At 34.4% G+C, this 72089-nt stretch overlaps 1 protein-coding gene across 2 annotated transcripts; it reads right to left on the bottom strand.

The window, feature by feature from the left end:
• Nucleotides 1-36849: 36849 nt before the first annotated feature.
• Nucleotides 36850-51419, bottom strand: LOC149570212 (uncharacterized). 2 transcript variants are annotated; one of them, XR_016362894.1, is made up of 5 exons: nt 50718-51419; nt 48873-49307; nt 37821-38486; nt 37473-37723; nt 36850-37320 (listed from the first exon to the last, which is right to left on the bottom strand). XR_016362894.1 is itself a non-coding variant. In XM_089822858.1 (4 exons), exons 1-4 carry the CDS (start codon nt 51213-51215, stop codon nt 37592-37594), a joined length of 1731 nt encoding a protein of 576 aa, XP_089678984.1. In that variant the 5' UTR covers nt 51216-51419; the 3' UTR covers nt 37386-37591. The 2 variants fall into 2 exon arrangements, 1 of the variants encoding a protein (XP_089678984.1); XM_089822858.1 differs by lacking the exon at nt 36850-37320 and having other exon boundaries at nt 37386-37723.
• Nucleotides 51420-72089: the final 20670 nt, after the last annotated feature.

Raw genomic sequence — 72089 nt, 5'->3', positions numbered from 1 at the left:
GACTTAAGCAATCGCCAATTCACCGCCAAAAGTCGACATAACATCTTACTTAGGCAACCGCGCAATCAAAGCCATCACCAATTTCTTTGCTCAATCACAGTTTGAGAAGAGCCTCGGTGCCTGTCTACCATGACACAATGATCAGAGGAAAAATAACTGCCTCGCCGAGTCGCATCGTTTGATGCTACAGTTTGATGACGAGCCTCAACCTTGCGACTAACCACAGATGCCTGGTCACACACTTAAAATCCCATGAGCTCTCATTAGAAACAAAAAGTTGATCAAAAAGTGCCAACCTTAGGGGTGTTTTGAAAGATTTAAAAAAATGAAGAGTATGGACTTACAATAAGGGTTTCCTAGGGTAAAGCATTTTCATGAAAAATTAAGAGAAACCCTAGGTGCCTAGCATGGATAAACATTATCAACATGAGGGTTTTGCCAGAGAATGAAAACAAACTATAATAAATCCTAATTACTCAACAATAAAATCGCTTTCACAACAAAATTTGTCTCACCATGCTTGGGTTTCTTTCTTATGAAGAAATTTGAAGTCTTTGAATGCTTCAAGCATTTTAAAGCAATGGTTGAAAGGCAAAGTGGGATGTTGACAATTTGCTAATGAAGATATGTAATTGTTGTCATTTATGGAAACACATGATGTACATGCTTACAGGAAACCTTAGAAATAAAGACACTTAGCTTTTGTACTCAAAAAATTGTCTAAGTATGAATTTGGTTTACAGCAGTGTATTGTTTTGTATGTAACTTGTTCCTAACATCATATTATGACTAGAAAATTTAAATGGAGATTGTATACATGTTCATGATGATGTGTATAACCTTAGAAGTCAGTACAGACTATACGGAAAAAAGATATTCATTTTTTACTAGTGAAATAGGATAGCAGAATTAAAGGAAAGGAATTATTTTGTTCACAAAATAATTACTTGACCAATTAGGGCCAACATCCTAGATGTTTACTCTAAGTTGAAAAAGTATATTTTGGTCTTAGACAACCTAGTAGCAATTTTTGTAAAGGCAGAGTATTCATGCAAAAGACATCTTGTGATAAGAACTGGAGAATTTTGTGATATATTGTGATATGTCAACTTTCAATGAAAGTGATATATGCAGAGTTTTGTAAAGCTATTTTTGTGATGCAAGATGGAGTTTAAGATTAGAGATCAGTCAAGAACAAAGTTACATTATCTACATTCTAGAAGTCTAATTACTTGTTTGGGCAATGAGCTCTTCTTGTGATTGGAAGTGCATGTTTGGGAAGTGGGCTCATCTTGCATCTACTGTACTACAACTAACAGGGTTGGAATCTCCTAACAGGAATTCAAAGTCTCCTAACAGGGACTCTCTATACTGAATTTTCTTATTGACTCCTAACAGGGTCCATCCTCTAACAAGGAACTTAAATATCAGTATATTATCTAGTGGGTATCATCCCCACTAGGGTTTTCCCTTCGCCAAGGTTTCCCTAGTTAACAAAATTTGATGTCATGAGTTATCTTTGTCCATGGTTATAGTTATTGTTCAACATGACTTTATTACTTTGCTCTATATGGTTTAAAGTAACAAATAATATCCAATTGGTGACTAAAGTTTGTAAATTACTGATTCCCCCACACACCCCACCACCTCTCCTAGTAATTCCTATTTCTAACATTTGGTATCAGAGCACACTTACTCAAAAGAGGCTTAACAACTTGAGTAAGATCCCTATGGATAAGGAACAGTTGATGAAGAACCTTGAAGAGGCACTTGAACAAATTGATCTCCTTACTAAAGAAAGAGATAGGCTGAAGGACAGATATGAAGACTCCAAAGTATACATTGGACAATTGAAGGATAAGATTGAACATCTCAAATCCAAGCCTGAATCTACTGAACCCGAAACTAGTGATGATGCTTATTCAAAGCTGAAGACAGAGTACAAGATCTTGAAGCATGAATTGAAGATTATGAATCTGAAGTTGACTTTGAGGAGTGATCCTAGAAAAATTGAATTTGATTTGAAGACTAAAAATACAGATCTTAGAGCAAGTCTGGCAAAGAAGACATCTAAGTTTGAAACATTGAAAGAAGATCATGAAGAACTTCATAAGTACAACACTATTGTGAAAGGTGAATTAACTAATTGCAAGCAACAATTTGAGAAACTTTATTCTAGCAGAGAAAAGCTTGATGATTCAATGTCAATACAAAGACCTACTTATTATAAGACTAGTCTTGGTTATCTATTTAACATGTCTACAAAGAAACCTAAGATTAGATTGGATCTGAAAGAAAAATATAAATCTGATGACAAGATTGAATCTAGTCAATCTTCTGATAAACCAAAAGAAGTTGGACAAGGCAAGGAAGTTGAGATTTTGGATGAACCAAAGAAAGTGGAATCTCCTAAAGAAACCAGATATGAATTTAAAGGTAAGTGTTTTTCATGTAATGAAATAGGTAATATGAAAAGAGATTGTAAAAATTAGTCATTTAATCATGTTACAGATTTTTATTATCATAATTGTCATGGTATGGGTCATAGAGAAAATGATTTTAGGAAACCTAACTATTATAATGATAGAAGGAATAGTAGAATGTCTAGAAATACTAACCCTATAGATAGAAAAAGATGTAATGAAAGCACATCGAGAGAAGGATGACCTTATGAAGAAAAAAGACAGATCATGTGTTATAAGAGTAACAACTTTGGACACATAGCTCGAAATTCGCATGCACCTAATGATTAGCAGAATCTTAGAAACAGAACTCCAATATGTCAATTATGCAACAACTTCGGACATATAGCAAAGTATTGCAGAATGGAGAGAAACTTTAGAGATTGAAGGAACAATGGAAGAAACTTTGGAAACATAAGTGATGGAAGAAACATCAAAAATGATAGAAGGAACCATGAAAGGAACTCCAGAACTAACAAAGACAATGAGGAACAAAGAAATGTAGTCAGTGAAATTCGAGAAGAACTCAATAAAGCATTTGTAAAAGGATTAGACATCTCAAAAGAAAAGTTAGAAGATGATGAGATAGGAAGATCGAAGTCAATTATCGAGTTTGATTCAATTAAGTTGAATTAAGTTTGTTCACATCACCAGAATTTGAAACTTCACTTAGAGATCGAATTATGGGTAGCGAAGTTGAGAAAAGGTGTATCGAGATAAGTTTAGACAGCATCTAAGCTCGCTTGAAATTTTGAGCTTATCGAAACTAGTTATGAAGGAATTATGAGTTACTGTTATTACAAAGAAAGTTAATTCTATAGCAGAAGATGAAAACTATGTTCTTACTAAGAATTTCATGAAGCGAAGTTTTGTCGACCATTGTCATGATGGAAGGAAGCTATAGTAAACCTCAGGTAGCATCTAAAGATCAAATAGAAGATCTTGTGCAGATATTTGATTTCAAAATGTAATTGACAGCTTTTCGTGTTTACAAAGTACGCAATTAATGCAAGTTCGAGTTGAAGGCATAAAATGAAGTATAGACTTGATTAGCACTTTCATTGCGATTACATCTGAAGCATAGAGCACTCAGAAGTGACTTGATAAGGAAATTTCAAAGCAAACCCTATTTTTGGAAAGAGATATTTTATCGTTTATCCACAAAATTTATTCAATAAAAGATTACATTTGATAGAATCATGCATATGTCAGTCATTCATAATGTTGAGAATGAGGAGAGGCTGAAATTGAAAGTTGTTTCTGTGAAACCCGTAGAAGGAAAACCTAATTTAGCATTATCCATTACTCTAAACAATGTAGTGTATTTGGAAGATGTAGGAAGTTATCTTACCAATAAGTTTGAATCTATTATGAGTGAGTATATGAACAAGGATATGGAATCAGACTTTAATCACGATATGACTCTAAAACCTGGATTTGAACATTTGAAGGAACTAGATCTGTTCAAATATCATTTATACCGAGAATTGGACACCGATGAGTGGACACAAATCATACTAAGTAGAAAACATGATGGAAAACTATGGATGGAAGATAGTGTAGTTGATATTTCAGCTGACCTTATTCATGAGGTAATCGGTCTTAGCAAGCAAGGAAATGTACCTATAGGTGAGAAATTGGTTAAGAAGAAAGTTGAGAGCTATACAAAAGCAGTTTATAATGGAAAGGCCATGTTGATCACCACCATTAAACAAGATGATGTAAGATTCTTGAGTAGAATCATTGCCTACTCTATATGTGCAAGTTCTAAGATTGATGAATTATCAACTGGATTCATCAAAGAAGCCTACAAGATATGTGTTGAGAAGGAACAAGTTAACCTCAGTGAAATTCTAAGAATGCAACTTCTTGAGAACCTAGAGAAAATCAAGGGGACTAAGAATGGTGTGTTTAGATTTCAATCACTAATCAATCATATATTTTTTCATGTACTTAAAAGATTTCCATATTTGTTGGTCACAGAAATTATGATCAGTGAGAGGTGTACAATGGAGAAGATTACAAAAGTGTGTAGAAGACATCCAGCAGATAAAACATTAGATAGTGGGAACTTGATAATAAAAACATTTCAGAATGAGATGAGACAGATTCAGAATTGCACCTACAATTGTAGATAGATTTAAAGAAGATGTGTGTTATGGTTGATACAGATTTTACTTATATTCAAGCAATAGAACCCCGAGAAACACTTCTTGATCCCTTGGGTTATGAATTGAGTGACGAAATAACAATTGGATACATTGATTTATTATTAAGATCTAAGAAGGACCAAGCTGAGTATAGATTTAGAGCTTATGATGAGATTACCCAATTAGCTCATCAGGCATCCTTGTAGAAGGCATCTCACAAGAAGATAGAAACAATAATGAAGAAAGCTTTAACAAAAGCCGATATAACTAAAAGTGAGTCACAAGCAGTCAGACAAATTATGAAACAAGGTATAACATATGTGCAACCTTTGTCAGTGTCTACTACAGAGACATCTTCAGAATAGATCATTCCATATGCAGCAGTGTCAAATGTGCAACCAAGTGAGCCAAAGAGGAAATCAGAGAGATTAGTGGAAGTTGTGACCACCAAGACAAAAAGGGTCAAGCAATAAGCCACTAGACCAAGAAAGAGGCAAAAGGCATTTTTGACAATTGGTGAGTCTAGTGAAGAAGAAGAACAAGAAGCTAAACAATCAAAAAAGGTAACTACTTCTAAATAGTCAGTAGGAACAGCTCGGCAACCCTAGAAGCTGAAGATAGAAAAGATAAATTCAGCCATTGCTAATGAAGGCAACTTTGTGTAGATGAACAAATTTTATGACTTGTATAATAATTTTGAGAAAGATCAGATTGATATCTCTACTATGAGATACATGATAGCCAACAATTTGAAACTTAAAAATATTGAAGGCACGGTGAACCAAAAAGTCTATGATAGACTCATTGAAAAGAAGGCTATAGCCCGAGAAGAGGACATAGAACTTCAAAAGTCTATGATAAGAACCAAATGCAAGACTGATGATGAAGAAGAAGTCAAGAGATTGTTGAACAATCTAGCACCTTAACAGAGAAACAAAGTAAGACCATTTATATTTATGGTGGGTGAGAAAGATAAGATAAGAAATGAAACTATGACAACTATAAGTCAGATGATTACAGAGTCCAAGGGAATATCTTCACCAGCACCGAGAACCTCAGAAGTGTCAGTAAGTGGTGACACAATGCAGATAGATCAAACCAATGTTACTATTAACATTGATGATACTAACCCTTTTGAGAGTTCAGAATAGAATGAACCTCACACTGAGGATATTGAAGAACAACTAAAACAAATTGAAGAAGAGAAGAGGTTATTAGAGGAAGAAAAGAGGAAAATAGAAGAGACCAAGTAGAAATTGCTTGAAGATGAGATGAAAAGAAAAGTTGAAGAAGAAAAGAAAAGATTAGCTGAAGAAGAAAAGAAGAGGAAGTTAGAGGAAGATAAGAAGAGATTAGAGGAGGAAGAAAAGAGAGAAAAAGAAAGAGAAGAGAAAGAGGAAGAAGAAAGAAGAGTCAAAGAGATAGTTGAAAAGAAGCAAAGGGAAGATGACACTAAACCTTCTAGTTCGTCTACTCCGCTTTCACTTGTTAGCCTAACAACTAATGATGATGATCAAACTGACTTGATCTCATCTTTGTCAAAACTTATTGAGAAGAACGAGACAGTAAAAAGCCTGCAAAGAACCTTGATGGAGGTTACTGACAAATTACATAGTACTCTGGCAGCCCAACATACAAAGACAAATCCTGAATAGAGGGCACAGGTAGTGCTAAAATTCTTTGATGAAGAATTCACAAATTTACTAAATGTTGCAGAATCAAAGGCACAAATCTCACATGATGCTAACTTGTTAGCACTATTTGTCAGAACATCAAAAATGATTTGATAAGTCTTGATACTTGCATCAAGGAACTTTGTAAATGTCAACAAGATGGAAGGTATTGTACATTAATTGTACCTTATCTCAAAAGTTGACTAAGGATATTGATAGTCATATTGAAGTTAAGCTAAGTGAGCTAGAGGCTCTATCCAACCAAGTATAGCAACCTTTCAGTAAAGTTGATGATTGTAAAGGACAAGTGGCTAGTATTAATTGTGATATTAGGAAACTGGAACTTCAGAAGGAATGAATTTTGAAAAGATTTTCAGATTTTAGAGTCTATTGCTCTAAAAATATCCATTATTGAGAGACAGTTGAAGGAATGTGTCAAGGCCAAGAACACTTATTCTAACTTTTTATATTCTGATCTTAATGTAGTTAAGATTGCATCGTATGCCCTATGTGCAATTATCACCTCTGCTACATCAGCCAAGGTTACATGGACAAAAGGTATGAGCAGTCTTAAGACAAGTTAAGATGATTGCATGAAGATACTATTAGCTTAAGGTAGAAGAAAAGAGTTTTTGACAGTAGTCTTTGATAGTTTTGACATTTTAACCTTTGTCATTGATGTCAAAGGGGGAGAAAATGCATAAGAAAATTGTAAATCAGGTGAAAGAGAAGATAATATTGTAAAGTATGAAATCATATTGTAAGGGGAAGCATATGTAAGATGGAAAAGTTGTAATAGTTGATTGATGTATTGTTATTATATTGTTTTTGACAAGTTTTTGATACTTGGCCATTTTTTCCTATTTTATTGCCATCAATGCCAAAGGGGGAGATTGTTGACAATTGGCTAATGAAGATAGGTAATTGTTGTCATTTATGAAAACACATTATGTAAATGCTTATAGGAAACTTCAAAAATAAAGATAGTTAGCTTTTGGTACTCAGAAAATTGTCTAAGTATGAATTTGATTTACAGTGGTGTATTGTTTTGTATGTAACTTGTTACTGACATCATATTATGAGTAGCGAAGTTAGATAAAGACTGTATACATGTTGATGATGACGTGTATAACCTCAAAAGTCAATGGACTATATGAAAAAGAGATATTTGTGTCTTACCAATGAAACAAGATAGCGAAATCAAAGAAAAGGAATTATTTTGTTTACAAAATAATTACTTGACCAATTAGGGCCGACATCCTAGATGTTTACTCTAAGTTGGAAAAGTATATTGTGTTCTTAGCCGACCTAGCAGCAATTTGTGTAAAAGCATAGTATTTATGCAAAAGACATCCTGCGATAAGAAGTGGAGATTTTTGTGATATATTGTGATATGTGAACTTTCTATGAAAGCGATATATGTGAAGTTTTGTAAAGCTATTTTTGTGATCCGAGATCAATCAAGAAAGAAGTTACAGTATCTACATTCCAAAAATCTAATTTCTTGTTTGGGCAATGAGCTCTTCTTGTGATTAGAAGTGCATGTTTGGCCAGTGGGCTCATCTTGCATCTATTATACTACAACTCCTAACAGGGTTGGAATCTCCTAATAGGGACTCAATGTCTACTAATAGGGACTCTCTATACTAAATTTTCTCATTAACTCCTCACAGGGTCCATCCTCTAACAAGGAACTTATATATCAGTATATTATCTAGTGGGTATCATCCTCACTGGGGTTTTCCCTTGGCCAAGGTTTCCCCAATTAACAAAATATGGTGTCATGAGTCATCTTTGTGCATGGTTACTGTTACTATTCAACATTACCTTATTAATTTGTTATGTATGGTTTAAAGTAACAAATAATATCTAGTTGGTGACAAAAGTTTGTAAATTACTGATTCACCCCAACCCCCAACCCCCCCCCTCCCCCCCCCCCCTTAGTAATTCCTATTTCTAACATGGGAATCTTGTCAAAATACTCATAACAAATGGGGGCTTTACTTCTAATGAGTTTATTGATTTTTGTAAAAAGAATGGCATATAAAGAAAACTTATTACAACATATACACCTTCACATTATGTTATTACTGAAAGAAAGAGTTGTACCATTATGAAAATGCCACAAAGTATGATGCAGACAAAACATTCCAAACTATTTTGGGGGGAGAACTAGCTACCACTACATGCCACTATAATATACATTCTCAACCATAGTCCTACAAAATCAATTCAAAACATCACACCAAAGGAAGCTTTGAGTGGTCAAAAGTTTTTGTGGCTCATCTTTGAGTCTTTGGTTACTTGACATATGTGCCTATTCCATGCAATTTTTTATGAAGGGGGAATATGGAAGTGGAAAGATGTAGCGCATAAAAATCAATCCATAATCATCAACATGGAAGATAATAGTGTTCGTCCTCTTCCCACAAGCTCAAGTGGAAGTTCAAGCTCCAGATCTAGTGGAGTCAATTAAATATAATCAATGCATATATGTCCATGTTAGGAGACTTTGAATCCCTGCTAGAAGATGATAGGAGACTTACTCAACCATATAGTACTCTCCCCCATACATCAATCTGCAACAATGATAAGCCCCCTCATTCGTATTGCACTTCCCTATAGATGAGTAAAGTTTTTCATGTATATCTCTCCCCCATTGACATCAATGAAAAAGGTGTCATTACGTCAATTCTCGAAGTTCAATCATCTCTAAACCAATCTAAAAAAGCTCACCAAGTGTCAAAAGACACTAATAAACAATGCTCAAGAGTTCTCAATAACTGCCCAAAGGAATCATCACTAAGCATGTAACCCAAATGTAAAAATAAGCTCTGAATATATTGGACTGATGCAATCCTACAACTACTACTCTAAAGAAGGTTGGGAAATAACCCCAAACATGCCTCTCAAGTACTCAAAGGTGTCCTTAGCCAAAGATTTCATAAATATAACTACTATTTCTTCCTTTGTACTAACATATTCCAATCTTATTTCTTTCTTTGCTACTTTCTCTCTCAAAAAATGATACTTTTTTGCAATGCGCTAAGTATTCCAATGTAACACTAGATTCTTGGACATATTAATCGTGCTTGTATTATCACAATGACTAATAATAGGTTCTGAAAATTCAATACCAATGTCTTGCAACATTTGCTTCATCCAAATAATCTAATTACAATTGTTTGTTTCTGCAACGTACTCTACTTCTATTGTAGATTGTGATACGCAATTTTGTTTCTTAGACACGAAACCAATCTTTCTCCCAAGCAGAATGCTCCACCACTTGTACTTTTCTTGTCATCTACATTTCTTGCCCAATCTACATCAATGTATGCACATAAAGTGAAATCATGTATTATGTCATACCGTAAGCCATAATCTGATGTACCATTCAAGTGTGTGAATATCCTCTTTGTTGTTACCAAATGTGTTTCTTTAGGATCTTTTTAGAATCTTGCTACAATTCCAACTGCATTAGCTATATTTGGTCTTGTATGATTCAAATATTGAAATCCTCCTATCACAGATCTATATCTTCTTTGTAGTGCACTAGGAAACTCGACCTTGATAATTGGCATCCTGTAACCATAGGTGTCCCAACTAGTTTGCAATTCTTCAAACCAAACTTTGTCAACAAATCCTTAAGATATTTAGTTTATGATATGAAAATGTCATTATTACTCTAATTTATTTGTAATTCCAAGAAATATTTCATCTCACAAATCATACTCATCTCAAATTCATTCTTCATTTCTTCTGAAATTTTTGTACTAGCTTTATCATTACCTCTAAAACTAATGTCATCAACAAATTCTATAATAATCAGTAATTCATCTTCATTCTTTCTCAAGTAAATGTTACTATCTGCATTACCTTTCTTAGATCCCAAGTTTTGTAAATGTTTTTCCAATCTTGCATACCAACCTCTAGGTGTTTGCTTTAAGTCATAAATTACTTTCTTTAATTTGCAAATCATGTCTTTGTGAAATACATCAATTTGTTCAATGTAGACTTCTTCCTCAAGTTCTCCATTAAGACAAGCGAACTTAACATCCATCTTACAAACATTAAAATTCTTGTTAGTTGCATATCTCAAAAATATTATCATTGCTTCAAGTCTAGCAACAGGGGCAAAAGTTCTCTCAAAATAACCTTTGCATACTTGTTTTGTTTCTTACCACTTCACCTTGTTTATTCATCTTGTTTTTGAATACCCATTGTTTGTCAATTATGTTCTTTTCTTTAGGTCTAGGAAGTAACTCCCATGTCCTTTTCAATATGGTCAAGTTCTTCTCTCATAACCTTCATCCAAAGTTCATCTTTACAAGCCTCATCTACAATCTTAGGTTTAACTTGAGATATCAAAAACAAAATCTTCACTTACCTTATTTCTTGTCATCTCTCTCTTATTTGTACATCCAATTATTTAATTCACAAGGTGATTTCTTGCAACATATCTAGGTGTTCCTTGGTCTGTTCTAGGTTCTTCTCTTGGTTCTTTTGCTTGCAAGTCATTGTCAGACTCATAAAATAGATCATGCTCAACATTTTGATTGTTAGGCCTCTAATTAGTATTTTCATCTAAATCATAATCAAGTACTCTTTCTTGAATTCTAAACTTCTCATCAACTTTTACATTAGCACTTCCAACAATAGTTTTCAATCTCTAAATAAAACATCTATATGCCTTGCTCTTTAAATAATATCCTAGAAACATTCTTTTATCACTTCTAGAGTTAAATTTTTCAATGTCATGTTCTCTTTAGATATAACACTTACTTCCAAAGATTCTAAAGTATTTCTCAGTAGGTGCATGTCCAAACCATACTTCATAAGGGGTCTTACCAATACCTTATCTGATTTGTACTCTATTCATTATGTGTATTGTGATGTTCACTACTTCTCTCCACAAAGTATGTGACACATTATTCTCAAACATCATAGCTCTAGTTGCCTCACTAATTGGTTTGTTTCTCCTTTATGTTATCCCATTCTGTTGTGGTGCCTTGAGGGTTGAAAGTTGTCTCTTAATTCTATTATCCTTACAAAAGATGTTAAATTCATGTGAAATGAATTCTCCTCCTCTATCTTATCTTAAACATGTTATCTTCATTCATGATTTGTTCTCTACTTTATTCTTGAATAACTTGAACTTCTCAAAAGCTTTAGACTTCTCTCTAAGAAATGCTACCCACATCATTCTTGTAAAATCATCAATAAAAAGCATAAAGAACCTTTCACCACAAAATGCTCTGGTTCTTGTAGGACCATTGAAATTTGTATGTACAATCTACAACTTAACTAAAGTAGTAAATATCTTGCTTGGAAATTAACTCTTTCTCTATTTAGCCATTACAAATTCCTTGCAACCATGTTAGAAGGTTTCACAATTTTAGGCCAATCTCTTACTGCGTGTATAGTACTAATCTTCACATTGTTATCAAAATTAATGTGACAAAAACTCATATCATAACCAACTATCATCAATGTACTTCAGGACTAACAAGGTTGGGAAGATCTTGGAGATGGCTCTCACCCATTTTGTTGGAACTTCACCTCTTGCTTGTGACACTTCGGCTCCTGCCTGCGATGGTGTGTGGGAGGCTTGTGTTGCGATGGTTGCTTCTGTTGCGGCTAGGCTCCCTACAACAACCTCCTCTGTCAAGGTTTACTAGGCCCCCTCCTACTGTGGTTGCCACTAGATCTGTTGCGGTTGTTCTTGTTGTGGTCGCCCCTCCTACCGTTTCTCATGTGGTTGGTGGTCGATCTGCTATCTCCTACGCAGATGTGGTAGCTTTTGAAGCAAGTATTGCTCTAGTTATGAGGAAGGGATCTCGTTCAGTTGTGGCTAGTCGTGAGGCTGTGCCTGTTCATGTATGTAAGTCACTTTTTCTTTAGCTTGAATCAGACATTGTTGATGAGATTAATACATATCTTGATGATTTCTCTGCTACTGTTACTATCTTTCATTTTAGGGGTTCTTGGCCCTCTCTCGCAGATCTGCATGCTTGGATCTCCAAATTTTGGGAACCAATCATTTCAGATTTAGTTCACATCTACCTTGTAGCAAGGGGTTTTTTATTGTGAAATTTGTTGATGCTGATGATACGAATTTTGTCTTGTGTCATGGTTTCTCTTGGGAGGAACGATTCCCCCTGATGGAAAAACCTTGGTATCTGGCTTTTAACCCGACTAAGGAGTCCTTTGATAAGATTCCTCTGTGGGTTAGATTGTCGAATCTTCCCCTTCACTATGGCAAGACTCAACCCTAGAGGCTGTGGGGGAAGCCCTTGGGAATTTCTTAATGGTTAATTTGGTTTCCTCCAATGTCTTTAGGACAACATATGCTTGCATCCTTGTGGAGATGGATATCTCTAAAGGGATCCCTGCTATGATAAAGTTGGCTTCTTCAAGTGGTTCCTTGATTCAACTTCTTGATTATGAAGGTATTCCCTTCAGATGTAGGAAGTGTCATATTACTGGTCATCTTGCTGCTTGTTGCTCTTCTAATAAGGTTAGATCGATGAAATCATCTTCTTGGTGGTTGGGGGTTTTGAATGATCATTATACGGTTCCAAAAGTTGCTTTGGTTGTGGATGGGTTGGATAGTTCTTTGCATACTGATCTCACTTTGGATGGTGATTCAGTTGATGTCTCAGATGTTGCACATGTTGTCCCTTCTACAATTTTGACTCAAAGTGTTGTTGATGTTCTGTCTCCTACTGACTCTGCGGTTTCGAACTCTTTGCCTACTTCGAGTCAGAATTTTGTTGCTATCCCTTATGCTATTGATTCTATCCAAAACACTGTTGTTGGCTCTTTGATTGGGGGGTTTCTCGGGTTTGTGGGGATTGGCAGAAAGTTGTGAGGAAGGTGGAGGATGGTTAGACTATAGTTAAATGGAAAAAAGTAAAATCCTCCAAACCTTTGTTTGATATAGCTTTACACTCTTAAAAGAAAGGACCAAAATGTAAATCTTGATGGTCTATGTTTGACTTAGGTTGTTTGCCCTCATGTTGGGAACATTAGTGTGTCCCTCTAGTTAGTCGAGCGGTTCTCCATGTTAATGTTTAGCATCAGTAAAAATAATGATGTTATGCAATTTCTGTGTATTAGACATATGCAAATTTGGAATGGGTTGATCTGATAATATTCATTGATGTTACTTATATATGTGTGTGTAGGTGATTGTCTCAACATATGTTTGATAATATTATCGGCAGGCAGTATTGTATTCAGATTATCAGTGGACATCTTAACATGTTCAGATTATATGTCATCGGGGGTCTTGTATTACTACCGATTATGTTGGTTTAGTTTAACTAACATTAGTTAGTTGTGCCTCCGTAAAGGCATGACCCTACGTGGCCGTCAAGACTTTACGAGCATGACCCTTCTCATATCTATATAAACAAGTGCAGATCGATGGGAATGTCATCAATCCAAGGCATCGCAGACCCAACGATTTGCACATTAATCCTGCATAATATATTCTCAGCATTCTGCTCTACAATCTAATTTGGAAGACTATCACCATATTCATTCTACAGTCTGTGTTATCAGCAATATACATTGAAGGATATTCTACATCTCAGCAATTCGAGATCATTCATCATTTGAAGAAAAATTATGCATTGCAATTAGTCAAGTAAAAATATATATTGTTATTAATATCTACTTTAACAGTTTTATCTATAAGAGATCTCTAAATCTAACATGGTATCAGAGCCATTCTGATAAGAAAATCTATTACTTAGAATTAAATCTAAAGTATCATATTTACAAAAGTTATGTTATACTCTTAAATCAAAATGGTAAATCATGTAAGGCTAGAAGATAGGCTTGAGGGTGCATCAAATTTTTCATCATGGAAAACTAGAGTCATGATAATATTTAGAGAAATGGAATTAGAGAAGTATATTGAAACAAATATATCCATACCTAAAAATGATCCAAAGAAAGTAACATGGAAAAGTAAAATGATTCAACTTCTTGATTATGAAGGTATTCCCTTCAAGTGTAGGAAGTGTCATATTACTGGTCATCCTGTTGCCCGTTGCTCTTCTGACAAGGTTAGATCAATGAAAACACCTTCTTGGTGGTTGGGGGTTTCGGATGATCATTATACGATTCAGAAAGCTACTTCGGTTGTAAATGGGCTAGATAGTTCTTCGCATACTGATCTCACTTTGGACGAGGATTTTGTTGATGTCTCGGATGCTGCGCATGTTGTCCCTTCTACAGTTTTGACTCAAAGTGTTGTTGATGTTTCGTCTCCTACTGACTCTGCGGTTCCGGACTCTTTGCCTCCTTCGAGTCAAAATTTTGTTGCTATCCCATCTGCTATTGATTATGTCCAAAACACTGTTGTTGGCTCTTCGACTGGGGGATTTTTGGGGGTTTGTGAGGTTTGGCAGAAAGTTGCAGGGAAGGTGGAGGATGGTTGGACTGCAGTTAAAGGGAAAAAATGAAAGTCATCCAAACCTTCATTTGATATGGCTTTACACTCTCAAAAGAAAGGACCAAAATGTAAATCTTGATGGTCTATGTTTGACTTGGGTTGTTTACCCTCATGTTACGAACATTAGTGTATCCCTCTAGTTAGTCAGGCGGTTCTCCATGTTAATGTTTAGCATTAGTAAAAGTAATGATGTTATGCAATTTTTGTATTAGACATGCAAATATGTAACGGGTTCATCTGATAATATTCATTGATGTTACTTATAGGTGTGTGTGTGTGTGTGTGTGTGTGTGTGTGTGTGTGTGTGTGTGTGTGTGTGTGTGTGTGTGATTGTCTCAACATATGTTTGATAATATTATCGGCAAGCAGTATTGTGTTTAGATTATCGGCGAACATCTTAACATGTTCAGATTATATGCCATCAGGAGTCTTGTATTACTACCAATTATGTTGGTTTAGTTTAACTAACATCAGTTAGTTGTGCCCCCGTAGAGTCATGACTCTACTGGGCATGACCCTTCTCATATCTATATAAACAAGTGTAGCCCAATGGGAATGTCATCAATCCAAGGCATCACAGACCCAGCGATCTGCACATTAATCATAATATATTCTCAGCATTCTCCTCTACGATTTGATTTGGAAGACTATCACCAAATTCATTCTATAGTCTGTGTTATCAGCGATATACATTGAAGGATATTATGCATCTCAGCAATTCGAGATCATTCATCATTTGAAGAACAATTATGCACTGCAATTATTCAAGTAAGAATATCTATTGTTGTTAATATATAAAGTTATAATTTTATCTATCAGAGATCTCTAAATCTAACATGGTATCAAAGCCATTCTAATAAGAAAATCTATTAATCAGAATTAAATCTAAAGTCTCAGATTTACAAAAGTTATATTACATTCTTAAATCAAAATGGTGAATCATGTAAGGCTAGAAGATAGGCTTGAGGGTGCATCAAATTTTTCATCATGAAAAATTAGAGTCATGATAATATTAAGAGACATGGAATTAGAGGAATATATTCAGACAAATATATCCATCCCTGAAAATTATCCAAAAAAAGTAACATGGAAAAGACACTATAACAAAGCAATGAAAATTATAATAGATTCTGTAAAAGATCATATTCTTCCATCCATATCCAGTCTCAAGACTGCATTTGAGATGTTCTCTACAATAAGAGATACATTTGAAATTAACAATACTAGTAGATTATTAACCCTAAAACAAGATCTACTATATATAAATATGAAAAATGGAGAATCTATTACATCCTACTTTCTAAGGACTTTTGAATTAAAAGATCAACTTGCAACTATGGAAAATCAAGTTGATAACAAAGAACTCAGCATGATAGCATTAAGAGGTCTTCCTCATCTTGGGAAACATTTATTTGATGATTAAGCTCTCAACCCGAACTTCATAAATTTGATTTACTAAAAATTGAATGCACACAAGAAGAATCATGATTAGTCTCAAGAGGACTAAGTATGAATCAAGAGGGAGATATTCAAGCACTTCATGCAAATTCAAACAAGAAAAGAAAATTCAAACATAATGGAAGGGAAACTGACAAATCATATAAGAAATGTGATTGGTCCAAATTAGATGTTTCAAATGTGATAAAATTGGTCACTCCCATAACTTTTACCCTAAAAAGAAGAGAATTCAAGCAATGTTAGAGCCTTAGCAGAAATCAAAGGAGAGGAAGTAGAAAAAGAAGAAAAAGAAAACTATGCTTTTTACTTAGCCCTTTCAAGTGAAGTAAACTCAAACAACACTTGGATCATAGACAGTGGAGCATCTTGGCACATCACCGGTTTTAGAGACAAATTTGAAACTTTCTCTTAACACTCCTCAGAAGAAGTTACCATTGGAGATAACTCTGCTCATCCTATCAAAGGCATTGGTTCCTGTTCAATTTACCTAAATTTAGGAATTACTCTCCAACTAAAAAATGTTTTATATGTACCTGGAATAAAAGAAACCTAGTCTCTATTTTTGGTCTTGTTGATCAAGGATTCATAATCACTTTTCAAGAGGACAAAGTCCTATCTTGGCCAAAGAACTCGAATATCAAGAAAACCATTTCCATTGGATTTAGAGATGGAAGTCTATATAAACTTTGTAATAATCAAAACCTAGCTCTTGGTCATGAAACATCAAATTCAACCGAAATTCGACATAGGAGGCTAGGTCACCTTCACTATCATGCATTATCATCCATAAGAAAAATTGCAAAAAGTCTGTCTAGTCTCAAAACTGATCACTTAAGTATTTGCAAAGGATGTGTTTTAAGCAAGAATACTAAAAAAGCATTCCTAAAAGTGTTCACAAATCAAAATCCATTCTTGAACTAATTCACACTGACCTTTGCGGTCCTATGTCTATACCTTCTCTTAACGGGTGCCTCTTTTATGTAATTTTTATTGATGATTACTCTAGAAGAACTTGGATCTACTTTCTGAAATAGAAAGAATCAGCTGAAATACTATCAAAGTTCAAAGAAATCAAAGCCCTAGTTGAAAATCAGTCAGGACAGAAAATAAAAATTCTAAGGTCAGACAATGGAGGTGAATACATCTCTGAAATTTTTAAAAACTTTTGCATTGTTGTTGTGATTAAGAGCAAGTTTTTTGTACCATATAATCCTCAATAGAATAGAGTTGTTGAACGTAAAAATAGATCAATTATTGAATCAGCCAGAGTAATGATGCATAATCAAAACCTTCATACTTCCTTCTGGGCTGAAGCATCTAACACTGCAGTCTACATTCAAAACAGATGTCCACACTTAGTATTAGAGAACACCACTCCTAAAGAAGTATTTATGGGCATTAAACAAGATCTAAGTCATCTAAGAATATTTGGAAGGTTTATATCCACATTCCTAAAGAGAAAAGAACAAAACTAGAACAATATGAAAAGAAGAGCATACTCATTGGATACAGTGAAACAACCAAAGGCTACAGGGTCTTTATTCCGAGTCAAAGAACAATTGAGATTAGTAGAGATGTGAAATTTGAAGAAGATATCGCCTTTAATATTTCTAGAAACAGTGATGAATCTATTATTGAATCTATTCCTGAAGTAGATGAAAATCACCAAGTAGAAATTGAGAGGGACAATGATATTGAACCATCCTCTACCACTACATCTAATCATGAAGATTCTGAAAATGTCAATAATAAAAAGAGGCCACTTTGGGCTAGGAAAATGATAGAAGAAAATCAAGTTGAACCTAATGAAGTGATTCGAGAAAGTAAAAGAACAAGAAATCAATCATGTTATGTTGCATTATTAACTGAACTTATAAAAACAGAATCTTCAAATGTTAAAGAAGCACTTTCAAGTCAGTCTTGGAAAGAAGCAATGATTGAAGAATATAACTCCATATTAAAAAATGATGTATGGGATGTTGTACTGAGACCTAAAAACAAATTAGTTGTTTCTTCTAAATGGTTGTTTAAAATTAAGCATGCATATGATGACAGCATTGAAAAACACAAAGCCAAATTTGTAGCACGGGGTTTCTCACAGAAAGAAGGCATCGATTATGAAGAAAAATTTGCACCAATTGCTAGCTATACTTCAATTAGAACCATCTTTGCTATCGCAACATCCAAAAGATGGAAGGTTCATCAAATGCATGTCGAAACATCATTCCTAAATGACAAAATTGAAGAAGTTTATATCAAGCAACTAGAAGGATTCAGCACTCATGACAGCAAAACTCACGTTTATAAATTTAAAAAAGTTTTATATGGTCTCAAACAAGGTCCCTGAGCATGGTATTAAAGGATAGACAACTATCTAATGGAGTTGGGATATTCTACAAATGAAGCTAATCCTCACTTATACTTCAAAATAGATGGTGATGATATGGTTATTCTTGTGTTATATGTTGACGATTTGTTAATAACAGGTGAAGAACATCTCATAAAAATATGCAAACAAGAACTCATAGTAGAGTTTGAAATGAAAGATTTAGGTCTTCTTCACTACTTTCTTGGATTGGAAGTCTAGCAACAAGATAACTACATTTTTTTGAATCAAGGAAAATATAGTCGACATTTTAACAAAATTTAGAATAATGGAATGTAAACCAGCTTCTACTCCTATGGAAGTCAATCTACACAAGTTGAAAGATGATATGATCAAATTAGAACCTACAGATTCTACTTACTAGAAACAGATCATTGGATATTTAATGTATTTGGTTTGACATATGTTATGCTATTAACACCTTGAGTCAGTTTATGTGTGCACCAAAGAAGATACATCTACATGTAGCTAAATACATTTTGAGATATCTAAAAAGTACTATTGGCATGGGAATCAAATATGATAAAGTCAACATTGAACTTCATGGACATTCTAATTCCGATTGGGTAGGCAGTCCTACTGAGCGTAAGAGTACTTCTAGATGTTGCTTCAGTCTAGGATCTGGAATGGTTTCTTGGTTTAGCAGAAAATAGTCTTCAATTGCATTAAGTTCTACCGAAGCAGAATACATTGCCTCGTCTAAGCCTCTTACTAAAGTGAACTTGAAATACTTCAGAGAAAAACTTGGTATGATTAAATTGTGATGCAGTAGCATCTTGCATGGGAAAATTATTGGAAAAAAAAAAATCTAAAGGAGAGAGAAAGTGACGAAAATTAGAGGAGAAATAAAAATAAAATAAAAATAAAAAGGGAAAAAGGAGAAAAGAAAGGAAAAGGAGAAATTTCTATTTTCGAGGTGCATAGATGGCATAATAGAAAAATAAAATAAAAATGGTTGTCATTCCATTTATCGAGGTGTGTGGGAAGAATTCTAAAAAGTTATGAATATTGTAGAAAGTTGTGGATATTGTAGAAGGTTATGGAAGTTGTAGAAGGTTGTGGATATTGTGTAGGTGGAATTCTAGAAAGTTGTGGATAAGTCATGCATTGGGTGGTAAGTGACTATTTAAACAAGGCATATGAGCATTTCTAATCAAGCTTGAGAAGTGGAAGCTTGAGAAGGAAAGCTCGAGGAGTAGAAGCTCGAGAAGGTGAAAGCTTTGGAAGGAAAAGCTTGAATGTGTGAAAGTTGGAAAGCTTGGAAGGCTTCAAGGTGTGAAAGAGGAGGAGGAAGTGAAGAGTGAGTTTTCCTGAGTCTATGGATAGAGCGCCAAATGTGAGGCAGTTTATAGCAGGATTATGGTGGAGTTGTGAGTGTAGACAGAGCGCCGAATGTGAGGCAGTTTACACTTGGATCTTAGATTAGGTTTGTGAGAAGAGCTAGTGACTGCGGTTTAGAAACAAGGAGGTTGCTTGGTGGCTTGCGAGCACAAGTTGAGATCTCAGAGGTTTCTACCAGAGTGTGGATTTGGACTAGCTTAGTTTTGGATTGGATCTTGAGAGATCTTGCCGAAATGTTAATGTAATTGGTATTGGATTTTCAAGTATAATAAAAGTGTTTTTTGGGAAGCATTTTATTTTCTCTTGGTCTTCATATTGTTGTATTCTTGGTTGTGAGTTGGTAAGGGTGGTGTGGCCCTTCGTCAGTGGTATCATAACGTTACCTTCATCAGTGGTATCAGAGTATACCTTCATCAGTGGTAGCAGAGCAGTACCTTCATCAAATTGTAATATTGAATATTGAATTTTTAAGTTTTCAATTCATGTGAGTTTATACTTCTATTGGTGTTTAGTCACATCAGATATGTAATGAAAGGTGACGATCTTTCATGGACATATACATTTAGAAGGTAATCATTTGTAAGGTGACAATCTTGCAAATGATAGGTCTGTTATCATGGACATCTCTAGATATTGTTTTGGACAATTAGAGATCATCGATAACAAATCCATTATGTTATCATCGACATCTTTAGATATTGTTTCAAACAATTAGAGATCATAGATAACGAATCCATTATGATTACTCTGGATATTGTTTCTGACAATTAGATATCATAATATATGTTATGAGAGTGTTCATAGCATGGTGATTTTAATTATCTGACTAGTCACTGTTTCAAAGTGTTAAGATCAGATAAAGTGTTCAGATATTCTATTCTGAAATCTAAAGGTGTATTATTTCTCCCTTGCTAAGAGGAAGTGTTAATGCTTAGCATTAGTAGAAGTAATGATATCATGCATTTTTTGTCTATTAGACATGCAAATCTGTAACGGGTTCATCTACTAATATTCGTTGATGCTACTTACGTGTGTGTGTGTGTGTGTGTGTGTGTGTGTGTGTGTGTGTTTAGGTGATTGTCTCAACATCTGTTTGATAATATTATCGACAAGCAGTATTGTGTTCAGATTATCGACAGACATCTTAACATGTTCAGATTATATGCCATCGGGAATCTTGTGTAACTACCGATTATGTTGGTTTAGTTTAACTAACATTAGTTAGTTGTGCCTCTATAGAGGCATGACCCTCCATGGCCAAAGGCCACATAGAGTCATGACTCTATGGGGCATGACCCTTCTCATATCTATATAAACAAGTGCAGACTATTGGGAATGTCATCAATCCAAGGCATCACAAACCCAACGATCTGCACATTAATCCTTCATAATATATTCTCAGCATTCTCCTCTACAATCTGATTTGGAAGACTATCATCATATTCATTCTACAGTCTATGTTATCAGCGATATACATTGAAGAACAATTCGACACTGCAATTATTCAATTAGGAATATCTATTGTTATTCATATCTACTGTAATACTTTTATCTATCAGAAATTTCTAAATCTAACACTCCACAGTTGTTTTAAGATTCTCATTGTTTTATCTTTCTTGTCCCTTTGTACAAGGTTTCAAGTCCTTTCAAAACCTATTTTTACTTGATCAAAACCAACTATCATCAACTTTTGCAACTAAACATGACATCTCAATAGGATTCAATTGAAAAACATTACCTCTAGCTCTTGTGCATGTACCAATCAATTTACCATCTTTATCCTTGATTATACAAGTCTTCTTTGTAAATTGCAACAGATATCCCTTATCCATAAGTTGTTCACACTCAAAAGTTTATGTTTCAATCCATCAACAAAATAGACATCCTCGATTTTAGTTTCCTATCAAGAGTAATAGATCATTTTCCTTTAATAGGGCAATGTGCATTATTTCCAACTCTAGCTACTCCTCAATCATAATTGTTAAATTACACAACTATGTTGATATCTCTTGTCATACGATCTGAGCAACCATTGTCTATAATCCAATCAAAGTTTTTCTTCTCTACATGTGAGAGTTGTCTTCTTTAACTTTTATTTATTCTTTTTTAGGACTTTCTTCTTTAATAGCAACAAATCCAATTTCATCATCTTCATCATCACTATCTAAGAAATTATCACTTTAAAATCAAATTCATCATCCTTGTCAACAAAGAAGCAATCTTGTATAAACTTAGACTTATAAGGCTTCTTAGGTTTTGTTTTGTTTTCTATTTTAGGATATTACGATGAAAAATGACCAAATTCTTTGCAAGTCCAACAAACAAAAGCTCCCCAACCTTTAGGTTCTCTTATTGCAAGTAACGCAAGTCCTTCATCAATCTTCTTATCTTCTTCTTGTTTGACTATCCAGTCTCTAGCATAATCTCCACTAGTGCTCACACTCCTTGTTAATTTAGCTTTGTCTTTTTGTATACTAAAAGTTGATTATGTTCTAATTTCTCCTTGATCTAGTTTCAATCTCTGTTCAAATGGCTACAACTTCCCAAGTAGTGTTTATTGTGTATGAAATGGGAACAATCTCTTCAGTAGTTTCTACCTTGTTCTTATAAGGTGGCAAATATTTCATAATTCCAAAACTTAAACAAATAAGCAATAGATATAAAAATCATAAGATAATAATTATGCATAGTGACACAAGATATGTTAACCAAGGAAACCCTTGATTAGAGGGGAAACCCTGGTGGGAATGATGCCCACAAGATGATGTATTATTGTAAAAATTCCTTGTGAAAGGATGTGACCATGTTAGGAGTCAATTAAATACTATTAGTTCAAATGAGTTCTTGTTAAAAGACTTTGAATCTCTGAAGTCTCTACAAAAGATTCCAACCACATTAGAAGCTATAACAACCCTATTAGGAGTTCATAAGAAGTCAACTAAACTCAGTGTCAAAATTTCTTCAAAATTGTTCTCACTAAACAATTCAAGATAACATATCCAAAAAAATGAACTGACTAATACAACAACTTATATTGCTAATATAGCTCCTTTAAAGTTCTTAACATATCCTCAACATCACCCTCTGCTCTAATCTCATCAAATTTGCATCCAAAATTCACATACATTCATAATTTTACAATGAGACACATTGTCACACTTACAACCAAGAAAAACATCATTCCTTTATACTATGTCCTAAAACAACTAATTGATTTGACCCTAAGGTTTCCCCAATGTACAAAGTGTAATAAAGGACCAACAAAAGATATTACAATTATCTTCCAAACATTATAATACATTTTACATCAAATACATAACACAGTCGACCTGACAATGAACATATGACACATTCACTTTAGCGACCTTTACAAAATGATCAACCATTCCTGCTACCTCAAACACATAACCACAAACGCATCTCTAACCATAATTCAAGCCCGTTGAAAAAGCTTTAACCTTGCCAAAAAGATACAACACAATCATCAACATATTGTTTCTTGCACATTGACATGCAAACAGTGTTTTGAAACTCATTCAAATCTTCATAACTCTTTCATCGCACTTAGACATATCCAAAAATACTCTACTAACCCAGCTACACATAAATCAGCATCCACAAACCATGCTAAACAAAACTATCTTTGCAACTCTAAGTGTTACATCCAAAAAGTTGATATGCTGACATCAATGACAAACCAAGTCATGAAAGCAACATGTAAGCACTCAATCATCTCTCCAAACATCCTAACAATCTCCCTATCAAGAATATCATCAACGTCCATTAATCTCCCTTAGGCATTCATGCTAACAGGGGAAATCTGGAAGTGGAAAGATGTAGTGCAACAAAACCTATCCATAATCATCAACATGGAAGATAATAGTGTTTCTCCTCTTCCCACAAGCTCAGTGGAACTCTGGGCTCCAGCTCTAGGCCTCCAAGTTCACGTAGCTCTTGCATTGGTTCAAACTCGGATGAAGATACACCTCCAATATAATCTTCAAGAAAGGTGTGAAGTTTGTTTGATATTAATCAGATGAGTGCCAATATTAATCCAATTGTTAACTTTGCATTGTTTGGTACGATTAAAGTTGAACCCTCTATGTATGAAGAAGCGGTGAAAGAATTGGTACATGTTAATGCTATGAATGATGATATGAACTCCACTCATAAGAATAAAATTTGGGAATTAGTTCAACTTCACAAAGATAAGTAGGTGATCAGTGTCAAATGGATATATAAAGCCAAGTATAATGCAAATGGTTTAGTGGAACAACATAAGGCCAAATTAGCTGCCAAGGGGTTTGCACAAACTCCTATTATAGATTATGTAGAAAATTTTCTCTTATGACTAGACTTGATATAGTCAATATTATATTGGTTATTGCACCCCAATATAAGTGGCCTAAATTTCAAAAGGGTGTAAAATCAGCAATCCTTATTGGTTGCATAGATGAGGAAGTTTATGTGGAACAACCTATGGGTTATGGAGCTCACCAAAAGACACTTAGTCTACAAGTTAAAGAGAGCTCTTTATGGGTTGAACCAAGCTCCTTGTGCCTATTATGTTGGGATTGACAATTTTTTCATGAAAAACATATTCAACAAAAGCCACTCAAAATCCACCTTGAACCAACCCACCTATTTCTTATTTATGCATGTTACAACAAAGCTCTCACAAAGAAGTTTTAGAGCCCTCTTTGCATAGAAGTTTGGTTGGAAGTCTCATTTACTTAACCACTACTAGGTTTGATATTATGTATATTGTCAACATTATCTCTCGAATCATGCAAGATTCACATGAGTCTCATTGGCAGGCCACTAAAAGAACTCTAAAGTATGTATGTGGTACACATAATTTTGGCATTCATTAGTCTCCCACTAAAAGGCTAAAACTAATTGGTTACACAAATTCTGAGTGGGTTGGTTCAATGGATGATATAAAATCTACCTCTAGTTATGTTTATTCTTCATTTGGTTCTAGAGTTGTTTCTTGTAGTAAGAAATAGTCAACATTGGCTCTTTCTTCATCAAAAGCAAAAACATGGCGACTACATCAATAAGTTCTCAAACACTATGGATTAGACGAATATCGAAGAATCTTCATTTAGTTTAGGAATTTCCAACTATCATCTACCATGATTACAATAGCACTATTATCATGACAAAAAATCTTGCCTTTTAATGCTAGAATGAAACACATCAAAGTCCAACATTATTACATTTATGACTTGGTTCCAGAGGGACAACTGCAGTTACAATTATGGTCTCCATCTGAACAAATTGCAAATATCTTTGAAAGTTTAATTGCTTTCACAAATCAATTGGAACTCACCTCTATTGATCATTCAAGGAAAGATTGAAGATAGGAATGATGAATTGTTTATATTTTTTCTATTTCTTTAGTTAAACAAAAGCAATTTGCATACCATAGAGATAGGCTTTTGATAAGCTTTATTTGTTTGTTTTTTAATTTTCTCTTTATTTGATAAACTTGGTTACAAATGAGAAGTTTTAAATTGAAAGATAATCTTAGCTTGAATTTTTAGTTTTTTTTTTTTTTTCTATTTTTAGGAATTCAATTGTCTATACGACAACTCACAGTTGTTGTAATTATTAATTCCATTAACTCAAATTGTTCTAGTTTCTCATATGATTTTCTCTTAGTTGTTCAATCTTTTACTTGTGAATTTCGTCCAATTATAATCTTTCTAACTCGCACACTTTATCCGAATGGGATCATACTAAGGTACCTTTCAAAGCAAATCCTCTTTCAAACAACGCCCAAAACATCAATACAAAGGAAATTTGGTGGAAACCTATCATAACTTTGTTTTTTAAGTTTTTTTTTTCCTATTTATAGGAAATCGATTGTCTATAAGATAAATTTCAATTATTGTAATTGCTAATTAACTCGAGTTATTCTAGTTTCTAATATCATTTTCTCTTAGTTGTTCAATCTTTTAGCATTTCCAATTGTAATATTTCAAGTCTAGCATTTTATCTAAATGGGATCATATTAAGGTACCTTTCAAAGCAAATCTTCTTTCAAACAATGCCAAGAAAATCTATTATAGAAAGGAAATTAGGTGGAAACCCTCACTTCTCAATATGACCACGCTGAACTTTGACAGTGCCTCCAAAGGCAATCCTAGTATTTTGGGCTGCAATGTGGTCCTCGGGTATTCAAGAGGCCTTGTTCTGGTGGCTACAGCAGTTAGGATTTCAGATTACACGAACAATGTTGTCATGATCAGGGCTCTTCTTGAGTGTATCAAGATTGTTACTTGCACATAAAGTATCAGTTTTACCCATTGAGGGTGATTCTCAAAATACTTTCACTGCCCTCAAAAAAATTGAGTCACCGAGTTGGAAAATTGGCTACATCCTTAATGAAATCTAGGGCTCCTTGCCCTTTTTTACTCATACCAATTTCTACATTGCTTCAGGGATACAAATGGTGTCGCAGATTTTTTGGCTAACAAAGGTTGTCCCCTAGAACTTGGTAAGTCAGTTTCCTGGTGTCCAGAAGCGATGGTGGAGCCTCAAATAAATTAGTCTTATCTTGCATGCATTCCTTCTCGAATCTTCCAATGTGACTCGTTTTTTCTTCCTTGGTTTCGATCTTTTGTTATGCGTAGTCCTTTTCTGTCATTGACTGGTATATGATGGGGGTTGAATTTTCTAATCAGCTTCTATTTTTGGACCGCTTGCTTTCTGGTCGACTGGTATCTTTTTGAGACTCGATGGCCACCGAAAGCTCATTGCAATTGTGTTTTTTCTCAGCTCTAATCCTCTTATCAGCTCTCACATGTCCTGTTTGGAAGATCACTACCTCTTGGTGTATTCAGCCGTGCTGTATTTTTGGGGGATTTGTGGGCAGAGTTTTATCAGTATGGGGTCCCTTTCAGTGGTCTATTTTATGTAATACTGATGTGATTTGCCTTGTTTTGTTTCAGAACATCTGGTGACTTCCCCTTCTGGTTCGTTCCCTCATGCACTCTATGTCCTTGGTTAGTGTGATTTCACATGTAGTTGGTTTGAGTAGCTCTCCTTTAGTTGTCCTTACCAGCAGGCTGTTTCAATGATGCACCTGTCTTTTGGTTCTGATTATTGAAATATGGTTGTGTATTTATTGTTTCTGCTGCTTGGATGCACAGCAGCGCTAACTCTTTTCAAATGTTCATGTGTTGCTGAAGCAAACAGCTTACTATTTCCTTCATCTCAAGCTTCCGCTATCTATGCGTTGTTTTTGCAGGTTGCAGCCCTTGATAGTGGGTGGGTGGCAGCAGCTTGTGATCAGTGGGATGTGGGCCTTATTGGTGTTGTTCTTGGTGATCAGAATGCTGGTTTATTTTTTGGCACTGTTGGTGCACATATGATCTGGCAGCTGGTGTGTCTCCATGGCTTTCTGTACATGTTGCTTTTCTTTCTCATTACAGAACTTGTAATGTTAATGTCCAGATCGTTTTTTGTCAAAATGTTTGGTTGGATTAGCAGCTTGTACCTTATATGCTAGGATTTTTCGCTCTTGTATGGAATGGTTCTCCTTCATTGTATCTGTGTTCAATTGAGAACTCTCTCATGAACTTGGCCTCCTTATGTGAGCCTTAAGCCAGAACTCTCTTTCTTCTTACTTGGTTGTACTTCTTACACATTTTGCTAAAAAAAATATAGTTGTGTGAAGCATAGATTAATATGGTAATCAAACAGTCATTGTTATGGTAAATACCAGAATAGGACAGTCACTATTTGAGTTATAGAAGAGGGTGAGAACCACTTCTTCCATACTTATATTCAAGAAGCAAACATTTTTGTTTGTCTCTACTATGGAAAACAAGTAATGAGAGAACATCAATGTAGTCCTCAGAGCTTGCAAACTATAATTGCATCCATACTCTGTCATAACATCCCTAAATATTTTAGAACAGAGAAATTAAGGACCTGGAGGCAGTCAAGAGACATCTTAGTAGGAACCCTATTTCTGATCCTAATTGTAATATACAAAATTGGAGGAAGTCAGCACACTCATCTTAAAAAGCATAACTCAAAAAGCTAAATAACTAGGAAAATGTTACTCTTACAAAATCTGATACATCTTGTTTTGTTAGATGGAAAGAACAGTCTTAGTTTTGTAATATAAGTGATCTTATTTGTAAGGTTCTCTAGGAATGATTGGCAAATACAGAACTAGATCAATTCTCTAATTTTGAGATTTAAACAGGCTGCAAAATTGATTATAAGCAGCTCACTAACAAAGAAAAAAAATCTGAAAGTAAAGATACAGAGTGTTTAGACTCTACCAAGACCCCTAGCAAATCAGCGCAACAGAAATATACTACAAGATATAATAGTTGATTTAAATTTTGTGCCACATAATAAAAAGAATTCTAAAACCGAAAATAAAACGTGTAACTAAATTCAGATCTAAATCTAGAAAGCAAAAAAAATGATCGGAAAGGGATGAACTCTTGATAGAGGAATGCAATATGAAATCTACCTTAGTCTGAGAACAAACTATCAAATCATAAATGATACTACATACCTAGAAAAACATATATTTCATAACATATAAAAAAATTATTCAAATATTATTTTACCACCAATAACCAATATAAGTGAAATAATTGGATTATCAGGCTCAATGACAAGTGCTTTATGTGTGTCTGTAATTAGAACATTTACCTGGGCCAAAACATGCAAATGCAATTAAGAGTTTCAACATAAAAATTCCAGCACCCAATCAGGTAGATGGATGTAAAATGGTAATTTTCTATTGTGTTTCCTACAGAAAAGCCAGACTGACTATACTGTTATTATTTTCTTGCTGACTTTATACATATATATGTATGTTGAGAGAAAAAATTAAAGTAGCCATTGACTTATTTTTCTCAAGATCTTCCCTTCATGATTTCTTATGTCTTTGGAATCCTTGTAACATGTAAGAAATGTAATCACTTTAAACTTAGTAAGTAGGAATAGTTCCTTGCTCATGTCATTCTCCTAAAGATTAATGGAGATTAAAAACCCAACCATCGAGCATTCTAGTCAATGAGAAGGAATCTAACAATGTGTGTATGTGCATGTATGCTCCATATTTGCATATATTCATGTGTATACTTTGTGTATGCTCCAAGTCATACAATCATCTGCATACTTCATGCTTTCAAGTGTATGCCCCATGTTTGGTGCTATTTTTTTATTGACCTAGAATATGAGAATAACAAGAGTGAAAAAGAAGGGATATGAAATTTGTTGCATTTAAGGTCATAGATGTGTGTCATGCTTCTAATCCTTGTCTTAAGTTTTAACATATAAATTCTTGCACATTTAGAGATTACTACAGTAGCGTGCAAACATTGGGGCAATCCAACTAAGCTTTGGAGCTATTACAAAATGAACAAGTTTCTCCTCTGAAAGAGATGAGAGAAACATTGTCTTAAATTAAATCTTGTCAATTTCCAACTACTGAACATAACCCACATTCGAAATAAGGAACAATATATACAGCTTACAATAATCAGAGTAGCACAGCCGAAGATGGATTGCATATTAGACTCCAGGACTACGCAATCATTCCCCGAGGACAAGCACTATTTGGAAAGGCAGAATGGCATGCTATATCATGAAGCAATGGCTTATAAAAACAGATCATAGCCATTCCCTAGGTGATATTATAAGGAGGCCAACCGAGTCTACATTATGATCCAAATTGCATAGTTTGCAATGTCCCCTGTCTAGACCTTACATAAATTGTCTCATATTTTTTTATTTAACTTTAGCAGACTAATTTCACATCTTATTCGTGTATAATGTTCCTTTAATACTTTGTTATAAGAAAAGGTGCGCCTTTTCATTAATTTTTATTATTATTTATTAATATTAATGTTATGATTATGTTATTCATATTTATTAATATTAAAATTAATATTATTATATATGTAATTATTAGTGAAACACAGGGACTCGCACCCCCTCCCAAACCTCAAAGTAACCATCCCCGAGACGTCCCCACACCAGGTACTTGGAGTACCCAAGTACCCAACCTCCGCCATTCCACAACTACACCACCGCTAGGATGGGTACTTGAATTTCTATTTGATTTTTAATTTTGAATGTTACTATTCAATATGTACTATGTTACTATGATGAATGTTCAATGGTTCTAGTTCGTGTTGCAATTTTGCTATGTTCAAGTATATTAATTTGGTATGTTATATTGAAACATCATTTCATAACTAGCATTTCAAGTTCTATATGTATATTATACAATAATCCCTCCCTGCCCTGTCTTCCCCTTGCCACCATCCCCTAGTTGTGCCCCCGCCGTCCCAAAATTGACACCCATTGTCCCCTCGTCAAAGACCCATCTTGTCATCCTAACGTACCCCGGTGTTAGTGTTAAACTAGTAATTATATATACTTCAAATAATATGTTTTGATTATTAAAAAATAATAATATTTTTATTATTTTATATGATTATATTTAATTCATTTTCATTCATTAACATTGTTTTATTATAATGTGATATTATACTAGCTTATATATATTTTATATATATAAAATAAGCCGAGAGATATCCTTCTCGAGGCGTCTATTTTCATAATCCCACAATTTTGATCATCCCATATTTATGTGAGCCTAAGAGGTGTGTGGAAATGATTCGAGACTCTTGATCTGCCTCATTTTTACTTCCATTTCCTCTCTTCACGATTTTAATTATAATTATATTTAGTCTATTTCTATTTTGTTTTTCTGACATGTAAATGAACATCAATTTTTTTTCAAGACTGTCTTACAAGTCAGGGCTGACTAATAATTAACCATCATTAAGGGATTTTCAAAAGTAGCAATCAAAGGGATGTATCCCTTGAACAAATTATAATGCTAAAAGACGTGACTGCCCCAACCCACCGCCAACCCCTTGCACATGCTGGGAAGGGAAAGGAAATACAACCTCTGCAACTAAACCAGAGGACTGGTAATCTGACAAGAAATGGGTATGGATAAATAAACTTATACATATCTGATGCTTGTTATGTTATTGATGGATCCCTTCAGAAGATCAGAAATCCTTATACATCTGAGTATATACAGCAGCAAGACATAACCTGCATATTCATATTTATAAACCATTCACTATTCCTCCAAACATACGCAACGATTAACGTTGAACCCATAAAACAGCGATTAATTCTGAAGATACAACATTAACAAGGAGCTGTGACCCTTGGAATGACAGGACATGACCTGGGGAGAGACAAGACTCTTCCAACACAAAAAGCAGTTATATGTATATAAGTGTGTGCGTGTGTGTGTGTGTGTGTGTGTGTGTGTAGAAAGAGAGATAGGGAGCATTCAAGGAAAGGAAATGATCAGCGGCAGAAGAAAAAATATGTTCAGCAGAGATAAACGAACAAGGCAGCAGAAGTATAAAAAATAAACAGCAGAGAATCCTCGAACAGCACTATCATCTACAGTAGATAAAGCTGCAATAACACCTTCAGTCATCGTGGTAAAGGGAATCATTGTACTCCTGCATATTTGAATGGATGTGAATGTCAATTTATTTTGTGGACGTGTTGTGACCTAATCACACATCACCCACCAAAAACAGGACCTTATCCTTTTGTCTGCTTGGCCTTTTTGTTTTTGGCTTTCTCAGTGGCTTTAGATCTAAACTCCAGATGTTCATTTCGTTTTAGCAAAGAAGTGAATTCCAGCCAAGATGTCAGTCAGGTTTTATCCCTGTCATGCGAGGTTTCAATTTTTAAGTGTATATATACGTCCTAAGGTGTAAAGTTGAGTAAAATTTCTGTATCCTTTTGGGTGTGGCAGGTGAGCACTCCCAGAAAGCAGTCTAATAGCATCCAGTTCATATGAATAAGAAAAGCGGCTAAGTGTTAGGAGCAACATGAGGTGACTAAGTGCTAATTGAGCAGACCAAAGAACATATGAGAAAATGGCAAGTATTTGAAACTTTCTCTCATTATCAGATATAAGCACTATTTCAGTGGGTTTCTTTTACACCCAATGTTTGAGATGTAAAGAACATTTTCAAAGTGGGAGAACTTACCTCCAAGTTCCGAAGGCAACCAGTGGATATTCAAAAGCTGTTGATTCTAAATCAAAAAAAAAAAAACTTCAGCTTATACATGCAAAAAAAAAACTTTCTTGAACGTGTATCTTACACAGACCCAAAATGTGTTCAAAGTTAGAAGGGGAAGAAGATCAATAAGTCCCTTAAGTTCATGGGACATTTTAGTTTGTGCTCACCATGAGAATTGAGTACTGGGCGTGAAAATAATTAGGTAATTGGTAAAAGGCAAGGTTGCATGGTACGTGTACCCACACCCCTAGGATGTGTACCCACGTAACCAAGTACTGGGTACACGTACCCACATTCGGGGTACTCAGTGGAGAGTATCATAGTTAAGGACCTTGATTAAGATTTCTGATTTTTGCTATGGTTTTTTGTTTGCATATTAGCTTGTTGTTACCAAGCTTAATTCAATATGTAGTCAGTTTGAGACTTTGATATAATACTGATTAATGGTAAACTTTATCACTGTTCAAGTCAGAAGTTTATCATTTGCAATATGTCATTGTTATATGATTTATGATCTTCTTGTTCATGTTTAAAGTCTGCCTTCTCTGTTATGCATCTAATCATTTAGCATATATTATTATTACAAACTTATTGCAAATCTGAAACTGAAAACAATCAATTACATGTGCAAAATTTATCGTTCTTGTTTTGAAAGCCCATTGTTATGACTCAATTTTCCATATTTTCTTATAAAAATTTGACGTACCCAAGTACCCCCGTCCCCGATTTTGAAAAATAGCTATACACGAACCCATAACCATACCCAAAGCACCCAAGTACCCCCGTCCCCATGCAACCTTGGTCAGAGGGCACGAGAACATTCTAAAACAGAACTTGCATCCATGAGCCTTAATCTACAAGCACCAAGGGTTCCATCAAGATTCCTTTACTTTGCCTCAATCATGGAATGTTGAACACAAACAAATTCTGCCAAAAGCTCTGAATGCCACTCATTGCATTCATAGAGGGCCCATGATTACAAAAAACAAGTGAAAAATGAAGATTTGAAGACCAGTCAGATAACTTGAAGCAAGAGGGTATGCCTAGAAATCTTGACAGTGGCTTCATATTAGAAGCTCTATGGTTGTCCAAGCATGGGCTTTCTAGGCTAAGTGAAAGGTTTGTAGGATGTTTGGAGCACACCTCTGAGTACTCCTTTTTGGCGCACAAGTGTGAAATCTGATGTTGTGGCTAGTAGGTATGCTCCAATGCAAGGACATGGTGATACCTGGATCCTGCCCAGTGAAGTTCGAGCACGGTATTGAAAGAATGTTGCAAACAGAAGAATCTGTTGCTAGGTTCAATACGAATCTAGCAAGGAGATTTGGGGAGGAAATTTTTGTAAGAGGACCCCATATGCACTTGCAGCACTTAAAATCATTTAGTAAGGGATGTTTGATAGAAAGAATCTGCGGCAAAACACAAAATATGGCCAGCATATATTACTGATAGCTAACAAATGTTTAAAATAAAAGGTCCATCATGGAGCCTGGTGACCCAACTTACCTGGGTTCTGGAATTTGCAGATAACCTTTGTATCCACTCACACTAGAACATGTATGAAAGAGCCATTCTCCACCACAAAATTCATAAACAAAGGCACCTTAAGGTGCACTAGAAGCATATACAGCTAAGGAACATACAAAGGTAAGACAATCCCCTCTTCAAAATGCATTGCTCTCCATCAGTGAGATATGGTGAAACAAATCAATATCAAAGGCATGCTGAGTGCAAAGCGCAATGAACAAAGGAATGATGCAAACAATCCATCAGGGAACTCCAAATGCGCTCAAGCACATGGCAACATGAATGAAAGAATAACCACAAATGAAGTATCCACTGGAAGCTCCAAGGCGCTCCAGTGCATATTCTTGGGAATGAGGAAACTTCTTGCAAAAATAACAATTGGCTCGGCAGGGTGAATTGCACCCAGCACATGTAGTTATAAGTCAAGAAACATTGCAAAGAAACTTGTCTACAAGGGATAAGAGAACACACTTGAGTGCGATTTAACATGAATGAAGGAACATCAAAAAGTAAGAGTCCGTGATGGAATGCAAAAGACACACATGGGTGATGGTGGTTTAAGTAAAAGAAATTTCTAAACAAAAATAATCCACGAGCAAGTACCAAATGCGCTCAAGCGCATTACCATTCTTGTAATGGAATTAGAAAAAGTCTGCAATGACCTCCAAAACACGCCGAAGTGCATATCGGGGTGAGTAAAGAAAACTTTTTTAAAAAACAAATGTTCATGACTACTCCAAAATTGCACTCAACATTGGGCAAGTAAAAAATTTATAAAGTGGAGGTGTTCCACAAGAAAGGCATCCACAATGGACACAAAAAGCACACCCAGCTTAATTTTAAAGAAGTGAAAGAACTTTAAGAAAATCCACCAACACAGCCAAAACGCGCCCAGCACAAATGAACTAGGTGGAGGATTTTTTTAAAAGGGAATATGCCATTGTGAAATGCAAAACATGGGAAAGATCCTCATTGGCACATAATTTGTGCTCCTAGACAAGAGGTTCTTTGTAATCAAGGGAAAATTATAAATTCCTCAACTAGTAGTGCCAAATAGTAAGTGCCTTGAAACATATTAAAATGACTAAATCCTCCATACATGTCACACGTGGTGAAGAAAAACTTTTTAAAAGTTAAAACACATGACCACAACAAAATAAGGTAAATTTAACATGCTCCAAAGTTTCAAAACTACTCAAATAGTGTGGTTGGATGAGTTTGTAGAAATCTTGTACAATTTCCATGACTGGCCCATGAAGGAATTGCAAGAATGAGTCAACAAATTCAAAATAACAGATTGTAAAAGAAGAAACGATTGAAAGTAAAATCACAAGAAAATTCAAGTCAATATGAGGATTTGAAACAACTCAATTTTTAAGATTAAATTTAAAGTTAATTAAATATTAAATTTTATATTTAATATTTAATTATTAAACTTTTTGAAATTGAGATAAATAACAAAGTTAAAATAAGAGAGATCAGATTTCCACAATCCATTAAAATTGTTGGTAATTGCTTCTGGATTAGATAGTGTTGAAATTTTTACCATCAACATTTCGAATCACACTACGTGATTCATCATCAGGATGAGAGAGCAAGAGCTGCAAAAAAGCAAACTGAGCTGCAGATTGGGACTGACTCCAAGGATATAGGGGACTAGAGAGAGAGAGCACACAAACCAAGGGAGGAAACCCTAAAAAACCTTAAATATAAAAGTAAATAAATAAAAGAAAAAAATAAGAAAAAATAAAATAAATGCAAGAATAAAATAATAAATAAAGACAAAAGAAGACAATGGAGTAAACCATGCCAACCACACATAACATGAAGCCCATGACGTGATATATATATAAATACCTATCTATAAGCTGAAGTTTTGATTCCTATCACTCAACATCCATTGTTTGTTTTGATGGTGCTCATTGTGATATGAAGATTATCTGCATAACCCACTAAAAATTGCACCAGATCTGGCTGAGTTTTAGTTTAACTTGGCGAAGCAGAGCTTAGTTATTTTGGAATTTGTCCATCAAAGAAATATTTGTTGTTGCTATCACCCTTAGGAGCAAAGTAGAATTCTTGAACCGTTCCCTTTTCTTTCCACATATCCGTAAAACCCAAAAAGAGTACTTTATTGCAATATATTTTGATAGCTCCCGTCTCTAGTATCATCTGAAATCTACTTGAGAATGCATATGTAAGGCTCCTTGTGATAAACAGCATATCACATGTACCATTGAGCTTATCCACGATCAAGACCTGACACAAGGAACCTTGGAGTCACCTTTATGATCTTCTGCAATCTTATCGTACACAGGATTTTGATCAAGAAAGGATAAGATATCTTGATATTTTGTTCTAATATTGGTGAGTCATAAAACACACATTAACAGGACTTCTCTCTAATATATCTATATACTTATAATAAACATATGCAAGCAAATGTATATTTATATCTATAAAATTGACAATATCACAAACCTACAGCAATTGACCATATTACAGAAGGAAAGGAGGTGCAAGGAGGAGGAACAGTAAGGCCTCACTAGGTACACCACCTTGTGAGATCAGTTAAGGACCACATGAGACCTAGGGGGGGCAAAGATTCTGCTCTTGGGCCTAGGGTCAAGTTAAGGCGACCCTATTGCAATCTTCCTCTGAACCTATATGGGTTATTGAGGTAACTTAAGAAAGGAACCCTCAATCATAAGAGAAGATAAAGATAGCATGATGAATGGGAACATTGTACAGGCTCCGATAGGTATGCCACCTCATGTGTGTGGTTAAGGCCACGTGTGGTCAAGGGGGGGGGGGAGTATCTATTCTTGGGCCTAGGGCCAGGGATAACTAGGACACCTCATACTTTTCTTCCTATCTCAATCCTCATTATAGTTGAGCCCATGAGACTTATGTGCTATAAGTGTATTTCTCTCATAACCTTAAAAATGGATTATATTACATAAATTATGATTACAATACTATCTAATTCGGTTGCAGGTTCTAAGACAGGCTTATCCTATCTAATTCCTAGGTTAGGATTGTATCTCTTACTATATTGTGTTCCTTGTTTCCTTCAGATTTTGTGAATTTAGGGTGGATAACAAGGCCCAGAAAAGGGGCATGACACTTGTATCAGAATGGCCAAGTATGTCTGATTTGGTAAGCAATATCCTCCAAGGAATGGCAAAAATTGATAGAGATTATTTTTCTAGCATATAAGTACACCTTAAAAAAACATAAAAAGTAGACAGATTTTTGGCAGAAAAATCAGAGCAAAATGGTGAAAAAACAAGATGTTGAAGGATTTTATAGCTGAAAAATTCACAGCGACATTAATAATACATCCATAATTACTGTGATATCAACAAGTTCTCCACTCAAAATCTCCATCTACGAGAAATTAAAAAACTAGCAACTTTTTCATGAAATATCAGGAACCCTACCACTATCTGATTAAGTGCAATGTTTTGGAGATATCTGTTTCTATTAGTATTACAATGATTCAACTAAAATTTAAAGTAATACAAGATTATTTACATCATCCTTAACAAATCTAAAAGAAATGACCAGAGAACTTTTCCTATTGTGACACTCGAGTTTTAAGAAGATATACCCAGATAACAAGAACTTACATATACCTCATTTCAGTTTGAGGAATCTGGTTTTTTCTCACCTTCTCTTTGGTGTCTATTTATCAGGCATCAAACTCAAATCCAGGCCAAAAGGCCTAAATCATTAATAAGTATGAACTGCCCAAAAATGACCACAAAAAAGTCAGAAACTGATGATGTAGAGAAAAGTGTGACAGCATTGGTTGACAAACATAAAAATCAGTGAATCATTAATTAAAATTGATGCAATATATCATATACTCAAGACACGTGTCTATCAGCATCCCTACCTTGGAAAAATATGACTGACTCGCCTTACTTTCAACTTTGCTCAAGAATTTACTAAATCCATAAGTTGTTTCATTCCAATGACGTCCTCTCCAAGAAAAAGTTCAAGCCTAACCTAATGTTACATAAGATGAATGCCAGGTGGTCCAGCAACAGCGACAACATGCTGAGCGCGTTGTGATTCACCTCTATAAAGTGCTTTCATCTCTTTTTTCGTTCTTCTTGCTTCCCTTTTCTCCTCTTTCACAGCCAACTGCAAGATTAGTGACAACACAATTAATGCAAGATCCAGGTTATTAGCAAGCACTGAAAAGCTCAACACTTAACTAATTCATTTATTAAATAACTACCTTCCGTGTTTTCTTTTGTTCTGGTGTTTCCCCAACCCTGGCACGTACCAGAATTTTTGAACTAGTTTCAGATTTGAATTTATCTTCCTTTTTCCCCTTACTAGAACCCCTCCTATTAGGAAGAAAGTCCACCGGAAGCTGTTGCCTTCCTTGAAGAGAGATCATTGAACCATTCAAATTTGTAGTGATATGGGAAATTTTAGAAAGGTCCTTCCTATCTGGCTTTCGAGGAGCACCTATCTTTGCAGGATGATTATCAAGATTGGAATATGTTGAAACAATGGTTTCACAGTCCCACACTTCACCATCACTACTTTCTTCAACAAGCACAACTTCGTTTTCTTCCTCTGGCTCATTTGCATACATCTCAGCGTACTCAGCACATTTACGGATCACATCATTCACACTAGTATCCTGAGATTGGAATTTGAAAAAATTGTTTACTATTGGAATGTTTGCATTCTGCGTTGAGGTTTCTGCTGAAGTACTATGAACCTGATCATCAGCAGGAACTGTGTATTTATCTTGATAGTCTAAGTTATTAGTCAAAAACTCTTTCATTGCACTATCAATTTCAGGGGCACAAAAATCACCAGCACCCATAATATCATAATCAAAGACATCAGCAGTATCATTGTCACCATCACTATATTCCCGTAAAGCAAGCTGTGAGTATACAAGAAAAAAATATAAGTATAATTCCAAAACCAAAAACAGCCCACATAATATACAACCTCGTATGCAAAAGACAATAAAAAATGGAAACAACAAAATGTGAAAAGTACAAGGTGCTCAACGAAAGCAAAATAGCTCCAATCATACTTAGTTCATGAATCAAATACAATGTATCATGGATCTCTTCAAGGAGCAACCTCCTTCACCCCATAAACTAGTGTAGATATCTTAAATAAATCTATCTAAAGAAATGCCAATAGATATCCATTATAAAATAATTAAAATTTAATTTACTACACTCTAAAATATTTATTTTTCTTTGTATTTCCATTTTTATTTTTATTTTGCACTAGCTTAAATTTGTTTATTTTTCCTAAAAAAATGATTATTTATATTTACAAAATTTATAATTTTAGCAAATATATAATGTGATAATTATTAAATTATTTTTAAAAGTACACTCTATTTATAATAAATATAAAAATTTTGAAATGTAAATGGTTGTCAAATTTTACCTAAAAGGATAAATGTTAACATTAACACCCTCACGCCATCTCACTCCCTTTCTACCACTGTGAAATAGGAATAGGAAATAGGAACGGGGAATAGGAAATTGAGAATAGGAATGGGGAATAGGAATAGGAATAGGAAATAAGAATTGGAATCAGAAATAGGAATCGAGAATAGGAATATGAATAGGAATAGAAACAGGAATAGGAAAAGGATTTGTTATTCTACACCCTATTTGGTTCTACAATACTGGAGTTATCATCTGATTTGGAAGGGGCAAATGGTGAAGAACTCATAGCAGATTCTGCCTTCTCCGTTCCTTGGAATGTAAATTTATATTTTTCAATTCTCCTCGGCTTAGCTGATTTTTTCCATTACACACATTTATGATCTTACTCGTGCTTGATCATCACCCTCTGCGATTTCCATAATATCATTGAAATGATTTCTATTACTGAAGCTCCTCAATGAGCAGCGAACTCGGAAAATGTAAAGAAATATGTCAAGAACATAATGGAGGGGCGAGCACGTGCTCTTGCAAGAGTTCAAATCGTCCATTGCTGCTCATAATTTCAAAACAATGAGATTTCTTATCGGAATTTTGAGCTTTGTAAAGGAGAAATGGCAAAAACTGTATTCAACATTTTTTGAAGATTTAGAAATTACAGAGCATTGCAAAAGGCCAGATTTTAGTAGCAACATGTGCTGACAATGATCTGTTTTATGCAGGCAATAGGAAATGAGAAGATAATAGTTTCGAGAGATTGCTGATTATTATTTGTGAAAAAGTGCCTATCAATCATGGCAAACGTGTACAATGGAACAGCAAAGAAACTACCTGAGCTTGATAACGCAGTATTGTGAGGTTTTCACATCATCGCCCCAAAATTTTGGGGACTCCCTTTTTTCAGTTGCCTTAACAAATTTTTCAAAGTTGTCCAAAAGTTTTCAATTTGAAAATTTTACACCTTGGACGCCTTCGGGCTAGTAGGGATTTGATGTGATTTGTTTTTTCACCCGATGTTAACTTGATTTTTCGGAACATGTAATTTTATCCTTAGGCCAAACAAATTTCAAAGACAACATTTTTCAATGGTTAGAACAATATTCGGCAAGATAAATTTGCAAAATTTTGAACTCAGACAGATTTTGGAAATTGGAAATAATTGTATAGACTTGAGCATTTTGAAAATGAAATTTTTTTTAGATTTAATTGTTTTGAAAATCTTAAATGTTTTTGGTGAAGAGAGTAAAATTAAAATTGGAAAATCGATTTTGAATGCCAGAGTAATGATTTATTTTGGTTAAAAAATTAAAATTGCATTGCAAAATTGAAAGTGGATTAAATTGCAAAATCTCATTAAATTGATTGAAATATTGCTTAGGAGATTTTTAAATGTTGAAAGAAGTTGGTAAATTGGAATTGAAAATGAATTTTAGCCTACTAAATTCAATTTTAATGATATTTTAATTGCTAAAACATTTTTAAATGAAAATTTTGGCATCTCCTAGGCTTTCCTTGTTTTATTTTGCAATTTTTTATCACAACCGGCAATTAAATGGACTAATTTCACTTTGAGCCTAAGTAATTTTAACATGGCATTTAAATCTGGGCCATTCATAAAGATGCTAATTTAATTTTGCTTTCCTCCAAGGCAAGTTGGCCAATTTGGAGGGACATGGAAATTTTGGTACAAGAGGGGTTCCCCCCTCTCATCTCCTCATTCCATCTTCCTCCTCCTCATGTGTTGAGCGATTTTTCTCTAAAAGGGCAACTTGCAGATTTAAGCGATTTTTTTTGGGCAAATTTTTTATCCTTGCTTGGTGGCATTTTCTTCTTCCATCTTGGGTGAATTTCTGCCCTAGGCGATTTTGGAACAAATCTGATTTACCTCCAGCTTAGACGATTTTTCTGGGGTCTGATTTTCTTTCCAAAGACTGCGATTTCAATTTCCAGATTTGGGCAATTTTGTTAGCGAAGAGGCTATGTGATCCAAGGATTTGATTTTGGCAAATGTGGACAATTTCAAGGAAGTCAAAGTTCTGATTTTTGCTAGGGCATCATTATTTGCAAGGAGGCTTCAAATTTCCGAGATCTAATCCGAACTTGAAGAGAGAGATTATTGGTGAAGACAAAATTAAAGTAAAATTCTATTCATTTTAGAGTTAAAGATTGGTTTAAAGGCGGATTTCACTCCTTGTTCTTCCTTGGTTCGTTTCCCTTATATTCTTCTTGCATTCATCATCCACCACTTCATTATCCCATTGATAGATTGAAGCTTGGAGAGATAAGTGTAGATTTCATGATAAGACACTTGGCGAGGCAGAAATAAGCTAGACCACCCTAAGTTAAAGTTGGGAGATATAAGTGTAGTCCATCCTAAAGTAACGAAAAGGCAGAAATAAGTAGTAGTCCCACCCCAAGGTTAGATTAATAAGTGTAAAGATAGGACTTGGAGAGGCAGAAATAAGTTAGATTCCATCGACAAAAAGAAGACTGGAGATTGATAAGTGTAGTCCATATCATTTAGAACGAAGGGGTCAAAATAAGTGTTTAGGATGGTAGATGTTAGTGCAAGCAAGAACCCAATGGAAACGAATACCAAAAAGGACAAGGAAGACATGATGCCTACGACCACCTTCTTCTCGAAAGTGAGGCGAATAAGTGATACCAATATCGGTACAATGAACATGATACAGTTAAAGGGTAGACCAAAGGAAGGACAATCCCCCATGGCAAAGATCTACAAGAGCGGAATTGTACACGCAGCAGCTTTCCCTCCTACCTTGCCTTGTCCGGAATTGGTAATGGAGTGTGCATCCCAATTTGATATTGTTACTAAGTCGTCCATTTTTGATGAAGGGAAGAGAGTGTTGGCCAACACTGGCAAACAAGTGGTTGAAGAAGCATTTAATATTCCCCAGTATAAAAGTATGACAGTGGTAATGATGGATCAAGCAGCTAAGTTATTTAGGATAATCAGGAAGCTTACTTCATTCATCTAAAGCAGAATTGGTTACACAAACGCAAGAAGGGAGTCGTCAAAGCTCACCAACTCAAATTTCAAATCAAAGTATGGCAATCTCATTATGCTTCTTAGCCGGATCATGAGTTTAGCTCAAGGTATGCAATTCGAAAACTGGATGTCCTTTTTTATTGATGAAATTGAAAATGGAAAGAGAAGATTTGATTAGGCTAGGATTATAAGCGAAAATTTAGAGTTGCAACTTAAGACCGTGCAAAATTAAAAGCAATTCTATATGGGATCCTATTTTATCTATCTGATTGCGAGACTATATGAAAATCCTGGACTTAAGACCATACGAGTAATTGGCAATGGGTCAGGGCAATGTTTATTGCATGAGTGCTATGCACAACTTCAATTGCACAACACCGAGGATTATAAAATGTTTTATGACGCCTTTGCCATGAAGACGGTGGATATTGCAAGGAACACCTGCTAAGAGGCTTTCATCGGAAGCAGGAAGCACAATTTGTCCCAAGAGACTTCCAAGGTACCCACCCGACAAGGTAGTTTTGATGGAGTTGGCTAGGCAACTTGAGCATTATGACAAAATGATGAAACTTAAAGGTGAGACAGGCATAATCTTCTCATTTGGAATTGGCAATGATAGTTGTCCCAATCCTGTCGCCTTTGCTGCTGCGGAGAAAGAGTTAGAATGGTATCATCTAGAATGGTACAGAGCAAGACAAGGATTCAATCCTAATGGTCTTATCAAAGGCATCTCACGGAAATACATTCAAACATATTCCTACTATAGAAGATTTTTGGGCTAATGCACAAGATGACTTTCATGTGAGGAAGCTAGCTTTCTCAAGGCTGTCAGTGAGCATGATAAGGGCAATCAAATGGAGAGGTCTTGATATTCCCAATCAACTAGAAGATGATGAAAATGTGCTAAGAGAAGATTATGATACAGTGGATGGAACGGAGTTGAATCCAATGGATTGGGATGATCATCAAGATCCTTCCTTGGAGACAAGTACAAGGACAATTGATCTGCACACTAAGTCATGGTACAATGAGAAGTTGAGGCAATTGCAAAGTCAGAAGGTATGCCTTATGAAAAGATGAAACCAAAGGAAGGTCCAGCAGAGTCAGTCGGACAGAAAGGTGAAGGCAGTAGCCAGTAACAAAGAACAGTTAAGAGCAAGAAGAGAAGTTTGGAGGTTGAGAAAAGTAACAACCATCAGGAGCCTTCAGCAAAGAAACAAAATGCAGCATCGTCAAGGGAGAGCATAATTGAGGCTAGAAGCCAAGAAGATAATACAAGTGGACAAAGGGCCGCGATAGAGGTGAGCTCTGATTCAGAATCAAGTGGATATAGTGACAGTACCGAGTACTCCCCTCTCTCGGAGAACCAACATGGAGATGATGTGACAATCAATAGTGAAAAAAAGGATAGGCCAATTGATATTGAGGAAATAAGTCAGACGCCCAAGGCCGTTGGTGATGCTTTGCTAGTCAAACCGAATCCAGATTTGGGGAGCTGCACGGCACCGCTATGGTTAAGGTAAATGCTTATGCCAAGAGACAAGGTGGTGACTGTCCGAACAATTGAAGATATCCAAGGATTAGTAAAAAAGGATGATAGCGAGAACCAAAAACAAATTGAAAAAATGGTGGCAAAGGTAATCAAGAGCGACAATGATGGTCACCGAAAAGTTCAAATTACTATACCAACGGTTAGCAAGGCATTGGATGAGATTGTAGCTCAGGAATATGAGATAGTAGAGCATAACTTGGGAAGAATCACGGATGACATGGAATGTGAGGAGATCCAAAAAGGCATGGTTTCAATTAGAGAAAGGTCGAGGAAGGCAAACAAAAGGATTGTAGAGTTAGAGGCCGAAAACAGATATTGGAGAGATTGCTAGCCTATCCAACAATTGCACCAGGCAACCCTTCCTCAAGACAGTGGGAGCAACACAAAAGAGATATCGGCTCAGTTGCACGAAGTCAAGGATTGGATCCACGATACAATCCCAGATGGGCAAAATTTCTTTCCTTCCTTTGTCTCAACATTCAAGTCATTAGGGGTTATTAGAGGCAAATTCAGAACATTTGAAGGTGAGTTGAAAGATTTCCTTCCAGTCAAAGACTTAGCCATTCCCAAGCTATGGGCATTCATTGAGCTACCACAAAAATATTTGTAAAGAGCCAAGTTAATAGATGAAGGAGGATTGAGTACAATGGAGTCTTGGTTTGTTGCCTTGACTATCAAATTGAGAATACTTGAAGAGGTATGGAACAAGATTGCAAAGCACAACCCAAGCGCTGACACTTCCATTTCAACCATGATGAACGATGTTGGGGTTGCACTTGATTTTGAAGATATCAAAGAGGAGAACGTCAATGAGACAAAATTTGGATCAAGATTGGATGAGTTGGGGAAGGTTGCCATCAAGAAGAAACATTTGGGCACCCTTGCCTCCCTCAATGCCTTTATCGGATATGTGAAAGAATATGAGAAGGATCATGAGAAGACACTGCAAGCAGTGAGCAACATGATGAATTCAGCTGAGCTCAAGATGAAACATACACCTTGCCCTCCCATGAAGGAAATCAACGACAAGCTAGCCAAGTTTATTGCTTTGGCTATAAGGATGAAAGAAAGGGGTAGAACTATATTAGAAGATCATTTGATGTAAGCCCAAGTGGCAAATTCTCCTTCTTCTCGGGTAGGATAGGTGTTTGATTCTGATTGGCTACCATTTTGGTGTCTTCTCATTGGTTGCCACTTTTCCTTTTTTTCATTGGTCCATTAATAAGGTGGGGTCTTCTCATTGGCCGATGGGGTGGCAACCCTAATTTGGGTTTCTAGGATCCAATCTGGATCATTGGTTTTGCCTCTTAATCTCTATCGTTGATTGTAATTTTGGCCTCTATATAAGGCCATTTGCTCCCATTTGTAAAGGGTTGAAGAAAATTGCTAAGATAATACCAAAATTGCTTCTCTTTATCATTGTTGTGACTTGCATGGTGATTAAGAACATTTGGTGTTATTGCATGGTTTCTACTTCCAATAGTTAGAATTAGATTTCCTTTGAAGTTGTTAAATGTAATGTCCCCTTTTTAGCATTCATAGCATGATGTTGTCGTTAGCCTATTTCCCCATGGTCCTATAGGCTAACCAGGACATTAAAGGGGCTTAGAGGCCATTTGGCCTAGATAGTTTCAGTTGCAGGTCTTTCTGAGGGATTTTGAGGCAACTTTGAGCATACTTACTATTTATAGTAAGTCATCTTGCGCATGGGTGGACATCCAGTGGCAACGGTATGTCGATGGTAATTGTTTAAAATCGACAAAAAGACTTGTTTATCATTGACAAGATTTGTTATGCATTAATAAAGCTATTTTATAAAGTTAAATCTAAATATTTAACTTTATTAATGCATAGACTATAGTTTGTGGAAAATATTTAAATTAAAAGTCCCTTTTATTTTATAACACATTGGAGACATAAGTTATATAAAGGGAGTTATGTTTTATCCCACATTGAGAAAACAAAGGATGGAGCTCTTGTGAGAACACTATAAAAGAAATGGAAGAGCTTCTTTTATGCATAGTTGGAAATATAAAAGAAATTGGAAAATTTTTTGAAGATTATGTCTCAATAGTTTAAAGGACGAAATCCCTTCAAGCTGGAAATCTTGACGCCATTGAAAGATATGGTCTTGAGATTCAACAGGGTAGCAGTCTAAAAAAGCAGATACGAAAAAAACAGTCTGAATAAGCAGAACCGAAAAAGCAAGCCGAAAAAACAGTTCGGAAAAGCGGAACCGAAAAAGCAGTCCGAAAAAGCGAAATCGAAAAAGCAAGCCGAAAAAGCAAGCGGAAAAAGCGGAACCAAAAAAGCAGGCTGAAAAAGCAGTCTGAAAAAGCAGTTTAAAAAAGCAAATCGGAAAAACAAAGCAGAAAGGGCAGCATTGAAGAAAATTATTACAGCCATCTACAACCAGGTTCCTTTATTAGTATTGTTTTTTTAGGGTGTTATAAGTTTCAGCTGTAAGTGTGCATTATACCAGCATTATCATTTTGTAATCCATGTAAATGCCGAAAGTCTTAGCCATATTTCATGAGATTTGTATTAGAAATTTCATTGCAAATTAAGAAGATAATAGTTGCTGGTGTCATTTGAGCAATTCACTATTATTATTTATCAGCTAGTTAGTTTGCATACCAACTGTTTGTAGAAATGCCAATTGGTTGTAGGTGTTCATTTCATTCATGATCAGCTTATTAGTTTGCATGCCAATTGTTTGACAAAATGTCAATTGGCTGTAGGTTCTCTTTTTGGCATAAATAATGTTATAATTTTACATCCCAAGTGTTTGTCAAAAATACTAGTTGCTGTGGCTGCATATTGCAAGTAGTTTCAGTCACATATATGCATTGAATATTGTCAGAATAAGTTGCACATTCATGTTAGGTCATTGTGTAGTCCATTTTGAGTCTTCTAGCACAAGATTCTCATTGATGCAAATTGAAGAAAAAGTCATTTAAAGCAAGCTGAAATACTATATCAATCATACGTCCCATGCATGTGAATTGTTTGATGAAATTCCTTGAGCTTTTATCAGCATTTTTGAGAGCAGATTTGAGGAGGGCCATTACAATGGTATCAGAGTTTGCTTGCAAAGTGTTTGACGAAATGTCAAACAACTGAAGTATAAAATTTTTTGGTGTTTGAAGAAGTTATAACCTATTGGGGTTATTACAGTGGTATCAGAGCTTGCTTGCAAAGTGTTTGACGAAATGTCAAACAACTGAAGTATAAAAAATTTTGATGTTTGAAGAAGTTATAACCTATTGGGGTTATTACATTAAAGTAGAATTTATTTCAAGAAGTTGTTAAGTAAGAGTAAGAATGGATAGATACTTGCATGGTGATATTAGTGGATGTTTGATAGGGATCTATAACTAGGCCACTAGCATCCTAGCAGCTTGTTGGGAAGCCTTACGTGGTAAACTAGTATTTGCCCATTGAACCATTGCATCTATGAAGATAAAGCCGCTGGTTAACTTTCATCAGATTTGATCCCCGTCCATTTGCTAATCTTTCCATTCATAGGAGTAGGAGTAGAGAAGCAAGTAGTTTAGTAGTTGGAGTTTTGAAGAAGAAAGTTAGGAAGGCATAAGTCATTTGAATACACCCTCCATCATCACCACCATCAACATCATCTGGCATTCATACAAAATCATCACCACCACAATGAGAACCCAAGTTATCCTTGAATGAACAACATAAGGCCGCCTACGTGATTACCAGCAAATCACATCAATATAATTGAGTTAGTATCCACGGGTGCAAGGAACATTGGAGTTTTTCTCATGTCTTCATGAGTATTAACTTTTCAAGAGAGGAATTGAGTGTTAGATATCCCATATCAAGTGTTAAATCGCTATATGTTATGTAGTGGTACAAAACTGACATCAACACGCAGTAGTAAAGGTTGTCGAGATTCAAGCGGACTTCAAAATCGAACAAGCAATGGAGTGCAATGGACTTCAAAATTTTATCAAATATGAAAAGTTGAAATGGGAATAGGAATAGCTATTCCAATAACAAGTATTTTTGAGAATGAACACATGCTCATTTTGGGGTCAACATGGGAAATACGAATTCCAATTCTTACTTTTGATTTGGTGCACGAAACAGAGAATTAAAGAAAAATTCTCATTTCTCATTTCTAATTTAATGCAGCAAACAGAGAATTGAAAACAAATTCTAATTCTCGATTCCTATTCCAGCCAAATTTCTGCAAACAAACGGGCTCATAAAAGCCATGTGAGATGAATCCACACTTGATATTATACTATTTATTCTATTACAACTTCATATAATACATGTGAGATGAATCTGCACAATGCAATATTGACTAATTAGCCGAACTATGATTATTATTATAATGCTCATAATAAAAATATAGGTTTAGGATGTGAGGGTCCTGACTCCTAACACACTATAATTAGATACACATTGATAACCATGATTGCAGATAGAGGACAGTATGATAATGATCGCAACAATAGTAATTATTCAATATGTTATATGATTGCCCTCCCAACAGCAGTAATTAGGACAACCATGCCATTTAAGAAGAAATTGCATCAAGGTAAGCAATCCCTACAATTACATTTGATTCTTAACATTTCAATCTGGGATGCATGAAGTCTCTCATAACACTTTCAAAGGATACAAACATCTGCATCAGCTAAACAAAGTTTATAGCTGTATACATACCACACAGTAGCAATTACATTAAGAAGACATCACAAAAGGCATTCGCAATCATGGATCAAACCTAGAGATAAAAAGAAAATTATAGCATTTATCAACATCCAAGAATGGCTGCAACAAAGCCTATGCATAGGCTGCAATACCCACATAAAACTCACTTAAATTTTAGAACAAAGAAATAACCGTTAGATGATATGACCTCCTCCCAAACTACCTAAATCATGTATCTCTTCTCTCATACAAATTCTCTTTTTCACTACTACAACAAACAATACTTGAATGTGGATGTTTTAATACTTCAGTAGAAGTTAAATGAATTTGGAATTGGGCACATTATTCAGCTTGGGATATATATTAATAACATCTTCCTACTTTGATACCTAACTTTTTTTAGTGTCATTATTTTGTGCAAACTATTAATTTATTTGTTCATTGTGTATGTATGATCCTATTATTAAAACTTATCCGTGTTTTTTATTGTTCTTCACAGGAATCTGATAACAACTCATGACAGACAAAATAAACAAGAAACAGTATAAATAGGAAGGAAGATTATGCAAACCCCATTCAGCAATCAGGAATTCCAGCAAAGGAGCTTACCAGTCCAAACTGCTCATCTAGAACTCTAGGAGCTCTTTGTTTTTCACTGCTCTGCACAAGTCCTTCTGTGTCACCTGTGGGAAATTTGCATGCATCATCAAAGCACTTTTGGACTGAAGATGCAACACAGTTTTCTTGACCACTTGAAGATTGAGTGCCACATAGATGTTCTGGTCTTATTTCTGGTGATCTCGTAGAAGCTTCTCCTTGTTCTTCTTCTTCCAGTTCGTTAGCTTGAATAATGAAATCCTCCTCCAGCTCTTCATCAGAAACAACCTCAGAATCACTTTTCTCAAGGTGAGCAAGGATTTCAGGGTCAGAGGCCTTCTTAATGTTGCGAACATAGCGCGTTCTTGAACTTACCGTATACAAAGATTCTGAATGTAAATCGACTTCATTATGGGCTTGAACTTGTAATTTAGATGCATCATAAGCCTAAATCAGTTAAAACAGAAAAAAACAAATTAATCAAGATATATTGACCCCAGAACAGAATCTTGCAGGAAGCAAACATAATTAGAGCAATTATTTTACAAATTTATTTCCACCTTATTGTAAATTTTCAAATCTTAATTGTGACAAAATGAAAGAAAAAGATATGGAAATTGCTAAATGTACACTGTATTTTATTTCCAACTTTTAAGATATAAACTTCCCACTAAGATCTTAGTATTGCACATCCTACACAAATTGAAACGCCCCACAGCTGGAAGGCTACCAATACGACTGTATTAGCAAGCAATATATTTATAATTTGAAGGCTTGTAGCAAATCCAAAGTGTGCTTCAACATTTTGTATCGTCTCACTCATTACTTCTAAAAAATATTAGAAGACTGTAATTTCTTCTTTTCTTTCTTTAGAATACCTCTTGCAGATTACCTGAATCTCAACTTTACTTATCAGGCATATTAGCAAACCTTAGTCTCTTCACAAAGCCAAATGCATATAGGGTAACAAGCTCTAATCCCATCACCATTTTAATTTGTTGATACAACAATTTGAAAGCTTCACTAATGTCAAATGATTATGTAGATATTCTTATATAAAAAGTCTTCAGCAAAATTCGGTTCTTTTTCATTCCTTACAATTAAAAATAGGCGATAACATCCAGATTAAAAAAGCTACCTCCTTTATCCCAATTCAAAATCTCAACTTTCATGTCAACAAACTTTTCCATTTGTATTTACTATTTAGCGGACAAGTTATACAAAAGATTGCAATAGCTTTGTAATATAGTGAGCGTGCTGCCTGCCTATTCTGACCGGTGCAATATGCCAAAGCAGACGTGGTGAACTTACCCAGTTAAACATAGCCGACCATGACAGTGGATATTGATCAGCATGTGGTTTTGAACTATCTGTGGCAGAAAAGGTGCATGTCAGGAGTGCCATGGATAGCTCCGTACTGATTCATGCGATTTGTTGTAAATTATGATGAGCTACAATTGTTCAGTACAGTCCTTGTAACCTAAATCTGAGGACATGAAATAACAAAAGTACTTGAACTATCGTCCTTCCAAAGGATAGTGGAATTAAGGTGCATAATAAGTCCCTAAACCAGAGGCAATAAGTTCTTAATTAAGTAGTTGTACATTCAATTCAAATAATACATATGTGGTTCAATAAAAATGCTGAGAAGATTTTTAAAACAGTTTCAATGGAAGATTTATCTCTGCTGCTGTGTAATCTTCTAGTCAGGAATATTAATATATTTATTTACTTTATCTCGCGCATCGTATATATAAACAAATTGTGTTCATAAAAGGACGGGCTTGCAATAGATAGTAACCTTGACCGATGGTTTCATGAACTTCCTTAAAAGAGAAGAAAGGCATTGCCAATTACCTTGACATCAGCAGGCAGGGAACTGAGATCAACTTTAGAATTGGGAACAAATGAAGAACCTCCTCCAGAAGCCCTAATTTCTCTCATATGAAGCAGATAGTTATAACCGTCATCAGGTAAACCAAGCTCTATAATTTCTCGCCTGATATGATCAGGAAGAGAACCAGAGCCTTCATTTTCAACATTGTATGGACTGGGGATTGAGAAACTATTTCGGTCTGAAACTTTTGTATCATTCTCTTCTAAATCTAAACTTTTTTCTTCTTCTGCTTCTTCTTCTTCTGCATCTGCAAAAATGGAATTAGAATCTGTTGAGATGTGAGGCCGAGGACTTTCATCTGAGAAGCCGGGGACATGGTTGGTGCCATCATCAACACGAGCAAAGACTTTGTCTGCGTGACCAGATAACCCGAAAGGATCCGCATCCGATGAATCTCTACATACCAGACGGAATGTTGCAGCATTTTTTTTGTTCAAGAAGCTCTTCTTTTTTCCCATGGCTTTGGGAGATCGTATCTCTGCAAGTAAAAATTAAACCCTTCCTCCAAATCACTCTCTGTTGCACTATGGATCTTCTAGAACCCTTGCACCCGCACGAAAATAAAATCGAGAGGTACTGCGTCCCAAGATGGATGTACATCTATAAAATTTAGGTTAAGGGAGTGCAGGAGAATTTTATTTTGTGATCTTATTGTCTCCTGTAGTTGCTGAAGTGTAATTTGAGCTCAAATTTAAGAGGGTTTCCATGCAAATCTTTCAACTTGGAAAATGGGTAAATTATTTTTAATAAATTTATATTAGAACTAAGGAGTGACTTGCTTATTGTGAAATTCAACTTGGAAAGTGGGTAAATTATTTTTAATAAATTTATATTAGAACTAAGGAGTGACTTGCTTATTGTGAAAAGTTAGGTGTGTTATCACCGTATTTTTTCAATTACTCGTTATTTTATTTCTAAATATATTTATAAGAAGTATATTCAAAATTTTGTTTAAAAATAAAATTTAAGAGTTTGTTTTAAAAAAATAGCAAACTTTATCATTTATGGGGTCACCCATTTAATAAATTGATACACAAATAGTTGAGCAGCCACTACTAGCAAAATTAAGCTAAGCAACAATACAAGGAGCTGCCTTACAAGAGTGCAAGGAAATTTAACATCGACATTAATTTAGATGAGCAGTTCACAATTACATTGACGAAATCTAGTGACACCTAAAAAATTATCATGAACATACATGTATAATAAAAATTAAAGTATTAAAAATAATGGTAAAGTCTATTAATATAAACAAATGTCACTTAGTCCCTTCCATGTATAATAAAGATTAAATAGAGTTAACGTTTAAAGAAGTAATGGTAAAGTCTATTAATATAAACAAGTGTCATTTAGTCACATGTAAATTAACATTTCCATTTGGGACAAAAAAATTAGTGGTCAACTAATAGTGCAAAATGTTTATTGTGCGCTACCTAGTTTGTAGAATAATGAACATCATTTCAACATCACTTATGAATCACTTTGATATAAAACTTCTAATTTTCTCTATGAATTTCATAACTCTACATTTTTATAGAAATACTATTAGTCTCTTTTATAAGCAGGGCATTAATGTTCACACTTGCTCCCCCAAATTAATTTTTAGAACAAAAAATATTAAATCTGTAAAGTTTGAAAAATAGATTTATTTTTTAATTAATTTTTAAACAGTAATTTTTGTTTTATGATTGGTTCGAGAATCAACATCACTAGTCCCAACACTACTCATTGAATCAACAATGGTGGAGAATACTAGAATTTAAGAGAATATTCGAGAGAAAGAATTATTTTTCTAGGGGTTATTTTAATTTTACACTTCAGAAATAGCAATAGTACAATTTCTAGAAATTTCTATGAAGGTTGTTTATTTCTAGAACACTCCATCTCATTTCGAAAAAATCTTCAGTCCAGATTGTATACATCTGTCATTTTCAAAAATTGACTGAAAACATTATGTCCCATGTTCTGCTTACCCAATACTGTATAGGATCATTCCCAAATTGATCTGACTGACAGTAGAGGAAGTTCCTCGCCCTTCCAGTTCTCCTAAGAAGCAAGCTCACACTAGATTTGGGTCTAGTTCGCCTAGTTGTGGTAGGTCCAGGCTCAATTCAATTTCAATCTCCTCAACTAGTCTTCGTCTCAAACCCCATAGCTGAGGTTGATAGTAATGAATTTTTTCCTTCAATGTCAACTACAATAAGTTCTTTGATCCCCCACAACAAGATGGATGATCTAGAAGCAACAAGTCCAGTGGCCCACTTGAAACTGAAACACCCTTAGGTACACCCATATCCTGCTCATCTCTTTCTCTCGAATATTCTCTTAAATTCTAGTATCATCCACCGTTGTTGATTCAATGAGTAGTGTTGGGACTAGTGATGTTGATTCTCGATAAGAACTAGACTCTCGACCATGAGCAAGCTCTTCGTCAAGCTAATTTGGATATTCAAGATCATTGGATGAAATTATGACCAATTTCACATGGTTTTGATGTTAGACATTTATCTTCTCTATTTGAATACATTGTTTGACCACATGAATAGGAAAAGAGGGCTTTTTAGGGAAGAATAAGGAAGAAGTTTAGGAGAAGATCAATTGGACCAATCCCAGCTTAAACAGATTCATTTTCAATGTAACAGAGGAGGAGCCAGGCAGACTTGATACATGCATGGTCTCTTCTTCCAGTCTCAAGAAGAATTAAAATCTTCCACTTTTAAGAAGAATTCAAGAAATTTTTTATTTTTATTTTTTTTCCTTATTTTCAACTGATTACTTTCATAGGCAAGAGCCTACAACACAATGGTAAAATTGTGAGCCTCTTATCCAGAGGTTTTGGGTTCGACTCTACACAAACTTAATAAATAATAATAATTAATTGCATCACATAATAATAATGAATCTTGGCTTCGACCTCTTATCAATAATAAAAAAACTGATTACTTTCATGATCTTATTTAAAGAATCCATATTGGCAAATGTTTTATTGATAATTAATATTATTTTAACAATTTATGTCTATTTAATTCTTTAGTCATTTCTATCTATAATATTAAAATTATTTAATTAATAATTGATATTATTTTTAAGTTTTTTAGTTGTTTATTATCACTATCTATAATGTCGTAGTGATTTAATTTTGTATAATTTGATAAATAAATAATAATAATTTATTTTCATTTGAGTTTTTCATTTTATTAAATTTCTTTATGTCATGGAAGTTATTATTGTTTTATTTATAAGTTGTTAAAATAATGTACATATAGGTTACCATGTGCATGAATAGAATATTTTTTTATAGTGAAAGATTAAAAGTGAAAATAAGAACATCTTTAAAAAATTGGGATTTACGTTTTACTAATTAGAAACTTTAGTTATATTTATAATAATTGTAATTAAAATATAATATTATAAATGTATAATAATTAAGATTATAACTTGACATATTTGAAATTGGAATTTAACATTCATAATGTATAGTGGTTGAAATTATAACTTTATATATTTATAGCTAAAAAAATTAATATATCAAATATTTTTATACATCGTTTCACATAATATAATTATAAGTAGATATTTATTAATTAAAATATAAAGGTTATATAATTTAATTACTATCATAAATTTCATTAAAGAAAAAATATCTATTCTTATATTACAAATGTTTTGAACCTCTTCAAGCTAAGAAGTACCTCATATTTGTAATACAAAATTTAAAATGGATCATAATTAATGTGATTATCCTTAAAAAATTTAAAAGTCAAGACATGATTTATGTCCTTAAGATTGACTTGTCTAGTGAACTTATCAAAACTATGCACTAACCACAATAAAATTAGAAATTTTTCTCAATGTAAATTATGATTGAGGGATAACGTGCTTGAGTTGTACTCCATATTGCTCCATTTTGGAGCCAAAATCATAAGATAAAGGTGTCAATCACATGTATATCATATAGGCAGGGACTTTCGCTCTACCACAACTCTTGTTTATAAACATATATAATAGATAAGAGAATTCTCTAAGAATGATACAAAAAAATTTAAAATATTAAAAAAAAAACTTTAATAGAATAAAATAAAGATTTTTTTTAAAAGGTATAAAATATAATACAACTATAAAATAATAAATATTTTCATGAGAAAAATAATGACTAAATATAAAGTTATAATTTTTACACCCTTTTATATTGTCAACCTACAACATTTTGCAAAATTTGATCCATTTTTTTAATCTTTGTAATTAAAAAATATTTAACCACTCTAAAATTTTACGAATTTTGTTCTTTCTTTTTTAATTTTTAAAAAAATATGGCAGCACCATTGTGTATGCTCTAGAAAGAGGAAACTTAATAGATATTACAAACTCATTATTAACATTTGTTTTTCACTATCCCCAATGCTACTCAATGTACCAACCATCAATTTTGTAGAGCTAGGTCAAATCAACATTTTAAAGTTTCTTGAAATCCATTAAATATAATGTCATAGATATTTCTAACAAAATGTGCTTCCATGGCTTGTCTTTTTGAAATGGATTCCAACCCACACTAAACTAATTTTGACTCCACTTGACATTATTTATTGTTGTTACCATTAAGAGTGAAAACTCTACTAAATTGTACTCTATGAAACCTCTTTGGACTTTACTCCATACTTCCCATAGTTAATTTGCCAATTTAAGCCCCTCTCATGAATGTTACAACAAAAGAAATATAGGGGATTTGAATGTAGAAATATGGGATATCATACTTTCCTTACTACAATAAAGAACTCAAATCAAGAATTCTTTTAATTTGAATTGATAGAAATTCATTTTTACAACCATTTCTATTTTCTAAGTTATACACCTCAGCTTGTAGAACAAATCTATATGCCTTCATTAACAATTTTGCAATGGAAATGAGCAAGGAAAACACTCAAAGTCTTAATGGGTTTGCCAATTCCATTAAAATAGATAGATATGTTGTTTATTCAGAGAGGAGGATCTTGAAGCCCATCATTCTAAAAGTCTAGGAGCTATTATCAACAAAGGAAACATTAAATTCATACCTAAAGCTAGAGATCCTAAGGATATTTAAAATTGGTAGCCCATTACCCTTCTGAACATGTCTTATAAGATTATTGCCAAGGCAATTTCTCTGAAAATTTGCCACCTCCTGCCTTTAATTGTGCAGCCTGAGCAAATTGGCTTTATCAAGTCCAGATATATTATTGACAACATTATTGTTGTCTAGGAAGGAATGAAGTGGGCTCGCAAGTCCAAATAGCTGGTTTTTTTTTTAAAATTGTTTTTGCTAAAGCTTATGACTAGATTGAATGGCCTTTTATTTTGGCTATGCTCTGGGCTCTTGGTTTTGGTCCTAATTTTTTGCAATCTATGGAAATGCTCTTTGGAGATGCTAATATTTGCATTACCATCAATAACTCCCAATTTGATGCCTTTGGGCTTTTTCGTTCCATCAGGCAAGGTTGTCCTCTGGCTCCAGTGCTTTATGTTCTTGCTGCTGAAGGATTTGGATATTTGCTAGCCCACTCCATGTCTTTAGGTTTGGTTTGTGGCATTTCTTTGCCAAAATCATCTTCCCAGTTGGTCAATGATCATTTTTCTGATGATTCCTTTCTCACTCTTTTGGATGATGAAGAAAACATCAAAAATGCCTTAAATTGTCTTAACACTTTTTGTCAAGCCTCTGGCTCTGCTATTCAATGGCATAAAGTGCTCTGTTATCGCCAATCTTTTTTGCTAGCACCACCTTGGCTTAGCCAGTTTGAATGCAAATGGATCGCTCACGATGATATCTTTCACTTTTTAGGCATTCCCTTTGCTTTTCAAGTGTTGCCAGTAGATTTTTGGAATGCAGTGCTTGCCAAGATTACTAAGAAGCTGGATTATTAACTTACGAAATAGCTTTCTCTTGCCGGCAAATTCTAAATTTGCTCAAAATTCTTATAGCAATTCATATCTATTATTCTTCTTGTTGGGTTCCTTCTAAAGCCTCCTATCAGAAATTAGAGTGATTGCTCCATGATTTTCTTTGGGCCTTTGGTTCCAATCATCATGGCTTTCACAAAGTTGCTTGGGATTTTTGTTGTCTCCCAAAAGAGTTTGGAGGTCTTGACCTGCTTTCCACATAGAAGCAAGGCCTTGCTCTATGTTCCAAATGCATTATTTGTGCCATCATTGGAGATGAAGCCTAGAAGATTTTGATTTGGCATTACATTTCTTCCAGATTTCCCATCAACAGGCCTGCATGGAAGGGGATTGGCTTTCACACCCTTCTCATCATGTGAGAGCCCGTGCTCATACAGGGCTCTTTTGTTATCAAGAGCATATGGAAAGCTTGGGAAGCTATCAAGCCTTGGCTTCACTGGTCTAGTGATGAGTTCCGTAATGGGCTCTCTTTGAATCAACAGAACATTTGGTGGTCTCCCCTATTTGCCTTCTAGAGTATTCCCCTTGCCAAGATTCAAGGTGCTAGTGCTCTACATTTTTTCAAACAAGGCATTAAGACTCCTAGAGATCTTTTCTCTAGGGTTTCCATGAGTTTCAGATCTTGGGAAGATATGCAAGTCCAATAGCGTCTTGCCCATTCAGATCGACAGACTTTTGACTTATTGCTTTCTGCAATTCTAGTGCACTTAATTCATAAAGTGGGTATTCAGTCTGTTAGACCTTCGTGGATTGATTGAAAGTGGTATCCTGCCAGTCCTTTCACCAATTACAAACCAAGTTTGGGTTATAGATGGCTTTCTCCCATCTACCAATGTTGGATATGCTCAATCAGAGATGGCATTTACAATCTTCTCTTTCTCAATGGAGAAAGTGCTTTGACACTATTTGGATTGCTATTATAGAACCCAAGATTGCCCATTTTGCTTGGTGCCTAGCTTTTCAAGGTCTCCCTCTTGGGCCTCGGCTCAAGCATATTGGGGTTTCGGATCCTAGATGTCCATTATGTGGACAAGTAGAGTCCTTCTTGCATATTTTTTAGTTTTGTAGACGTGCTCAAAATTATTGGCACTAGATTCATGATTTCTTTAAGTCGTTCTGGCCTAAACCCTTTTCTTGGCACATGGTTATTTTGGGTGATTCCCCCGGGATCCCTCAAAAATTTACCCAAATTTGGCATACCTTCAGGATGGAGATTTTGTTCACTCTGTGGAAAGATAGAAATGTTGCTCTTTTCAATCACAATTTTCTTGATATTAATATTGCTATGTACACTAAGGCGTGCACTTGTAATAATGTAATAATGCAAATTCAAGTACAAGCAAACAAGGTTGCCTTGGAGGTGGCCCACCTGCAAGAGCTACTTAATCACTAGGGCAATGCCCCTTGAACCATTGCCAAGGTACCTCCAGATGCCTTGGTTGATACCTCAATACCTAGAGGTTGTCGTCAGTAGCACAAATCTTCAGGCCACCACTCACACACTCCACGCTCCCAAGCTTCCCACCACCGCTCTCCCAGCGATGGCGATGATGGATGGAGATGCCACTCAATTTCCCTACCTTGTGGTGGTACTGGTTGGTCACTGGCTCCTCCTCTTGGTGCTCAATGAGTGGTCTCTAGGAAATGGCCTTTTTGCCTAGAACTGGCAGTTTCAGCTTCGCAGCTAGATATGATGGATGTTGACTAGGCCATTGATGCTATCAATGTTGTGCTAACGGTTGGATTGTTCCTAGTTTTCCTTTCAATCCCAAAGATGATTGGGGTTTCCATGATCGTAATGAGCCACCTCCCTTAGCAGGCACTGCTTTAGCTGCCTGAGGTAGCTTTATATGTATGTGTGTGTGTGTGTGTGTGTGTGTGTGCACACACACACACACACACACACACACACACACACACACACACACACACACACACTTACACTTTTTTGTGAATTGTAATCTTAGTATATTAATTATTAATAGAAAAGGACTATTCATCAAAAAAAAAAAATTAAAAATGAAGAGGATGCAATCCAATTCAAGAGATGAGTCCTTGAACAAATTGTGGGTGGCTTCATTGCTGGAGTTTTATGAATGAAGTTAATTATTGGAAGTTTCCTAAAATATTGACTTTTATTTTAGTGAATTTTTTAGTTAGAAAAATAATTAAACCCCTGTGAAAATTAGTACTAACCAATAGAAAAAATAAATTTATGTATAGAAATATATTTTAAAAATAAAAGATTTCAAACTTTAGAATGTTAGAACATTCATATTGTAAAAATGATTTGATTGGGGCTAATGAAAACATTAGTTCCATGTCTATATATAAACAAGAACTAATAAATTTTTAAAAGAGAATAAAAATTGTGGAGGGTTTTTTGAGTAAAATATAGAAATATAAATTAGTGTTGCTCATACAAATAATGGATTTTGAGATTTTATATGGAGTTATTAGTTCTTATTGTAGGCTAGAACTATAGGCAACAACATAACATAGTTGATGATTTTACAAAATAAAAAAGCAAGATATTTAATGTTTCAGAATTTGAAAGTTATTTTTCTTCATTTTGATTGACTAAAAATTTAGCAATATGAGCAGATTTCAAAGACACGTTTTTTTCATTTTCTAAAGTTTGAGTTTACTTTTCAATTTTTAGAAATGTATCATTCATGTATTAATTTTTTTCTATGAATTTTTTCTTGAACATTTGCATTAGAATATTTGTATTAGCTAGTAGTACTTTCTTTTTATAATAAATTTTTTAATTTATTTATAATAAAATATAGTCAAATCTTTATCCAAATTATATATATTAATTATACACTTTCAATAATTGAAATTGTTTCCAATTGACTAAGTTCTTTGAAAAAATTAAAATTTAATGACTTTAATTTTGTGTCAAATTGTGGTAAATTTAAAAGTATGGTTGTGTGAGGCTCTCTTTTTAAAGGGTAAAGCTCGAGGTTCTTTGAAGAGGATTACAAATGGGATCATAAAAGCTATGCCAAAGGTTTGGAAGAAAGTAGTGTTGGCATTTTGGGTAAGGAGATATGTTAGGCCTGTCTTTTATGGCAATATATGTTAGAGTAAATAATTAATAATTATTTATTTATTCTATTTACTTGAGCTTACATAGGTAAATGCATTTATTTAATATTTAGTATTTAATAGTTGTAGTAGTTAGTTGTTGACAACACGGGAGTTTGTTCCCTTCTAGCATGTTCCACTTTTTTGTGGAAGAGTGCTTAGTTGTCAACCTTATCTTCTACCTCCTTCCAGCTTATTCTACAAGCTTCCTTAAGGCTTTTATAAGTGGTCTCTCTCTCATTGTAAATTCATCAATTCACATAGCAATTTCATTTTTCCTATTGTGAAATATTTTCTCTTGCTTTATTTTCTTCAAGGTATTGTTCTTTCGGTTTCTCTTCAGCAAGCTATTTGCATGTAGGTGATCTTGGCAAATATGGAGTTGGATTTCATCAACTCCTACATGGTATTAGAGCCTCCCTGCTACTTCTTGTTCGAAGGATTTTTTTGAAGCCACAATTCAGAGACACAAACCCTAGTTTGTTTGTGATTTTTTCTTCAATCGAGAGGAAGAGTATTTTTTTCAGTATTTGGAAAAAAAAGAGAAAGAGGATTTGGCATAACAGATCTGATATTTTTTGGGCTTTTTTCTTTATTTTTTGGAGGTGCGACGGCGGCAATTCAGAAAAAATAACTACAGCAGTGATTTTCAAACAGCGATATCTCCCTCATACGGACTCATTTTTTCGAGCAATTTTTTTTGTTTTGGGGTAGGATTTCGTGATCTACACATTGGTGCAGGTGATTTGAGATCTCTGTTCCTATTTTATCTGGAACTCGCAATTTTCTATTTTTGCCACTTCAAATACTTAGTACGGGCTCATCTAGACACATAATCAGGTTCTATTTTTTTTGAAAGTGTATATTTTTTTGTCTACTTTTCAGATCTGCAATTAGATTATAGGTTCTGTAGACATAAATATTACTTTCAGAAATAGGCCCTAAATTGGCTATTATAATTGCACTAAGTAAAGAGTGCCCAATTTATACATTGTGGGGGGTAGCATTTTCTTTTCTGTAATTTAATTCAGAATAAGACCCTTCTACTTCTATCTTCTTCTTTCTCTCAATGGCGGATCCATCAGTGACTTGTCTCACACCACACAACTATCACACCTGGAAGGCACAAATAACACGGCTTCTCATGTCAAGGGGTTTATGGTCATGTTTGGATGATAATCAACCTGTTCTTACATGAGCTTTTGAGGTCCTTCAGCATAGGAACAAAATGGATGAGGCCATGGGATTGATTGCACTGAACATTTCAGACAATCTACTATTTCACTTGGATGGTTTGACTACTCCACGGGCTTATTGGCTCAAATTTCAGACTTTGTTTAGCCAAGTGAATGAGTTTCGAGCACTTCAGCTAGATGCAGAGTTGACTTCTTTGACACCTAACAACTTTCCCACCATTGAGGACTTCTTGATGGAGTTCAAATCTCTACATACACTTTTGCAGGGATGTGGAAAAACCAAGACAGATGATGAGTGTATCTTTTTGATACTCTCAAAGTTGAGAGGAAAGTATCAGATCTTCTCTTCCACTTTCTACTCCACTATGGATGCCTTGGGTGATAGACATAGGATGCCTTCTTTTGAGACATTTTGTGATTGGTTAACCCGTGAATAGTCCAAGATTACTCAGATGGATTCACTTTCAGGTTCACAATCATAGGCATTGCTTACACAAGAGCAGAAGTTGAAGCAGATATCAGATCCCTCTTCTACTGGTTCATCATCTTCTAAGAAGAAGGAGAACAAGAAGACTAAGACTCCTACTTGTTCCTATTGTGGGAAACAATCTCATAATGAGGTACACTATTTTCAGAAGAGATTTGATGGCTATGAGAAACAAATTGCAGATTTGCAAGCTCTTCTTCAGAAGAACACCATTTCTTCTCCATCCTCTTCTACCTCACAGGGATCTGCCTTTCAATCTTCTTCCACATCTTTTCCATGTACATTGGATCTTGGAAAGGGTCATGCATTACAGGCTACCATTACATCTCCTTCACAGGTTCCTTGGATACTAGATTCAGGTGCTTCTCACCATATGACATCTTCTCAAGGTGTCTTCTCTACTCTTGAGGCTTCTCCTATTCCTCATATTCTCATGGGGAATAACACTACACTACCAGTATGTGGGAAAGGTTCAGTTCACATCCAAGATGGTATATTTAATGATGTATTGTATGTTCCATCTTTGTCTGCCAACCTTCTCTCGATTTTTCAGAGTACACGCAGTGGATCAGGGAAGACAGTTGAGTTCACTACTGATTCAGTCTTCATTCGAGATCATGCTACAGGAGATCTTATTGCTATAGGGACAGTTGATCCTTCCACTCTCCTCTACACCATCTTGCACTTTGGTCCACCATCTCCATTGTTGGAGCACACTACTTCTCTTTCGCTAGAGCATCATGTGGTGTAGTCAGGATACTTGAACCTTTGTATTGTTCCTGAGATCCCTATTTTGGCTGCTACACCACATCTAGTTGAGGGCTTTTCTCCTCTACAGGATTCTTCTTCTGCTCTACCTAATCCTCCAGCTTCATTCATTGAGACTCCAGGTACACTTGTTGCAGATACTACAATGGACATTCATGACTATGTCATCACACCTACCTTGAGGATTCCCTTTCTAGTTCCTCGTACATTCTCCTCTGGGCATCAACCAGGCTTTCCAATTTTGCCTCTCATTCAGGGATTCCCTTGTTATGTACCCTTGTTTCTTCCACATTGGAGTTGCATTGGTTCAATCATTTCTACGGGAGCTCCATCATTCTGCGGGGGCTTTGGTGTCTATTCTCATGGGGGGGGTGGTTGTACTTATGGTTTTGAGTGGGTCTCTTGACTCTTTTTTGATGGAAGTTGTCCTTAGGGGTCTTGTTGAGGCCTTACTTCCTTCCTTCCTTCCTTTATTTTTCAGCATGTTTGTTCTTACCTCTTTTTGGGGGAGGGTTTTTCCCATGTGGTTTTCTCTCTTTCCCCATTTATAGAGGTTGCATCTTCTTGCATTGTACATGGGTACCTAACATGGCCTTGTTGCTGGGACCCATTTTGCATTTCATCTTAGTTTTGGGAGCTTAAGGCATTCCCCTAAGTTGCACTTAAGGGGGGGTGTTAGAGTAAATAATTAATAATTAATAATTTATTCTATTTACTTAAGCTTACTTAGGTAAATGCATTTATTTAATATTTAGTATTTAATAGTTGTTGTAGTTAGTTGTTGACAACACGGGAGTTTGTTCCCTTCTAGCATGTTCCACTTTTTTGTGGAAGAGTGCTTAGTTGTCAACCTTATCTTCTACCTCCTTCCAACTTATTCTACAAGCCTCCTTGAGGCCTTTATAAGTGGTCCCTCTCTCATTGTAAATTCATCAATTCACATAGCAATTTCATTTTTCCTATTGTGAAATATTTTCTCTTGCTTAATTTTTTTCAAGCTCTTGTTCCTTCGATTTCTCTTCAGCAAGCTATTTGCATGTAGGTGATCTTGGCAACTGTGGAGTTGGATTTCATCAACTCCTACAATACATATCTTACTTTGAGAAGGCAAAATGAAAGGATAAGTTTGAAGCATAGTTATTCACAATGTCTAAGTACATATCAATAAAATAGTGTACAACCAGCTTATTTTGTTTAGTGTAGTTCATTGGAGGCACTTGAGCTTATTCACGCTTACAAGAAGGAAGGACATGATGTATATGAAACATGGGTAAATATGCTTAAAGTTTGACAATGTACAAAAGGAGTTATTGCAATTTTATTAGTAACAATTTACTAGGACAAAACAGAGCTAAAGAAATAATAAAGGCATTTTGGTTTACCAAAACTATTACTTGATAATGTTGGGATGGCATCCTAGATGTTAACCCACATGTGGCAAAAGATAATTCAAAAGATTTAGTAAAGTATCAAGCAACAAGGTCGACAAGATGAAAGATTTTGATATAAAGGAAGAACACTTTTTGTTTACTGAAGTGTGGCATTGTATTGTAGTGATATTGAAGGATTTGATCAATAGAAATCCATAAAGCCTGAAGAATACATGCATGTAAAAAACCTGTCATAGAAGAAAAAGACAAGAGGAGGCAAAGGTTTGGTCTGAAAATATGCAAATTGTATTCTCAGAAATGAAAAAGATGTGAGATAACTACAAACGATCTATCCTTGCAGAAGGAGATTGAAACCTGAAAAGGGTAACCTAAAAGGTACAAAGGGTAACCTAAAAGGTAAATTTTATTTAATAATTACTAATTAATTATTAAATAAGAATGCAAAAGGTGCATAAAATGAAATCTTAAGCAGGTAGAAAATATAATTTAATTAATGAAATGAAATTAACCTTTTTCTCTAACACCCCACCTTAAGATGAACAACAATACAGCTACAAACAATGTAGAAAGAGCAAGGAAACTACAATGCAATGTTGAAAGCAAACTTGGGTCCCGACAACAAGGCCTAATGAGGTACCCAATCATAATCAAATCTCTATGAAATAGAGAAATAGAGAAAACCCAGTGGGAAAAACTCTACTCCAAAAAGAAATTGAAAAGAATGCCTAAGTTTGCCAAACATTCTTTTTTTTTTAAAGAATAACATATACAAAAATCATAAAATAGTGAAAGCAATAACATACAATCACACATAAGCAACACATACTAGATTATATTCCTTAAGGATCAGGGAAGATGTTGAATTGCATTTAAATTTAAATAATACTAAGTCCAATAAATAACACAACCACATAAAAGAATAACTACAAGTTCAAATCTATTTAAATAATATACATTTGTTTCGAATTCCACTTGGCAATAATCAAAATGCACAATCATCCACTGTACATGTCACATGGTATGAAAGGCTAAAAAATATACATCATATAAAATAGATTACATCATCCCTTTAGGATCCATGAAACAAAATACAATACAATAAGAAAAATCATCCATCATATAGATATAACCATCCATCATAATACACAAAGATAAAATGAAAGGAAATGCAGAACAAGGAACTCTAGCCATGACATCAACAGACGGATCTCAATGGTAAAAGTACAAAGCACTACCACTTGACCTTGTGGTAACCCAAAAAGGTCCACTTCCACTGTGCTAAGGAGATAGTCTCAAGTCCCAAAAAGGATATCGATCCCAAAAATCAAAAGTAATATCTAGGTCAAGGAAAACCCTAAAAATAATCTAACTCAAAGGTTCCAAGGTAAAATGACATCTAAACCTAGAGGGAAACAAAGACACGTAGGAAATCTATAATGCTAGTGGGCAAGTGTCATTACACAAGCCAACTCTAGGGTTACCTGGCTAGTCTTTTAATCCTCTAGCCCCCTAGTGACTCTATGTGGCACTAGTATCCTTTTGTACTAACAAGGCATGCTAATGATGCATATTCACAACCAAGCATCCTTTCTACTCCCATCCTAGTCTATACTAGCACTCAAGGCATGGTGAGGAAAGAAAAAGACTCTTATTAGGTTCATTTTACTCTCATTTAGTGTAGTGTTTTCACTTATTAACTACTTACAATGGGTTACTCGTCAGCCTCTTTAGGGCCTCGACCTCCATTGCATGCCACTTCTCAACTTAACATACAAATTACCTACCCTAGGCTCATAAAATTACAAATCAAAGAATCACAATTTTCACCTCAGCCCTATACAAGTGACTAGAAAGCATCAAAAGAAAACTCACAATAACACCTCAATCATTTACAAGCAATTGGAAAGAATCCAAAAATAACTAATTGAAGACTCAATGGTTAAATCAGATAAGTCACACCATTCACTTTAGTTTCACACAAGAACATTGGAAAACAATAACAATCAGTAGATCAAAACTCCTCATAGAGCATGCAAGACACATTACCATGGTTGAGTATAAAAAATTGGGATCAAATCATCATCATGACATCACAAACACATAACTCTCGAGCCTCTGGTAAACATCCTACGACTAGTCAACCCTCTAGTCAACCCCCAAATCTAACATACAAGAAAACACTCAACAAACAATGTAAATCATAGCTTTGTTTGATTTTGAAGACACACAGTTTGAGTTTACAGTTAAGTTTAAGTTTCCATTTTGTTAACCCATTTTCACATTTAAACATGAATACCCTATTACCATAAACTCACAAAACGAACATTATCTCCATAACGATCTTAAATTTTAAAAAATAATCATTAAATAATTAGTTGGCAATTATTTAATATTATTAAATTTTAAATAGAGAATTCCCATGATCAATATTTCTTTCATAACATTTTATCAACAATTAATTAGTTAATAACTAAATTAATTAAATAATTATCTCAATAAAACCCTTTAAATGATTTATCATATTTTAATAAGTTAAGAAAATTATTAATAAACATATTAATAAAACTTATTAGAAATTAACTTTTAATTAATTACATTTTAACTAAATTAAATTTTAATTATCTAGAACTTAAATTTTAATTAAATTAAAATTTTAATAAATTAAATATAATATAATCTAAACTTTAAATAAATTAAATTAAAAAAATAATTTAAAAAAGGAATAACATTTTTAAAGACCCGCTAGCCTGAAAACTTGCGATCGCAAGTGTTATTGCTGCCACAGGTAGCAGTAATACCTATCGCACACAGCCTTTAATGGCCCCGTGCAAGGGTGGGGTGTGGGAATTGGTGGCCCCACCCCACCTTAATTAATATATACTTTTTTATTATATTATATTTAAAAATCCCCCCACCCTACCTCGCACTTTAATAAATAATTTGTTTTTTTATAAATAAAAAACAACATTTTCATAAAACTCATTATACATATATGTATACATATATATACATGTATACATATATACATATATATACATGTATACATATATATATATATATATATATATATATATATATATATATATATACACATATGTATACATATATGTATATATATATATATATATATATATATATATATATATATATATACATGTATGTATATATATATACATATATGTATACATATGTATACATATATGTATATATATATATACATATACATGTATACATATATGTACATATATATACATGTATATATATATATATATACATGTATATATATACATGTATATATATATCTATACATGTATATACATGTATATATATATATCTATACATATATGTATATATATATATACATGTATATACATGTATATATATATCTATACATATATACACATATATATATATATATATACATGTATATATATATATCAATACATATATGTATATATATGTATATACATCTATACATGTATATACATGTATACATGTATATACATATATTATATATATATATATATACATGTATATATGTATATACATATATATACATATATACATGTATATATATATATAATATATGTATATACATGTATACATGTATATACATGTATATATGTATATATATATACATGTATATACATATATATATATACATGTATATATATATAAGAAATTTATGAAAACATTCTGATAGGGGAAATCCAATAAACCAATCGGATTTATATTCTAAAATTTTGATTTCTTTTCAAAACCCTTCTCAATCAAAATACTAATTTCTTTAATCTATAGAACAAGGGTTTTCTAATGTCTCAATTCTCACAATACAGACAGAATTTGATATGAATATCAGTATAATGAAAGATTCATCACAAACGAATTTTGGAAAACAGAAATTTCGAAGAACATAATTCATTATGTGAATAAAACACAAGACTCTACCTGAATCTGATGCTAATATGCAACCACTCGAAGATTGTGATAGAATTATCTTTTCTCTAAAAACCTTCTTTCTGAAAATCCCTCTTCCAAAATCCCAGTCCCTACGAAATGAACTCTCAATCTCTGATAAGAAGTTCTTTCCTAGATTCGGGGCATTGATTGTGTGATCATGCGAGGGAACTCGTTGATTACAATCTTTTAACTCTTTATTTACTTTTTTGAATATTCATGCACACTTTTGCAATTTAAAATGTCTTATTTAAATTAATTTCTCTTTCTCTTTAATTAATTTTTGAAACATTTTTTTGATAAAATATTTATTAGCTTAAGTAATAATAATATTTAGCATTTATTGATTTAGCCCTTTTAGCTATCCACGTACCCTAGGCATTTGTAGTGATGCATCCTATCCCAGCTATATCAAGATTGCCTCTCGATGCTCCATCAAAATTTAATTTGATCCATCTCGTTGGGGGTTGAATCCACCTACATTTGCTCCTTGTCTCTTTGTTCTTTTTTTAATATATAAGCGGAGGATTAATTAGGTTTTTCCAACCTTTTTTTCACAAGACCATCCCATTTTGAAAACTTATTTCAAAACTTATTATTGAAGGAGATTCACATATTGTTCTAAATGCTATCAGAAAAAGGGAGACACCTAATTGGGTACTAAATTCCAAATTGGAAGAAGTGCTAAATCTCATGGACTGTCTTGAAGATACTCAAATTATGCATATTTTTCAAGAAGGAAATAAAGAAGTAGATCAGTTAGCAAATAAGGGAGCTAATGGTGAAAATTTCTTAATATTTAATCATAAGTAATCTAATTGGAAATAAATAGCAGTTTGAAACAAAATTGGATAATGTAACTGTAATTCGTATTAGATAAAACAATATAGTAATGTAACTAGTAAATATAGGTGTATGTATTCATATCTAAGCATATAAATACTTAAAATATAGTTATTCATGTATACCACCATGAATAAATAGAGCATCAAATCCTCTTAGCAGCCAAAGGGGAAGTGGGAGATAAAGTCATAAGTTCTTGTCAAAACATCATTAGGCTTAGAAAATAATAATTTTTAAAAAGGGGGGATTTAATTTAAATTAACAAAATTAAGATAATTGGAATTTTAAATATGAAAGGTTCTCACTCAGTCCACATAAAGAGTGAAAGGACTAGAATATTAAAAATTTGATAAATCAAAACCTTATGCATATAGATAAGGAAAGGGAAATGATAAATATGTTTTAGAAAAGGTCACTTCAAATCATGTTAATTGTTTTATATACTTTGGTTGGTCTAACATTACTAATACTTGTGGAAAGAAAGGTTTCTTTAATTTGTAGGCAAGTAAAAGGAAAATAACTAAAGGTATAAGAAGTTGTGGTTAGCATCTTAAGTTTGAGTGTAGAAGACAAACAAAATTTTGCAAGGAGATTATTTTTGGCAATATTTGATGTAATTATTGGATAATCTAAGATATCATTATATAGTAAAATACTGGGAAATGCCCTTTTAAAAATGTATAATACAAGACCTCGGTCCTGGGCAAGACTGGACGTTTTCTTACTCTGTTTTTTCCTACCAGTGCCCGTTAAAACGGAGAACATTGAAACTCTTCTTAAAGCATCTAATATAGTACAAAAACTTTGGTTGTTTATCGAGTAATTTTTTTTTTACCATTTATTTAAAAATGACCTCCTAAATATATTATTATTAAATTAGAATAAATATTATTACGCTCTAAAATTAGAACTATCAATTTCTCTTTAAATTTAATTCTTTTTATTTAATAAATTTCTCAATTAATTAAATATAATCAAATATTGAAATTATCTTAATAATTTTCCATTAAATTAAATCATTAAATATTCTTTTAATTTGCTTAATTAACAGAAAAACCACCAAAGACCTACAAGACGAAATATGAAAACCCATCATAAAATACCACATACAAGATCAAACTCAAGGGTTATAATCATGAATTTATGTCATATGACGAATTTAGAAGGGTAATCATCTCAAATACTTGTCCTAATTTTTAGGACAATTGGTTTTAAGGTTAGGATTTGGACTCAAGATTTATCTCCCCTCTCTTACCATTGAGATATTGCGATAGGGTATGCTCATCTTGGCAATTCAAGGAAGTCAATACCTGATACTTGCAATCTGCATAAAATCCACACATGTACACACACAATATTCTAAACTAAACAGGCAATGACAGGAAGTGTTGCATAATGTAGATCCCAACTAGTAGGTGACTACGACTCCCTTCATTAACCACATTAGAAATGTCATAGATAAAGAAAACATACACGTGCACCATACACATGCAGTATGGGGTAAGTATCCATATAAAACACGTATAAATAATCCATCTAAATAATATCATTAAATAACTGAAATCACTATAAATAATCATCATCAAAGGTATAATCATGCATACATGAAGTAGCTAGTACCGAAGTAGTCTCATCATATAATCAACTGAGTATGAAAACAATATACAATAATCTGAAAAATATTGTCACTAATCATCAAGCATAAATATTATCTGGCGTAAAAGAGTTCGACAATAAAATTAGAAATGTTAACTAGGGGTAGGCACTACATCCACCCCCCTTAGACTTAGGCTTACTCCTAGAAGCCTACAAAAAAGGTAAAACTAAAGAACTCACTGTGCAGGTCCCATCAGACCCTTTCCCCCTATAGGAGGATATGACACCACTGAGAACACTCTCTAGGACCTACCCATGTCTCCAACTGTAGGTTCTGAAGCTAAAGGCCTCTAGTATGAGGATTGTGATTTCCATTGAGGGCAATGGGACGACTTGTGTCCACATTATCCGCATGAGAAACACTCTTTGTTGAAACTCCTCTACACTCTAGGTGCACTAGACTGTTGGAAAGTACTCCCACTAAGATAAGAAGGAATACTCTGAGACAATTGGTCATACTGGTTGCACTTATTGCGCTAAGGGAACTGAGGGTCCCTAGTGTGTGATCCAACACCACCACTCTAAGTTGGAGGATAAGATCCTCCCTACTACTGATTACCTCCAGAAGGAGGTTTCCTACTACCACCTGAGTTCCACATAGACTTTGATCTGCATTCAAATGCTCTATGTCCATACTTCTTATAATTATGACAATGTCCATCAAATCTTTGTGTCCTTGTGACTTTGGATTTGCAATCTTGTGTCACATGTCCTTGCATGTTGCACTTGTGACAGTAACTCTTGCTCTTGAGTGTGTTTTGCTGATTGAATCTTCTACTCCTGCAAATATTAGCAGTATGCCCCATTTTATTATAGTAATGACAAATGGGTTTTGAATCATTAACTTTGTCACTTCTTTGCTCAACACTCTTTGATGATTCTTCTACTTCAGTGCTGTTGTATCCAAGTCCTAATGTACCATGGGTTGATCTTGGAAATTTCATCAACTATTCAAAGTACTTGATGGCTTCACTTGACTTGTTTAGATTCTCTGCTACCTCTTTTTCCCTGTTCAATTCATTCACCATTTGTTCATTCTGCATCTTCAGAGTAGAGATCTCAATATCTTTCATATTGAGTTCATGACGAAGGTTCATCATATGGGTAAGTGTATCCATTTGCATGTTTGACATCCTTGTTAATTTAGTACATTTTTCTTCAAGTCTGTTTGCAAGATTTCTGTTGTCATCTTCCATCATGACTTTATCCTCGACTGCTCTTTTCTTTTGTTCAATGATTTCACATAACATTATGGCCTATGATTCATGTTCCATCTTGAGAGATCTTATCTCTTCTGGTTGAACTTTATTTTTCTCCATCGGTTCTGCTATTGCTGCATCAAACTCTTTAGTGTCTCCATTGGCAAATAGTTTTGTGGTATCTATCTCCTTGTAGTTTGTATCATTTTAAGCTATAGCTATATCCTTTCTTCTTTTCAAAGATTTTCTCAGTTCCTCCCTTGCTTCCTCTACTTTGTGTAGAGCCAGTTGCACATCAATCACTTGATTATCAATAATCTTTCCAAGTTTGAAGACTTCCATATTCAGACCTTTTTCTCCAAACATTAGATTTCTTCTTATGAGAACCTATCTGCTCTGATACCAATTATTGAAATATCTTAATGGAAAGAATGCTTCTGAGAGAGGGGGGGGTGAATCAAAAGTACTAGCTTTTATCCTATTTTCATTAATCCTTAATAACATAATATTGAAATTTACATGCATGCATATAAACATTAGGCAATTATGAAAAACACATGTGCATCACCACATAACACTAGAAATTTTGGTAACCCAGAAAGCCTCTAGGAATAAGAAGGCAAAACTAGGGTGGGGATGATACCCACAAAATTTACTACAGCAATAATGTTTAACCAATTCTAATGGTCTGCCCTATTAAAGGCTTTACATTGTATCAATAGTGACCTGGTTAAAGGATTTACAAACACTTTACAAGAAGTGTTACCCTGTTAAAGGATTTAATCACCTATTTAAAGGATCTACAAAA

Source organism: Cupressus sempervirens, chromosome 3 (assembly GCF_028749045.1).
Source record: "Cupressus sempervirens isolate cs-2001-9-10 chromosome 3, ASM2874904v1, whole genome shotgun sequence".
NCBI lineage: Eukaryota > Viridiplantae > Streptophyta > Pinopsida > Cupressales > Cupressaceae > Cupressus > Cupressus sempervirens.
The sequence above is the reverse complement of the archived record's forward strand: the minus strand, read 5'-3'. Positions and strand labels throughout refer to the sequence as shown.

Excerpts from the sequence above, each read along its gene's own strand:
- LOC149570212 (XM_089822858.1), bottom strand. The coding sequence starts at position 51,215 with ATGGGAAAAAAGAAGAGCTTCTTGAACAAAAAAAATGCTGCAACATTC. Across the intron at positions 38,487-48,872 it reads TAGATGAGCAGTTTGGACTG|CTTGCTTTACGGGAATATAG; the intron begins GTAAGCTCCTTT and ends GTATACTCACAG. Across the intron at positions 37,724-37,820 it reads AACAAAAGAAAACACGGAAG|TTGGCTGTGAAAGAGGAGAA; the intron begins GTAGTTATTTAA and ends CTAATCTTGCAG.